General features: G+C 45.1%; 2 protein-coding genes across 2 annotated transcripts in view; both read right to left on the bottom strand.

Moving 5' to 3' along the window:
- Window positions 1-4,838: 4,838 nt before the first annotated feature.
- LONRF2 (LON peptidase N-terminal domain and ring finger 2) lies at window positions 4,839-41,945 on the bottom strand. The gene is made up of 12 exons (XM_072849698.1): window positions 41,077-41,945; window positions 24,769-24,887; window positions 21,331-21,453; window positions 20,143-20,304; window positions 19,457-19,682; window positions 16,708-16,804; window positions 16,225-16,339; window positions 15,415-15,536; window positions 14,426-14,584; window positions 11,223-11,385; window positions 9,090-9,239; window positions 4,839-8,738 (listed from the first exon to the last, which is right to left on the bottom strand). The coding sequence occupies exons 1-12, from the start codon at window positions 41,840-41,842 to the stop codon at window positions 8,580-8,582; spliced, it is 2,361 nt and encodes a 786-aa protein (XP_072705799.1). The 5' UTR covers window positions 41,843-41,945; the 3' UTR covers window positions 4,839-8,579.
- Window positions 41,946-67,389: 25,444 nt separating this feature from the next.
- Window positions 67,390-72,089, bottom strand: part of CHST10 (carbohydrate sulfotransferase 10) — an 18,538-nt gene continuing 13,838 nt past the window's right edge. Inside the window, exons 5-6 of the mRNA XM_072849699.1 lie at window positions 71,899-72,004; window positions 67,390-70,024 (exon numbers count right to left, since the gene is read on the bottom strand). Of these exons, the coding sequence (XP_072705800.1) occupies window positions 69,487-70,024; window positions 71,899-72,004 (644 nt within the window). The 3' untranslated portion in view covers window positions 67,390-69,486. The remainder of the gene's footprint in view (window positions 70,025-71,898; window positions 72,005-72,089) is intronic.

The raw sequence follows: 72,089 nt of genomic DNA on the forward strand, positions 1-72,089 counted from the left end.
GTGCTTTTATTTGCAGTGGCTGTTCCTTGGTTTCTGCCCGAGCGGGTGCATGTCAGACGTGAGCCACGCGCTCCTGTTCCAGGACCGGCTCCAATCCCATACGTGTTTGCGAGCAAACCCACTCCAAAGCAGGGACAGATGACTCAAGCGAGAACTCAGAAATATTTAACTCCTCCATGCCAAGAGGTTTTCCAACACTAAGCGCCGAAGTAACGGAGTGCTGAGCGAAAAGCAAACTGCCATCAGCAGCTGGCTCTCTAACGTGGGCTAGATATCTCTGCTAGAAAAAAGAGGTACACCCAGGCTGTCTTACAACTGGAAGGACATAAACTCTTACCGACGTCTTGATACACATCCTCCAAGAGGAGTTACTTGTTATTACCCATAAAGATAAAATCAAGAAGCCTCTACACTGTAGAATTAGCATGTAATGACAATATTTGAAAAGGTCCAGCCAAAGCTGACACTTACGCAGAGTTGATTGCTGCAAAGTATACAAGAAAATTACTTGCCTGAAAGCACCATCTGGTAAGGAGGCACCTCTGCAAAATGAGGAGCCTGCGATTCAGACACACAGCTTCTGAATGCAATCCCGTAACTATCTACACAGCAAACAAAACACTCAAATGTGCGAAGAGTGGGAGGCACTTTTTTTTATAACTCCTTCATTTAGGAAAGTGTGATTGATTTGGGCTTCTCTTGCAAAAGAAAACATACCAGAAATAATAGAAATTCAGAGACTGGACAAAACAAAACAAAAACAAAACAAGAAGAGAAATAAAAAGATCTCTGTGCACAATTAATTTGAGGAATTTGTTGATACACCATGGCACTGAGATCACAATATTGCAGGATTAAAGAAGGAATGGTTTGGTTTTTTATGAATGCCATGACTATACCGCATTACCGCATTACTTGCTAAAGGTCAGAGCCTCCCTCAAATTCTATATACCACAAGTTTGGAAGAGGAAAAGAAAAAGCTTTCCACGACATATAGAAGCCTCAAATTGAGGGATTTGGGAGAAATATCTTGCCAGATTCTTTTCATTTTTCCCGTTCAAGCATTTCTTGTACTTTTCAAGTGTCTGGTACTAGTCAGTGTTGAGAAAGGACATTAGGCCACCTGGAACATCATCCACTTATGGAGAATTTACTCTGCTGCTGGGATCAAATGTGCTTAATCCTGAGCTTCGTAATTAAACCTGGTGTTGGCAGAGAGGGGGCAGAGAGCTAATTCGTATCAGCAGTGAGTAAAAGAGAATTAAAATTTAATCTAAAGTAACTTCATCTCTTTCAAACAGTTTTTCCACACATACACTTAAGCTTTGGGGATGGTGCATCTTAAGCAAACCAGGCTGGATACTTCAGTATTAGCTGAATAGTAATAGTATTAGAGGAATAGTAATTCCTCTGGAATTACTCTGGTCCCACTGCAAAGCATGGTGCTTGAGGTTCGGGTTCTCCCTCACGTGCCCTCCTGCACTTCACTTCCAGCAGAGACCAAGGAAACAAAGAACCAAGAGGAGGGGGAAGAGGCTGGGGTGGAAATGCACATGGCACACATACTCAGTGACTTCTGGTTCTGGGTAAGTAACTTTTGTTTTCTTTGAATACCTCTATTTGAACCTCAGTCTCCATTGGCAATTAAGCTTTGAGTCTACATCCTTTGTGTCCTACTTCCACACAGGACCTCACAGATTTACTTAAATAGAAGTTGATCTCAGAGTGCTCCACATGAAGAAACACCTGTTGATGCGCCTGTAGAGAACAGCATCATTTCCAGATGCTCCAGCACAGTGTTTGCTGAAAGTACAAGCAGGGCTCCAGGCAGCTGCCTGAAGGTGTCAGGAACAGAGTCACCCTTTAGCGAAGCCCCTGATGCAGCTTGAGCTCTGGTGGCATGTACTTGAGTTGCAGAAACCAACTTTACCTTGACAGCCTTGTTACGCATCTTAATACAGGACCTGTTCTCTGTAACACAGAACATCACCAGTGGTTTAACTGGTACTGCTAAAAGACATGTTGGTGGCAGGTTCAGATCTCCATGCAGCCTCACGGGGATAGGTCTTACCTGAACATGGCAAAACATTCACAGAGAGGGAATGGGGAAATCACATTGGTGCTGGGCAAAGGCCCTTGCTAGGTCGACTTCCATTCAGGCAATGGATGATCTTGCCTCCTTCTGTCCAAGCCAAATAATTTCAGATAAAAGAAAATGAAGCTGGCACGGACCACGTAGGCATTTTCTGATACCATAACTACTTAGCCACAGCAAGTCCATCTGCTAGAAACCAACTTCTGTTAGCCAACAAGGGCAGCCAGCAAGCACTGTGAGGTGGCACAGCCACCAGCAGAAAACATGAGGTATTTGCTCCAGGGCAGAGCTGAGCCTAGGCTCAAAGTTGGGTATCTTTCCTCTTATGACGAAGGACATCACATTACATATTCCTCCCTCCTTCTGCTTCAAAAGCATCTTCCTTTCCCTGCCAGATCTGCTCTGACAGGACATGAGGGGTCACTCTGACTGCAGCTTTGGCCAAAAAAACCTGGCAACTGGAGCCACTGGCCAGCGAAACTTCGCTGGCTGTTTGGTTCATTTCTTACCTTTTATCTCTTTTCTCCCTCGAAAAGCAAACCAGACAAATCAGCAAGGGAAGAACAAGGGCTCGCGATGAGAAGGGGCTGGGAATGACAGGAAAGGCCACAGCCATGATGAGCGGGGGTCTCCCATGGGCTCCATGACCTGAACTGAGGGTGGGAGGATTTCATGCCACGGTGAACATGAATGGGTTGATGGACTGCATGGAGGTGTTTCCCTTTGGCTGTTGTTATGGTTAAAGAAAATTATGCTCGTGGGTGCTTGGAGTATACCATCCTCAAGCCTGCATGGACACTGGGGTTATAACTTGAGAAGTTTCAGCTCTGCCTCTGGAATACACTGGGTAGAGGAAAGGGGACCAGAGCTGTTTCTCTGTCCTGGTCTATGGTGAGGTTAACTGGCCTGGCCCCCCAGGACCAGCTTCTGGTCCAGCTTCTGTTCAAAATCCAGGTCCTCCCAGGGGCAGGGCTCCAATGTGGCTGTTGCACAAAAAGAGCAGCAGATGTTTATGGGAATAAAATGTAAGCGACATTTAAAAGTGAAGACATTTCTTCCATGGATGCATGGAGTCCCAAATTTAGCAGACAAGGCCGAACCACACATATGGCAGAACAGAGCTATAAAAGTTGACAGCAAGCGATATTCATCTCGATTTAGAAACAACTTGTTCCTACCATGTAACATAAATGCGATTAAAAACATGCCTGTCTTTTAGCTGCAACTGTAGTATACACATTTGTTAAAGGAACTAAGGAAAGTGCTGGCATGGATTCACAGTTTCTTTTCCCCCTATAGATACACAGACCCAAGTTTTCTTGTCCAGATTACTCATTTTTCTTATTCTATGGCTCAATAGCCAACAGCTTCCAGCAAGCGCTTGGCCTCCCAAGTGCTGCTGGACAGAATTAAGCGGTGCCATTTCAGGTTCCCGGTTTGATGAAGCAGAAAGTAATGCAAAGAGGACAACAGACCGCTAAGGTTTCCACGCTCTAGGAATGATATCACTGCAAGGCTCAGGGAAAAGGGCACAGTCTGATGTGCTGCCTTTCTAGGGCTCGACATCAGCTAGCAAAGGATATGCAGGGTGAGAAAAAAGTCCTATTAATATTTACTAACTTCATGCAGTTATTTTGCTTCTATTGCTCTCAAAGTCTTGAGGCACACAAGGATCTGGATAATAAAAAGGAAAGGTAGATCAGTCATCTTTCCCCACCTCCTTCCTTTGGTGAAAGGAGTGATGTTCAAAGAGCACAGTTGTCTAGCGTATCAAAACAGCTCAAGCATCATTTATACACGTACTCCAAAACACACTTGCAACTTCTTTTAAAAGAGCAGTCCTATAACCGATGTTTGTTTGCTCAAACATTCAGTGAATATAGGCACAAATCAGGCTAAAGTCAATCCAACACCAAAAGAAAAAAAAAAGGCTAGTATTTACAAAAAATGCCTTCAGAGTGGTTTTGCTCAGCTGGCAGCAAGACGTAGCTGAGGGATGGGTTATGCTCTCTACAATCTGGCTCGGCTTTGCCCTCCCCAACTGCATTTTGTTGCTGCTGCAGCAGCCTGGCCAGCGTCCCACCACCCCCCATGCCAGTGCCAGCCATGCCCAGCAGCTCGGCATGGAACATCACCTCCACCTAGCAGCACCCCTGAAGGCATTTTCTTTCACCGGGCTTAATCAATAAAGCATAACCATATTTTTCAGGATTTATTCCGCAGGGCCAGTCAGGTCACACTTAAGGGCTAAAAAATACTCCAAGAAGCTACGAAAGGAAGAGCCAACTGCATGACCCCTCTCCCACCTTTGTCACGTCGCACCCTGGGGGAGTTAAGGTTCATCTCCCCATCCCACCTCTGCCGAGGGCTCCTTACCTCCTGCTCCCCTTAAAATGCACCCCTCCCATTCACACGCAGTGCCTCAGGCTGCCCCGGGTCCCCAGCAAACCCCACTGTGCTGCGTCCTCTGCAGCCTCCCCCACTTCTCCCGCACTGGGGCTAAAATCTTTGCCATGCAACTTAGGAACTGTGACATCTAACCGCTGCTTCTGGGATGCCATTTGCTTCTTAAAACCTCACGGAGCCCATTCTCATCCCTTGGGCTCCTGTTGGGGAAATCAAACTGTCACCCCCCTTGAAAGTGGCACATCAGCGGCTTGTTTCTGTTCAGATCATATTTACCACGGCTCTAGCTCTTAGCCCTCACAGAGCAATAAAGCTTTCCCATAAATTCACGCTCTTATAAATTCAATCTGTTTTATTCCAAATATCACATAAATTAAATACATTTCCCATGAATATTGCAAATATACATGAAATGAACATTGCAATTTTTAAAAAAAGTTTTGGCTTTGCTTATGCAACAAGAAGTGCCAAATGTGGTTAGAACATGAACTTCTCCTGTATTTACTAGATACAAAAAGGTGCAGATTAATAATTTATATTTATACATATGTACACACTCCATTTCATAACTAGCTTTAAAACAGTAAAAAATGGTTTCAAGTTTATCTACATTAAACATACTCGTTTAAATCTGGTCAGAAGCCCCAGATAAGAGTTGATACAATCATTTCACAACTGCAAAATTAAGGCGCTACCAAAATACCAGTTCCACTAGTGTAAAATGTAGTAGGAATAGAGAGTGTACAGCTATTTATCAATTTAAAAGTGGACTGGAGAACAAGGAAAAAGGAGCAGTAAGAAACATGACAAGATCTAGAGGTTAGAAGTACAAAGAGATCTCGATGACTATCAAATGAACATATTAAAATACAGTAGATAGAAGGCCTCAGTGGCAAACAATTAGTATGCTTCTGAAAGACAAAAAAAGGTTAAAATATATATATCATTTTGTAGCTTGAAGCTTTACAGGTGAACAACAGGTGTAGAGGTAGAGGGATTTTTTTTTTTTTGGCCTCTTTATGATGTATAAAGAAGGGCCACATTCACCACAGTGAAAAGACTCATCATATATCCCAGCATCCTTGCTTGGACAGCAAGCAAGAAAAGTGTAATGAGCTAGAAAGGCAACGAATCCTGTCTATCTCTTCCAGGAGCTCAGCTCCAATGCTTCCACATGTACCTTCGTGACAAGTTACACCTAAGCGTAGATCGGCCGTAACGTGGACGTTTACTCTAGAGAGAAATGAGATAGCTAGCTTTTCCCATGAGGTACTACTGGATGCTGTAGAGATTATATGGCAGAGATAATTTGGTAACAATTAAATTGGTACTTTCCCTTACAAAGCAAGTACCACAGGGCAGTGGTGATTTTTTATTTATTTATTTATTTATTAAAGCTTTGCTATTTGATCAGCATTCAATGTTTTGGAAGAAATGTCAGCTTTGGGCTGCTAATATAATTATTTGCATCCATACACAGACTATTCCTATGTTGTTACAATTTATCCAAAACATCAGTCACTGAAATATTCACAAACCGCTTTAAACCTTGACTAAAAAAAAATCCCTCTACAGTTCAGCTTTCTCTTCGATAACTATCATTCCATTAATTATGCAGGCCTTCATGAACACAGTAATGTCACTTTCCATGTAAAATGTGTCTTTACACATTACAGAACAGCAGTAAACAACCTCTCTTGTTCCATAGGGTTTCCTCTCAGAAGTACCTCAAAAGTAGATATCTTGAAAAATCACTTTTGCAAAGAAGAATATTCACATTAGTTACTGAGGCAAAGCCAAGAAGATACTAACTAGCACCTTGAAATTTATTTTTTTTCTTAAACACACTCCTATATGTAAAATTAAGCACATGTAAGATCAGGGACCAGCAATATACAAATACCATCGGCGTCCCCTTGCAGCTAAACTAGTAATACTCAAAACTAGGCCAGACACATGAAGGAGCGAGATGAGTGAGTCTAGAAGAAATACACAGCATGGAAAGGGATGGGAAGAACAGGAAGCTGAACAGAAAGGATTGCGAGATCAAATACAGTCCATCTTCTGGTCTGAGAATTAGTTTGCAAAACCACCCTTTGGTAGCTCAGCTGACAGTGGGCTGAAGACCTACTGACTTCTGACATTTCCTCCCCCATATAGAGAACAATTCCTTTATACTTCAGTGACCTCTTCTTCATCCTCTTCAAATCCTGGAGGAAATGCATTCAACTTGAATTTTGAGTATTTTGGTGACGGTAGCAGAACTTGCAGAAGGCTACTGTAGAGGTTATGACATCATTGGTTGTAAGTTATGCACTTCACAATTCAGAGAATATACTTACAAACTATTTAAATAGAAAAGGCGTGTTCAAGGTAGAGGCAGTTACAGTACATTCAGGGTATGTTACAGAAACCATTTGTGGTAGCCATTTGCTCAAAGGAAAAAAACTCTGTATTTTTGTTTCCCAGACCACACAGGTTATGACTACAATACCCAAAGAGAGCAGATAATATATCTTAATTACTGCATTTTAATGCAGTCTTCTTCCAGAACTCATGTGCAAATTGAAAAAAAAAAAAAAGTTTAAATACATCTTCATTGACAAATAAGGACAAAAGAACTAAAAAAGAAACCAGGCACTTTGACCATTTAGGTAAACAGCCATTTCTTCTTACCAGACTTCTGCACATGAACAAGTCTTTACTTGGTCTTGCTATGCTTGCAGCACATGGGAGATTCAAGTCAACTTTTTTTCCTGTTGGTAGTATCAGTTCTACGTATAGGAAACTATGCCAATTGAATTGGTAACACTGTCAGTTTTTTCATTGGCAGTTGAGCAAATGTTGATCATTTGACTCACAAGCAATCAATTTAAAAGCTATCAAAGTTAGATATTAACAAAACGATACATAAAAAAATAATCAAAAAGACAAATGAAGGTTAACACCTGACTTAAGCTTGCATTGAGACTTGCCTTTATAGGTTCGGTTTGTGCCTCCTTTCACGGTGTTATTGTGGACTGATTTCCATCACATACAGCAACTGGTACTAAACTACAATACTTTCTGTTTGAAACATGTTCAGTAGAGATCACTCCAATGTAACGGGAGGTTGGCATGATGCTGCAGGTGGGAGGGAGATGGAAACCTCCCCGCGTTTCATCCTCGCCGGTCCCATGTGCAGAACAGGCATTCAGAGCAAAGTGCAGCATGCCTCCCTTGTACTTGGCATGAAATCATTATTTCACAGCAGAGTTTATCATACTTCAGGGAGCCGGTTTGATTTGAATTTAGCGATAAGACCAGCTAGGATTACTTTGATTTTTCTTTTCAAATAAACCAAAGTACACCTTTCCAAACATTTTGTACATACTCAATCCGCTACAACACATAAATCACAACACGAGGGATTACCTAAGGCTACTAAATAGTGTACTTATTCAGTAGCTATTATTCTTTCCGATAAACATCCTCAGATGCCTTGACCACAAACAGCTTAATTTTTTTTTCCTCACAGATTGTTATTTGCTGAAAATAGAGAGATGTGGGTGTTTGACAGACTGCCTACCAATTCACTAACAGAGCATACTGTTGGTTGTAGTCTTCATGCATACTTCTGCCAGGCAGCGTAACTCCTCTTCTGTTCCCTACCTTCAAGAAAGTCTAGGAAACACCTCTTCAATCCACTGTCCAGTTTCCTTTTCCTACCAAGCGGAAATCCAAATCACATGCAGGCCAATGGTGCTACTCTAGTACTTAACTCTCTTGCAGGCTAGAAACATCAACTCTATCGTAGTACTTTGAAGCAATTATCCACATCTATCAGCTATGCTCTCATTGCAGCACAGCTTTGTAGAGGCTCAGATTTCACCAGGACAACAGGAGAGAGTGCAAGGTTTGGTGAACACCCAGGATAACAAACGGATGCAATCGATGGATGCTGGACACAGTCAGAAAGGGCTGTTCCTTTTTGAAGGAATCTTTAAAAAAAACAAAAAACAACCCCTCCCCCTCTGCCCTCCCCCAGAACAACCTGTGATGAGATGTTTTCGGTGCCCACTCACAACTGAAGTCCATGTTATCTGGGTCTTTTGCGAGTCACAAATATCAATACGCGTCTGATGGCGATAAGACGATCTTTAAGGGAGGTCATAGCCAATATAGCCAGCTGAGCTCTGTTTTCCAGCGGCAACACTGCCAAGAGCCACCAGTACCAGGCAGGACCACTGGGGTTGCTCTGCAAAAGGATGGAAAGACATGCAATCATGTATTCACCAGCGCTGCCCCATGTATTCACCACCTTCTACTTCTATTTGCTAGGAAAGTCACCATAAAACAAACAGTTCAAGCAGCAACTAAGCACTTAATTTCAGGTGCTCTCTTTGTCTATATGCGCCATTAAGACAGATCTCTTCAGGTATCAGTTTACATTGATGCACTGTTTTCCATGCTTCACGCTAATAGACCAAAATTGGGTAAATAAGAAGACCTTAGAATGCACAAAAACACAGCAAAAACCTGTCAGAAAATAGTCTTGTATAAAAATTACATATAGAATAAGGATGCGTAAGTAGGAAGGTTTTATTACCTGTGGCTCTGGCTCTTTTCCTGGCATGGACCCAAAATGATTGAGAATTTGCACTTTCATATTGTCTTTAAGAGAAGTAAACCAGGCAACGGCTTGATCATAAACTGAGTCATGAAGGCGGACGAGTTCTTCATATTCCGGTCCTTCAACCTTATTGTTAAAAGAAGGGAGATGGAACAAAATAGATTTGATGCTGTGGAGTCCATACGCTTCCCCAGAAGCAAGCGAAGCAAAATAATGCAGTGACTACAGCTGTTCAAATGTCCTTATCTAAGCAAACTGTACCCAAGTCTCAGATTTCAAACCTGTGATGCTGGAGTCTTTTTACCCTCCCCTAGGTGTTCTGAAGTGACATTTCATGGAGCAGTTACTGCCTTGTTCATATCCATTCCTAAGGCACAACAGAAGAATCTGCTCTCTAATCCCGGGACACCATATTAATCATCTCAAACCCACTACCTCGACTTCCTGTTGCAGAAGGACCTCTGAACATTGTTATATGGTCTGGCAAAACAAAAGAAACACTACTGCCACCGAGCACAGAGACATGGGGTCTACGGCATTTAGAGATCAGCAGTATTTTATAGAAGTGTTAAGGTCATGGTAGGACAGCCGAGGAGGAGGAGGGCAGACACCTGAGCAGGCAGGAAGCAGGGAAAGCGGATGCTTTCCCAATACCAGGAACAGCCATAAAAAAAGACCCTCGCTGAGGCAAAGAGTGCTTTAGTTGCGCAGGCCTGACTATTAGCCATTAGGGAAAAGAAAAAAGCATGAGCAAAACCCACTACAAATTGGTGATTTGTTTTTTTGTTTGGGTTTTTTTGTTGTTTTGGGGTTGTTGGGTTTTTTTTTTCCTGTAATCTGTACACACCAATGGTATGATTCACCTGTACTACTCAGATGCACATCTGGGCTAGCTGCTCTGGATGCCCTTCACACTTGAGGAGAAACAGCTCTAGATCTAGAGGGCAATTAATCTCATCTTAAGATAGGTATCTAAGACAGATCAGATAAAACAGACAGCTTTGGACTGAGATTTCTCTCCATCAGATATAACATGAACATAGGGTGCTGAACACAGACGTCAGCCTCTCAAGTGAGACAAGGTATATCTCACCCTAATTATGAAGAGGTGGGTCTCTGGCACCATCTACAAACAATGCCTGGACACCTGTGTTCCACCGCCCTCACTGGGGATTTAAACACAGCAGAGCCCTCACTCTGAGCAGACTACCTACTCCGACCTTTCGCGGGGGCAGGCACCTCCATGCGATCTGCCTTTCCTGCCCTGGCGAACACCTGCATCGTCCTGCACAGGTTAGAAAAGCCCTACTAAGACTTTACAGACTTGCACTTCAACTGTGAGAGCGCACTGAAGAGCTAATATGACCGGACTGGACTTCATCAGTTGGCAAGAGATGACTACTAAACTCAACGTTAAGAGGGATCCAGGTTTTATAGACATGCTCTAAAGATGATCCAGGAAGTCATCATTAAGCATGACCAAAAAGCCACCCTTTGGCACCCATCACAAGCACCTCGCTTGACACAGGTTTTATAAGAGGACTTGTTTTTAAAAACTACTCCCCTCTCTGCATTTCTCTGTTCTCAGCCAGCTCTGATGGATGCTTGTACATGCATCGTTAACTACACGTCACTAAGATCTCATTTTAAGAGCGGACTCCCACATTTGTTTGAGGACCTGTTCTGTAAACCAGAGCTTGGAGGTCATATGAAGTCCGCCAACTGTCTGTTCAGTTTAAGAAGAGAATAGTCAGTTCTCTAGCAACAGGGGCACGTGTTTTTAGAAGGTTTCCAAGTCTGTACTAGTTTCAAAACATTACCCTGACCTCATCTACACATCATGACAGGCCTCAGCACCTGAGTCTCAGAAGCTACTTTGAGATCCATGAAGGGAGTGCAACACTTCAAGCAGAGATAATTATAAAGGCAGAAAGGAAGAAAGGGAAGGAAGAGACAAAGTTTGTTCCATGGTTTTCAAAATAGAGCTTTAGTATTTATAATGATATTGGTTTAAAAATAAGGCACAGCTAGCTTGAAATGCAACAAGGAAAGGCTATTTAAGTGAATCCAGCAATAAATGGGTATGAATAACTTTGCACCATAGATCACCTTTTTATCTTCAAGATACTCGATGTTTGCTGTGTTATATCCATCTCGCTGGCCATGGCTTAAGACCCTAAAACGACGGACACCAACTGTATCAACAACTGAGCGCCCATCAGGAAAAAACTTTACGTCCCTGATCTCTAATATACAGCCATGATCTGCAAATCTGAAATGACAGAAGGGCATAAAAGTGGAAGTCATCAGCAAGTGTTTATACACATCAGGACAAATACTGGGCCTAATTCACCACTTTTTATTTGAAAGAGGATCCTGCTTTGGTGACAACACATTGCTGCTTATTCACATAAGCCACACAACCCCCACCCTTTCTGCCTTCCCTCAGAGGTCCAGGGCAGCAGCATTTTCGGAGTGTAAATATTTTGGGGGTGGGAAGGGTTGGGAAGGGACAGGAAGCTAAATGGAGCATGTTTCATGCTGGGAGTTGCCAGCTGCTGGTGGCAAATTCACCTCATTTGCAAAGAAAACAAGATGGATAAAGATACCAAAAGGAAGTCCAGAAACTGAGGAACAAATAAATGCAGGGCTGGGAGGGCTACCCCCTGCTCCGAGGAGTAAGCAAAAGATTACAGGCTTTAGAAGGAAAAGGTTTCTATACAGCAAGATTTTTCTTGCACTTGTATTCTTTAATTTAAGGATAAAAACAAACAAAAAAAAACCCCAAAACAAACAAAAGCAAAAAAAACCCCCCAAAACTTTACAAAAGTACATTTGTATCTGTTATATTTAAAGTAGGTACAGGGTTTAATCACGTCCTGGAAACAAGCATGCAATACATTTTTACTTATCAGGCTTACCTACTCTACATTTGTGCAGTAGTGAGTTCACTAGGGAGGCTGACTGAGCAATGACTCTTCACCATGATGTGTTCATCTGCCAGCATTTGCAGATGAACATAATTCCTCAGCCTACTGCTAACCAGGAGAATACTCTGTATCTAGTCTCATCTCAAGATCTCAAATCCCTGCAGGGTCTGATAAATGTTTCATCAGGGAAACGCTTGTTTTACCAGGGCTTGGCCATTTCTTACATCAAAGTGATGAAGAAACAGCGACACTGCGGGGAAATGAGTCCTGTTTCTACTCTACCAGAAACATGGTTTTGGGAGGGGAAAAAAAAAAAAGGCTGACTGCTGTGAACAACCATTCTCTCCCGGCCATTGTACAAAACAAACTGAGGAAGAGCAAGAGGAGTACGGCTGCACACAGCTAAACCCTGGTGCTCTACAATGGGATTACACGTGAGTTTATTATAGCAATATTAGCCTATTTAAACAGCTACATAACAATTTTTTAAATTAAGGATTTTAGTGACATTCATACCAAGTTTAGAAATTAATGTATAAGTGATGGGGGGTTTTTTGTCATTCTTTGAGAAGTTACTTTTGGATAGAAAGTAACTTTACTCAAAAAGAGACAAGAAAGCACCTAGAGATGGGTATAAAATGTACTGACATATTAGAAGTTTATAAACAATTCTTCTCCCAGTTTTAAAGTGGAGAAATAAAACAGAGCAAGGTGATGAATTGAACATGTCTTGTCACTGTGTTTTTCAAGGGAGGTATGAATCTCAGCCTCCCTATCCATGTCTTAGTAGATGAGGCAAAACAAGTTTCCCCACTTCTTCTATTCCCAGTTGATTTTGCAATTTTGAATAAACAAAAGAACTTCTTTACTTCTGTAAGAAGCTACAACAGCCTGCCAGGTGTCTACAGATGAAGGCTTCCTGCACATCAGTGTTTGATTTAAGTAGAAGTTACCATGCTTAAAAAGTTTCATTATTTCAGTAACTCAAAACAGACAGGACATAAAATCTAACCATACTGGTTGCATTTTAAAATACCCTTTATGACACTATTTAATAAATCAATTTTTGTGTTTTGGGAATTGTAACCCCTTGGCCCTCTGTATTAGACCTGACTACAAATAAGTTTGGCTCTTCCGCAAGCCTTCACAGATGTAAGGGGAGTTATCACTGATGTCCTAGCATCATTTTACTCTCACAAAAGAGTAAAGCGTCATCCTCACTCTTACAAATATTTGCTTCCAGAAAATTGGTAGCGGGCCTGGAAGGGACTGCGGAGCATCAGCTGCTGTTGGAGCCTGAACTCCACTGAGTACAGCACCGACAGCATGCCTAATGGCATGAAGCACTGCCAGAGCCGACTGGAAGCTGTAGCATCTCCTGTATTCTTACTGCCACCTTACCATCCAGTCTGGGAGAAAAAAAAAAACAAACCTGAACTGGACAAGGAAAGGCTGCCAAGTTCCGGTATGAATGCCCTCCTCTCAGCACCAGTGATGATCACCTACAAAAATGCTGCTCCTGAGGACGCCTGTCTAATGTATTCTTAAAAATTCCCACCCTGGTCATCCATTCTACAGTCTGCATCAGTCCAACGCATCTTCTGAAGTCAGCAACTATTACATCTCATAAGGTAGACCTTTCTTAAGACCACCTCATTTTTTCCACAAGCATCTTCTTAACCCCTTCACCCAAAAAACTATTATCTATAAAGGACTTAAAAACCCAAAGGTTTTCATCTAATCATTAGTATTCAGTCTCCGCATAGGGAGCTGGAAACACACCAGTGTCAGAATTCACAAAAATGAATTAAAGGTAAGATCATATAGAAAGACAATGTAACCCACTCACTGCAGATAGTTTAGACATTGCAACACAGCAGTAAAGACAAACATCAAAATTCAACGCTCAGCAGCGGAACAGGCTTCTCAGCCAAGGGTATACTTTGTCTCATTCAAATGATACCACCTATGCAGGAAAACTATGCAAGGTTTAGATTTTTTTTTTTTATATATATTATTTTGGTTTTTTAAAACTGAGCAGACAGAGGAGCAATGTCATCCAGACAGTCAGCTTTCACTAGAACAAACAGGCTAGAAAGCTTTCCAACCACACAGACAAATAAGTGCTATTTTTGGAGCCTGTAGTAGCAGATGAGTTGTATTCTTGCTATCCATCCAACAGGGGAGCAATAAAAATTACATCTTTGTGTCAAAAGGAATGTTTAATATACAAAACTAAAAAGCCAGCCACTTCTGTATTGGTTCATACAGGACTGGAAGGAACTGCAGTGGTTTGGGGAGACAAGTATACTGCGCTGTAGTACTCCATTAGCGTCACAACAGCCTCTGCAACAACAGGACATTCTCAGCTCATCTCCTTACCCTTTTAATTCGTCAGCTAAGCACATGCCAAACTGCTTGGTACCAGTTTCCATGCATCTTCTTATCATTAGACGATAACGAGGTTCAAAGACATGGAGTGGGCAAGGGATGGTGGGGAAGGCCATGGTACATACGAAGATGGGAACATCTTTATTCAAACTGTAAGATAATTATTAAAAAAAAAAAAAAATCAGCTTTTTTCTGGGTACTGCTATATTCAGCATAAACCCTTAATATGACATCGAGTCCAACGGTTTCTTTAGACTCATTTTTTGTAAACGTGTATCTGGTCAAAGTTTGTCATTCTTACAAGACAAACATATTTCAGGACTCTTTCTGCTAGTACTTTAAAGAAACAATCCCTCTAACCTACTTTCATAGAGGAAAAGTCAGAAATAATAGCCAATCTCCCAAGTGTGTGTATATCAATAAACACAAGTACTAAGATTTTGGTGATAACTTTTTACAGTAATATAGTACCTAAGAACTAACCACATTCAAAGCAAGGTGGTAGAGAATTCCCAAGCTCAGTAAAGCCCTTTAATTTTGAAGAAGCTCATTAATCCTTACATTATTTTTTCAGGCTTAATTGCATGTTTTATTTTTCTTTTTAGCTGAGTTGTAGTGAAAGATCCGCAAGTCACTGACAATACTGAACCCTTGAACTTCTCCTGACCTGAAGTACAACCCATTTATAATTGGACTTCTACTCCCAGAAAAGTCCCATTATAACTTTTAAAGCTATTATATTGTTTCAGAGGAAAAGACAATTATCTTTATTTTAAGAATACTGTTGTGCCTCTCTACCATCCAAGCATATTGTTTCTTGTTTATCTGCAACAAACATGTCGAAAATACAAAACATCTGGCAGGTTCATCCATGAATTCATTCATTTTGTGCATTTTCATAAGCAAATGAACCTTCTTCAAGTAATTTAAGTTAAAAATACATTTTTGTAACAGCTGTCAGTAGTAAAATGAGACCCTACTTTGACAATTCCTTCATTTCTTCCTCATAAACTTTCTTCCTTTCAGATAATTCCTCTGGCAAGTAACGGACTATCAGTTCTTCTGTAAGGACGGTCTTCTTGTAAGTTCTGCTTGCCAGAAACTGCAACGAAGAGTCAACTCCTAAGTCTGATAACGAGAAGTCAGGTAACATCCCTTCCTCCCAGCTCACCCCCTTTCCTAAGGCCAAACAGCATGTTAGTTCAGGATTGTACTGACTCCTCCTCTTTTCCAGCCTTCAGGTATTAAAACTTCCACTTTAGGAGACGAGGTTCACTCCAGTGCCCATTTAACTATAACCCCGTGCCCATTTTTTGGCAGAAGTTGTACTACCACCAAGAAGAGGAAGCCCCTCCTTGCTTTTGTGGAACATACATATATTATTTTCACTAGAGCTGCCAGGTTACTGCTCCCCAAGAAGCACTCCACATACAAGACACGTTATGTCTGTTGGAGCAGAAGTTTTGGCCAAGGAGGGACCACTCCTTGTTCACCGCAGACAGAGATACAGACTGGAGAGGTGGTAGGAACAGGGCTATGGTTGGGACTCCCCAGGAGCCTGATGTGACACTGGAATCCTCAATTCCTTTCAGCACCAGCAAATCACACGTGTCTTCCAAGGAATGACAAAGAATATTCTGGAGCAAATGAGGTCTGTGCACAGCTTAACGCTGTGGGTACTACTATGTCGTTCTGGTCTGCGAGTAGAGCACAGAAAATCCCCACATACATGCTTTCAGAAGAACACAGCTTTGTATTTTCTTGTTAATTAAGGCAAGGACATAACTTACTTCTGACAGCTTTTCTTTGCAGAGTGGGCAATGCGGATTATGGTCAAGGCAACGCTCAAGGCATTTGAGGCAAAAGGTGTGTCCACAGGGAGTGGTAACAGGTTCGTAGAACAACCTGAACATGAAAACACGGAACAAAAAAGCTAAGCTGCCAACATAAACAATGCAGATTCCCAAACTGTGGAAAGGAGTTACTAGATCCAGCCACCTCTTCCTTTCCTGCTTTTGTATAAATCACACGTGACAGTTTTATCTAAGGATATAAAAAAGGTTTTCATTTTTAGAAATTGTAAACAATGGAGAAAACCATGCATAATGGAGAAAACCACATCTGTAAAGATTCACCAGATGCAAGGGTCAGGAAAAAGGAACAGAGTAATGATTTAGACATTCTCTGGCAGGTTTCCCTTCTGACACCATGAAAACTTTTTTCAGAAGCAAGAAAGGCTTTCCGATCTTTTTCCCAGGTCAATGCAGTCGTACCTCATGCAGAGGGAACACTCAAAGTCCGACGCATCCACCAGAGTTGTTGGTATTTCACTTGAAGTGATGGCAGTGTTTTCAGGTAAAACATCTGCATCTAAGTAGGTAAGAAGATGATTGTAGTAAATATTTAAGTATTACTGCAATTTCAGATGCTAAGTTGTTTTTCCATAAGGAACCTAATTTATCTCTTTTCTTTTTTGAAGTTTTGTTCCAAACAAACATATTTTCCATCTAAGTTTTAGACTTTCTGGCAGAAAATCTTCTGGAAAGCAGAAGATGATGTCTATGCCCAGAGAAAGCACTTTAGAGCCGCATACCCATGATCTGCTTCTCCAAAAATGGTTGGGGTTTTTTTTAAAGTCTAGTTTTTAAAATACTCTGCTATTGCTTTCCCACCACCATCACCACTCCCACACCAGCCAGGCCAGATGTTTTAAAGTACATTAAGTCCAGAATTTAATTTGTTTACACACAAACTATTTCATCAGGGTTTATTATAGATTTCTCAGCAGGGGTAATTTTTCTTACAAGTATAAAAAAGCTTACATTCTTCTAGACTAGGCTGCTGTGGAAATCCCATGTTTCAGACAGCTTAAACTTTAAGGACTACTGGAGCTGCATTAGCTAATACTGATTTCACTAGCTCAGCACTCTGCAAACACAGAGACAAAACACTTCACTTAAAATTCTACCCACCCTGGTTTTTTGGGGGTGGTACATAAGTGTGTTAACTACAGGGATACGTAGTTCACAGCAGCAACATTTAAGCTCAAGAGCTATCAGCTCAAGTTTATACAAGCAGATTCTGCAACTTCTTTTACAATCTGCATCTTTGTTGCTCAGTGATGAGCTGCAACAGAGCCATGAATGCTGCCTCCACGTCCTAAATTCTTGACAGTTTTAAAAAAAAAAGCGCATCTTTTTATGTTAAGTTAAAACACTAGGATGTTTTGTTAAAGGATAACTTATGCTCAGCATCTGGTTTATCTTGAGCACAGACAGGATAGGGGAGAGGGCACCGGTATTGTGTGGCCTACAAAGAAAAACAGCGTTATCTTTAACCTACATCTCGCATGTTAGCATTTAGTAATAGCCAGAACCTAACTGTGTTAATTCTGCAAATAGTAACATGGCATCAGGACCTAGCACAGACCAGAAATTAATGGTTATGGGTAAAATGCAATCTCTGGCCTTCGCTGTGAGGATACAGGCGGGTCAGATTTCACAATCTATTTACTGAGTCTGCAGTTCACAGGCAAGTACAGGGTTTTTCCCTTCACAGCAAGGTGATCAGAAACTGGCCATACACTGATCATCTGCAGAGGTGGCAGACACACAGCAGCATGTGAAGACTTTAATATTTCAAGGCAGAAGTCAGATCTGTCAAGAAGGTGCTGTTTTGGTTTGTTTTGTTTTGTTTTTTTTAAGGGAAAAAATGCACAATAATATAGCAGCATTTTAAAAGCTCCTTTTAACCAATTATTTCACCACTCAGTGCAATGTATTGCCTTCAGCATTTTTATCCCAGGGTACTAAAAACACTTTAGAGGTCTTTGTTAGAAGCTGGAGAAGCACACCAATTGTAAGCACAGCTATCAAGTGACAGAAAACTGAGGGGGCTTATTACCCTCCAAAAGGCTTCTTTGTTTGCTTGGAAAATTTCATGTAAAGTTGCATGTGACTGTTTCTGGTGCCAGTTAAAGATTAGTTTCCAGGCTTACTGCATCTTTCCTTCATATAGAAAGACAATGAAGTTCAGCTATACCTCTGAGACCTAGAAAATGGGAACAGCACCAGCAGCACAAAGACTAAACTGTTAGTGGATTTACACACTGGAAATGACCCATTTGAGAAAGAAAAATAGTGTTCATTGAATGACTTGAAACTGCTCTGGAATAAGGTAAATAGGCTGTTACAGCAGAAAGGGACAGACCAGACAACAAAATGTTATTCCAGTCCCTGTGTCACCAAAATTGGGAATCAAACTCCTTAACACCACTGTAGCATTCTTTATTACGCAGGCAATACAGGCATTCTTTATTATGGTGCCGGATGCACGGGGATCGCTCCACCAACCCTGCACACCATAGGTTACATCAATTAAAACTTACATTACTGGACTATATACATATGCATCAAATTTCCCAGAATGATCATACATATTCATTCTATTTCCTAGAACTAATTGTCATATTTACATGGTCATTACGCATGCGTCCTTGAACTCCGAGGGGCTTCCATGGGGGTCTCTGGTGGCCATGCAGGTGTGTCCTTTCGTTGACCGCTTCTCATGGGCATGTGCAATATCACCTTGCTCATAAAACTTGCTTCCCTTCTTCATGGTGCATGGTCCCTAACAATGACTTGGCACCCTTATTCCTATTCTAACACAAACCAGTTACCCTAACTACCCCTCGACTCATTGTCGAGATGGGCTGGGGCTGTACTGGGAGCATGGAAGCATGTCCATACCACTCCCCGTCCTATTGTCTTTGGGCACAGCAGCATAGCCACAGCCATAGCTGTACAAACACAACATTAAAGTATTGTCTATCCCGCTCCTTTCTCTACATTGATTCTATTACCTTAGTCACAAAAGACCACACAAACTAATCACTTTGGTTGCATTTGGTTACACCTGTAGGTAATGTTTCACTGACACCTATAAAAAGCGAGGAGGAAAAAAGTAGTTTATCATTTTTAAGTATGTGCAAGAGAAATCCCCTTTCTAAGCCACAACACAAACCTTTTTTAGGAATCTTATTGGGGACGTCCAAGCTTTGTAAATCCCTCATATCACTGGACAGCTTTCTTTTTAAGCCAACCCCAGGTAAACTGGAGAGAATAGCTCCCAAAGACTTCTTGTTGTCTTCAAAATAGAGATCCAAAACATGATGGGAAACAGGAGAATCAGTACTTCTAAATACATCAGATTCTTGGGTCGGGGTTTTTGTCAACCTGAACACAGTATCCTGAAAAAATTAAGAACAGTTACATACAGCATGAGACAATTTTGCTTTGTTTTTTTCCTATTAGTTGTATACATCAGCAATAGATCAATGTCCCTACAATGAGCTTAGCAAGGGAGAAAGGTCCATACCAAAGAAGGCCACTCTCCAATTGCATGAAATAGGGATACTTCTCTCCCTACAGCTCCTGTCTCTTTATGTTCCTGAGTGCATAAAAAGCACAAAGGGAGAAAAAATCCCCACAAATATAACCAACCCCCACATGAAGGCACCACATTGTTTTCTGAAGAAAGAGTTTCATTCTCTTATTTTTCTGAGGAAGTACATCCCAACAAGAGATCCAACAGCAATGGAAAAAACAGGCTTACCATGAAAGTAAGTGCAGACAAAGACAATGTCACACAGATCAGACAGATCCTTGTGTTACTTTTGGTATTTTTATGTTGAATGCTTTTTACTTTACCTTTGAGGACCCAGCAATAGAGCTATCTTCTGCAGCTGACTGTGTGTTTATGCTACTCAGAAATGCAGGTTTCAATCTTGTATGGGATGTTCGACTAGAGAAAGGTGCTGTTAGATTATCATGCACATTTTCAAAGGCTGAGAAAAACATCTCACACATTATCTAGTCAATTAGAGAGGAAAAAAAAAGAAAAAAATTAATAGTAATTACGACACAGATATTTATGTTTGTATGAACACAGATACAAAAACTTCACAGCTTCTGGATGCCAAGAAGCTTGCAACCACCAGGACATCCTGCATTCCCCAATGCCCACAGGAAACTTGAATGGCAGTCCCCACCACAACCACAGACACATCCCCAGGTGCTCTTCTGGCCTCCACCTCCCTCCCCGAAGGCCTCTGCTCCTCAGGAGCACCCAGGGCGGCAGTCTGTTGCATCCTTCTTCTGCCTCCACCCCTCTCCACTCTGACCCCCAGATCCCTTCCTCCAGAAGTCTTCAGACCATGCTCTCCTATCGAAACCGGTTAACAGAGATGTGTTTCAGTTCTCTTCATCCTCTGCATCCATCTCCTCTATCCTCAAGCAGATTTCACCTCGAGCTAAAAGCTGTGTAGAGCCTGTTCCCCCTCTCACCAGTCCCCACCAAGCACCTTGCCAAATCCCCATTTCTTTTTATAAAAAGCTGCCTGTACGGACGGCCACGGAGAACCTGACAGTGGTTGGTTACCAGTAAGTGTGCCCCTTATGGGAAGTTATACAAACTGCTACGGAGACTGCAGGATTTTTCCAGGACAGGGCGGCACACAGCTCCCCCTTCTCAACCCTCGGCCACTTCCCACTTAAAAGTGGTTTTCTGATGGGCACTAAAATTAGCAGCCTGGAGCCTACAAAATCCAGGTGTACTCAAATCTGGCCGACATACTGCATGTGTAATCTACAAATGGCAGCAGTAAGACCTACAGATTTGCAGTGAATCCACAAATATACAATCCTTCTGGATGAGGCATCAACCAAACCCAAGAGGTGCCTCGCACAGCATAATGCTAATAATGTTTATTGGAGAATCTACTGAATCAAATTATCCTTTGGCTGTTTGCTATCACCTAAAATAACAAGAATTTTACTTAGCTGCAGAAGTAAGAGCAGCGTGGTGGCCAAGAAGTGGCCAGTAAATACATTTTATACCTTTTGGGCTTCTTTCTTCATTGAGCTCCATTCAGGATTTAAGGCAACACAATAGAGAAACTCCTTCAATGCTTCCTCAGTCCTTTCCAATCCAGAAAGAGCTTTTGCTTTCACATAATGGCCCTGTTCACACAAAGGAAACGTAGAAATCTAGAGATCATTTCTGAAGTGGCAGCAAGAATCCAAACAAACCAACCTGGAAGTTCATGCCATTCTGCAAGCGAAGAATAAGACACTTTTTGGGTAACAACCTCTTTGATCCACACAACTGAAGGAAAGCCAGTCCCTTTCGCTGAAAGAAGACCCCCTCTGGAACCCACTGCTGCATCATCCCCTGCCAAAGGCACCGCTCCTTTCCTCAGGGGGGACCTGATGCAGAATGAGGAGGGGTGTTTGTCTCCCCAGGGACCGAGACTACTACAATCCCACAGGGCTCGATACCCCAGAGAACAGTTTCACATACCAGGGCAAACTTAACAGTAATGAAGCTGCATGGGAAAGACAGTGGCACAGGCAGGCTGGAGGTGGCACCTGAGGGAGCAAAAGATTTTAGGTTCAGGACACTCTCACTTCTCCTGGGTGTCTTACCAGGACAGAGATGACTTTTCACCTATTTTATTTGGCTAGAAAAGACCAACAACATTATGAATTTAGGGCAACTTACCAATGCTTAACCTGAAACCCTTGAGCCCATCCTACCTCTCCCATGTCCTAGAGTAACACATCCATGGCCAACAGGCTGGGTACTCAGCTTGGGGACAAGTCCTACTTTACTCGTTACTAGTAGCAAGAGAGGAATGCCTCACCTCTGAATTTCCCCACGGATATCAATTTGCAGTTCAAATCTGGCTATGGAAATTACTTCCTTACTGATGAAAAGAAACTAAGTGTGCATTTAAACATTTGCCTCTTGCTTATTAGACAGAGGTGTGCTCTGCAAGTCCACCTCTGATCCACATGAATATCTCTAGGCTATGCTGAAAGTGCAATTTCACTAGTCTAAGAGACTGGTTCGATAAGCAGATACACTTTTCTATTCTTCATGCTAATGCCAAAAGATCTGGTATCACAGAATCTTCCTGAGCGGGTACCTCCCTCACTCTTTCAATACAGCCCTTCAAGCTGAGGCCCGTTAAGATCTTTACCTTTCTACTGTCAGGAAGAAAGGGGCTTGTACCAAAAGCAAGTAACGGCACTGTGTAGGACAGGTTAATTAATGTATGTCATTTGGTGACCGGAACAAGAAGCCTCAGTACACACCATTCTCTCAAGGTGAGATACATTTTTCTTTTCCTGAATGCAGTAAGAAGGGACGTACTGTGAGACCTGATCCTGACCTTCGTACCTTGACGCTTGCACAGCCTCTGTAAAACCTTTTTAGAGAGGTCCTAACATGCCTGACATCGCTGACAAGATTACTCCACTGCACTGGGGAGGCTACAAGGTTGTTTGGCCTCGTCCTTTGGGGCCGCAAGAGCAACTTCCTTATCCAAGCTGCACAGGAGGACCGAGCTGGGCTGTCTACAGACAAAATACCTCAAGATCCAACACCAGAAGTTAGGCCCAGGAACTAGAGGCCCCTACGCTTCAGAGACTACCGCTGCCACCTTCCCCTTCCTATTTTCACACAGCACTGACAAGCATTGGATTGAAGGGTAAGGTCCAGGCAGGACGTTGTGCAGCAGGCAGGATCCAGGCAGGACGGCATCTGTTTCTATCTGCCACATAAAAGTACAAATTGAAATTTCGCCCTGCCTCAGAGAGTCCACGGACTCAGTTTTCATAGCAACTGAAAGGAAACCAACTTGTCTATTGCTCTAATGACTACAGTGGATCCAAGAGCTTCACCAGTAACTCACTGAGCCATTACATTTCAGTTATCAATAAGCCAAAAGGTACTGGTAGGTGAACACTTGCCTCCCAGGAGCTACTCCCAGAATGAGTTTAATTTTACAGTCAATTTTTGTATTTTTTAACTACACAGTGCATGTTTGAGCTACTCTCTGCCACTGGATGAGATGCTGCAAAGACAGAAAACAAAGCAGATGCCCAGAATTCCTGGAGAACATGGATTCTGGATCAGCACAGCTTACGTGGAAGTTCTCAAACACACACGCAAGCACAAAGTGAAATGCGTCTGTGACACTGCTGGTTATGCCATGATGACATATTTCATTTTCAATTAACATTCTTCAGAGATGTGATTAATGAAATCTTTATCCGCCTACGACTGACACACATCACATTTCCATGGATTCAAGGCAAACAGAGAAGACACTTCAAGAAAACATTTGAACATGCGTAATTCATCTTTCTCCCTCTGCACAGAAACCCAGCCAACACCACCCGAGATGGATTCCTGACTCGATGAGAAATGATCCTAGACAGGCAAACTGGAGGCGGGGGGAAGATTATGAACTGCCTTCAAATAAGAAAGGTTTTAATGGGTGACAAGACAGATAGCCCTCAGAGACAAGTATCTAACTTGTCAGAAACTAGATGCTTCAGACAGCACCTCTCTGCTTGCCCCACATCTTCCCCAGCTGGAAACAGGGAACTAGCTGCAGCCCCCCGTGCTCAGGCAGGTAGCCAAGGGGTTCATGCAGCACCTCTTAGTCTTCGCAGGGAAGTCAAGGTCTGCCTAAAATCCCTCCCCGATTCCCTGTGCTATCCTCTCTCCAGGTAGCACCCAGGGCCTTTATCTGGTCAAACCTGTGCGTCAGTTTTGCTACTGATGGGTGAGAGACTGACTGGAGGTGTAATTCGAGGTGGGGCAAGCTGTCAGACACCCAGTCTAGCCTCAGGCAACCGGTGATAAACAACAGGCACCATATGCTTCTTCCATTTCTCTCCCATCACATCATTTCTGATGCTTAATTCAGACTGCCCACAGACTGCTCCTTGTAGCACCTCCTCTCATTATGAAAAAAAATCCCAACCCCCTCTATGAATCACCATGACGCAGGTAGGAATCACAGACATGAACTCTTAGTATTAAAGGGAGAAAAAAAATAATCCTGAAATACAGTCTGGGGTGCTCCTCAGACAGACACACTGGCCAGCAGGCTGTCAAAACCACCCACTGCCTGGGACACACCATCCCAGAGGGAACTGCAGGGCGATCCCAGGCTGCCAGAACCTTATGGAACCGATTCTGCTGCCAAGCTGCAGCACTAACCCCAACAGATCGACGGGCACCAGCACAAACAAAACTACATCACCGCCCGCCCACCAGTGAAATCCCACTGGCTGGAGACACGCTAAGGACCTTCCAAGACTTGTCCTATGAAGAACTTAGCTTTTGGTAGACAGTCCCAGCTCTGATAATGCCATGATGTTCTTCCAACAACGCCCTCAGCAGCGCTGTCCCCACCACAGATAGAAGCCCCAAGAACAAGCAGTTTTCATTTTGGTCTTTACGACATGCAAGCACCGTACCGCAGGCCAGTGGGGCTTGTTCCGGCAGAGGACGTCTGCGTCATGAAGAGCTTGCTGGTAGTTTTTCATTGATGTACAGAGTTCTGCTCGCTGTGCTATTAGTGAACACTTGCAAGGAGCTGGAAAACAAAAAAGGTTACGAGGAACTCCATTAAAAGAAGCACTAGTACATGTTAAAAACAGTAACCTAATTTCCAGCTAGAGTAACCTAAAAAGCACTACTGCACAATGGTTACTTTTATACTCTCCTGTAATAGAAAAAAGGCAATTCCTTCCTTCTTTCCTTCCCAAAATATATTCCTCTCAGCCTGGAAGCAACCTCTGCATTTTACCTAGCAAGACAGATTTCATATTCACATACAGGATGCCACCTGCTCCTTCCCTCACCCTGCTTACAGGATACTTAAGAAAGCAAAAAGAAAAAAAGCCCAAAGTGTTTCTCTCCCCAGTGTGGCTTTGCTTGAAAGAAATCACCAACACAGGACTTCAGCTAAAACGTTCCTGTAAGCCACTCGTTAAGAAAATGCATGCAGCCTTCACATTTCATATCCACTTGCCACCCAGGTACTTTGCCCTTCTCAGGGCAGACAAACCTCTCATGATCACACACATTGCCTCAGTACCCACACATTCATGAACCGTTCAGTTTGCATGGATTATAAACATCTCAAACATTATTATTCTGTCCTCTCCTAAGGTCTCTATAACACATTTCAAGATGGAAATCTAGCTCCAACATAAAATTTCAAGGAACCACAGAAAAACTTTGGCTGATCCACGTTCAGCTTGTCCACCAGGACCTCCAGGTCTTTTCTGCAACGCCCAGCCCGCCCTGTTGCACAGGGTTATTCTGTCCCAGGCGCACTTGCCTTTGCTGAAGTAGGCAAGACTGGTCAGCCCACGCCCCAGGTTGTTGGTCCGAATGGCAGCCCTGCCTTCCAGCACATGAACCGCTTCTTCCTCCCCCAGTATGGTGTCACAGGCAAACTTGCTGACAGCGTGCTCTGCCCGCTCACGGAGGTTGTTAATAAGGTGTTGAACTGCGTCAGCCCCATTACCAACACCTGAGCAATGCCACTGGTAGTCGCCCACCCAGCAGCCCTCAAGCCATTAACCATCACCCTGTGGCCCTGAAGGTCCAGCCAGCTCTCCATCCATCCCACCTCCACCTCCCCAGCTTGGCCAGGAGGATGCTGTGGCAGGCTGTGGCAGCAGCCTTGTGAAAAAACAAAACAAAACAAAAACAAAACCCAAAAAACCCCCAAAAACCCAAAACGCTAAGCCCCAAACAACGCTCTTCCCTTTGTCCACCAAAGCAGTTATCTCATCTTAGGAGATGAGATTTAGGTGCGATTTGCTCTTGGCCACTCTTGTCCTTTGTGTGCCAGGAAAGGCCTCTGGAGGGCTGGAAGCTGGCTGATGGATGGTGGCAGCTAAGTGCAGCAACCCTTACCCAAATGTGAGCTGGTTAAAACTGTCATAACTGGGATCAAACTTCAAAAAGGTTCCAAGGTGTGCCGAGAGACAGTACTGCCTCATTTCTACAAATTTTAAGCTTCACCTCCAAGCTAGCTCTCTCAAGACTTCTCCTGCAAGTGTCATCTCCTGTACATCCCTACACAGGGCTCTTGTCTCCCCTCCTGCTCTCTCCAGCCTGCTTTGGCTTCACTGTTTGCACCTCATTTCGGCATGAGCATCCTCAGTAAGAGCACATTGCCCACACAAAGCCTCGGCACACACCCAAGTATGCATGGACACACAGAATAAGCTCGTAACTGCTGCCGGTGCCACTGCTCATTAAGTTCAAGCACCTGCCAGGAGGGATGGCCCAAGACTACATCCCCCTTCCACCTCCTCCCCTCCCTCGAGCTAACACCAGCGCTCGCTCGTGCAACAAACCAGGTTCGCATGGTTGCACAGAGAACCAGAGCAAGGAATCAATTGACTGAAAGCTAATCCAATAAAAACAAATAAATAGAAAGGTTTAAGAGGATCAGTTTCCCCTCAACTGGTTCGCTGTACAGCCACGCAAACACGAGTGCCAGGACAAGGGATGAGAAAGAAAGCAGCAGCAAGGACTGCTGCCTTTTTTGGCTGTGGCGTGGACTGACACCAAATACACTAATTGCAGAATGACATACCAGGGTTGATGCTGCCCCAACGGTCCCAGACAGTGACAGCTAGAGACTACACCTAAAATAAGCAGTGCTGCAAAAGCTAGTTCACACTGTGGGGGTTTTCTGTTTGGTTTTGGTTTTAGTGTTTTGTTTCTTGCTTGGTTTGGGTTTTTTTAAGTGTTACACATGTAGCCTGCTGCAGTGACCCACACTTTTAGCTGATTATTCTTAAAAAAGAGTGCAAGTTAAATTAAATTGAAAACAATTCACCTAAGGTCTTCAGACGAAAGCTTTTTTTTTCCTTTTGGTAGATGCTCAAATATAAAATTATTTAATTTAGCTACCACTTAAAGAGTCTGTGTCTTCCGTTTGTATTAAATACAAATGCATACTCCGTATTTCCATCATGGTATCTGCTGCAGGGTGTTTGTGCAGAGCATGCGGAGGGGGTAGGTGCAGCAAGCAGAGGCAGGTGCCTCAGCAGCTGGGCAGAGCACGGGGTGGGCTATTTTTTGGCATCACAGGGGGAAGGAAGCCATGTGAGATCAGGGGGCAGGCAAGCCAGCTTCCTCCTTCTGTTCACTACTGCACATTTCAGCCACGCTGTTGCTTCCTAGCGCTTTTCAGCACACAATTCAGCACAGTTCACACATTCAGCAGACTCAGAGAGAAAACAGCTTCCTCGGCTCTTTTCTGGATCTTGTCTCCACTGCAAAAGTTTTAAGCAAAAAAAGTCACAACGGTGTGGCAAAGGCTGCAAGTCCTCCCAAGGCAGAGTCCAAATGCCATCAAAATTGGGAATCAAACTCCTTAACACCACTGTAGCATTAAGAAGCAGGCATTCTTTACTATAGCGCCGGATGCACGGGGATCGCTCCACCAAGCCTGCACACCATAGGTTACATTAACCAAAACTTACATTGTCCGATTACATACATATGCATCAAATTTCCCAGAATGATCATACATATTCATTCTATTTCCTAGAACTAATTGTCATATTTACATGGTCATTACGCATGCGTCCTTGAACTCCGAGGGGCTTCCATGGGGGTCTCTGGTGGCCATGCAGGTGTGTCCTTTCGTTGACCCCTTCTCATGGGCATGTGCAATATCACCTTGCTCATAAAACTTGCTTCCCTTCTTCATGGTGCATGGTCCCTAACAATGACTTGGCACCCTTATTCCTATTCTAACACAAACCAGTTACCCTAACTACCCCTCGACTCATTGTCGAGATGGGCTGGGGCTGTACTGGGAGCATGGAAGCATGTCCATACCACTCCCCGTCCTATTGTCTTTGGGCACAGCAGCATAGCCACAGCCATAGCTGTACAAACACAACATTAAAGTATTGTCTATCCCGCTCCTTTCTCTACATTGATTCTATTACCTTAGTCACAAAAGACCACACAAACTAATCACTTTGGTTGCATTTGGTTACACAAAGGCTCTCAACATGAAGGGAAAAATAACAAGCTACTGAAAAAAACCAACCCCAAGGCAAACCAGAAAAAGCTACCTGTATTTCAGGCTTGTACCTCTTGTTCACAAAGTCTCAATCAGAAAGTGTAAGGCATGGCCCATCTTAATGAGTAACTGGCAAGGAATGTTTAGTTAACTGAGAGAAGGGGCAAAAAAAAACCAAACCCCACAGCTTTGCTAAAGAGAGCAGCGTTTAAAAGGCTATACTATAACAGGTTTTCTATAGGGAGATGAAGTGGCTAAACAAGATGCGGTAGCTGGAGTGGTGCCCAGCCTCCTTCATTCAAGCTCACCCCACTCAGAGACACAGCGGCACAGCCCGAAAGCTCACTGCCTCCACACCCGACCCGCACGTCCCCCCGTCCCCAGCCTCCTGCTGCCAGCGAGACCATCCCGGCAGGGTCCACAGCTGGTCCCAGGGCAAGGCTAGATGGACTGAAACATCATATTCTGTCAGTGGAACTGTGGCATCAGCTGGCTGACTACAACTTAAGAGTATGTGTGGAAGTGGGAAGAAAAAGTGAATATCCAGCTACAGCCTAAATCACTACAGGGTTTCTGTAAGCACCGTGATAGCGAGTTGTTCCACACCACCGCATGTGTCGTGGTGAAAAAAATTAGTCACAGAAGGTGGATGGAGAGGGCTTGAGGACATACAGAGTTTGTGAACACTCCTAGATGCCAGTATACTGTAACTGACAAGTTTATTGAGGGAAAAAAAAAGTCACACAATAGCCAATAGTTTGTTTTAAAATAATGCACCCATTCTTTCTTCTGGAGGTTAAAGAAGAAAATATTTTTTTAATGAAATGACTTATTATTTCAGGCCAAATTAAAAAAGAAAAGCGTAGAAAATTTTGCTGTTTCCACAATACCAGCAGATGGCATTTCCTGAAGCAAACTCTTCTGGGAGCCTGCAGCTGCACAGCAAAATTTATGTCCTTGTCAGCATCACGGATCCACTGCAGAGGCTCCCAGGATCTGCAGCTCCGGGCAGCAGGGACACAGAGCCTTCCTCTGAGCCACAGGTCCTGGGAGCTTTCCCACATGGCTCCCTCCCTCCGCCCCAGCCGTAATTCTGCAGCACCAGACAAACCCTGGCCTGAGCAGCCGAGGGGCTTGGTGGCTCTTCCACATGCTGGACCCTCCTTGGGCCCGCCAAGTATTGCCTACCCCGACTGTGGCTGCCAGCTTGGGTTTTCCAAAATCGTTAACTTTCCACTCACAGCACCTTTGCACTCATTTGCAGATGTTTGTTAGGTTGCGCTTTTACTTATGCAGAAGCTAACGTCCAAAATTACTTTTCCAGATATGCCCAAGCATTCAAGTATTTAAAACAAAACAAAACAAAAGAACAATCTATCCTGCTTGAGTTCAGGAGGCTGAGAGGAGAACAGGACTCCCCAAAATCTCGTGGTGCCAGGAAGGCAATTAGAGAATTTGCCAAAAATGACTGTAGATGACGATAAAAGTTTTACTGTAATAAACTACCGCTGAGATTTCTTCCAGGAACTCAGCACAGAAAGAACAAGTTTAAAGTTGCTAGAACTCCCTAATCCTCCTCATCTGACATTTCTTCCTAGAAAAGCATGTTTTATTCAAATCTATTTCAATCCTAAGCATATTTCTTAAATGCATGAGCGTCATTACAAATGCATTAGCGTCATTACAAAAACACCTTTCAGTCTTGCTAGCAAGAGTCAGCCTGCACAGGACTTCAGGGGGAGTTTTTCCCACATTTTAAAGAAACTTCTGCCCCTGAAGAGAGGAAGAAAGTTGGCTTGCTTTGTTACATTATGCATTCAGTTCTGAACAATTCAGTATTGAAAGCCTTTTCAGCTTGAAAAATAATATGAAACATTTATTTTCATTTCAGTGAGAAATTAGCAATAACTAGTAATTAACCAAATAGCAAGCCATTTTTTCCTCCTTCGGACTTCATGCAAGCATGACAAGTCTGCACACAAAAAATGGATGTGCAGGGATTGTTCAGCTGGGGGGCAGGGGAAGGAGCACACTTGATAAAATAATTAACAAAAGCAGTAAAGACATTCCGGACGTTCAAGTAAAACTTCATTCTACAGCAAAGATGAAAAAACAAGGTCAGCTTCCCAAAACTGATTAAGAGGGACAATGAACATGATGCATACTTGCAATCAGCAAGCCCACGTTTTCTCACTTACCAGTCCGCCTTAATTGGATTAATAACTGGATTTTTTAAAAATTAGTATTTTCTGAATATCATGGCTTTTCCTCCCTGCATTTACATCACTGGCAGTCTCCAGGAGGTGAAGTAACCAAAGACCCCAGAGGAAGCGTGCAAGAGGCTTTAGGGCACAGAGGATGCAAAGAAGGAAGCCTCTTCCTCCATAAGCCCACTCTTGCAACGCTTCAGCTGTGATTAGGAAGCGGACGCTTGCGAACAGTACTCCACAGGCAAACATAACACCTATTTCCACTGGGTGACCAACGCCAGCAGACACAGCAGCGTAGGAGTTTAAGAGCTCTTGAAATAGGCTGTGGCGAGGAGGAGGAGGAGGAGCAGCGCGCGGCACCGCCACCCTCTGCTCCAAGCCTGCACCACCAGGCAGCAGCTGGTTTGCACATGCAAAAGCCTCTTTTCTCGTCCACACTCACGCTGCCCACAGCCAGCGTAATAAAACACATCATCTCCTCCGATGGAGTCCGTCTCCCCTCAAGCTCTATTTATTTTATTTTATCTTCATGCAGATATGAAGTATTTTTCTTCATACTTTCCTTCCTTAAGAAGTGCCCATTACAAATTTCAAAAAGCCACCCCAAGCCAAAGTTTTCTCTCCCCTCACCTCCACAGGGAAGCCAATTCAGACACCACCAGAGAGCTCTAGTATGGCTCGTTTGCCATACACAGCTATGGAGCTGGTCCACGCCTGGCTGGGATTCCATCTCTACACACAACGTAAGCACACTGAGATGAAAAAGCAGACACCTATTTAAACCAGGGTGGACAAATTACAGCCACCACTTCACCGGCAGAATTGAAGCTGCAACCCTCTCCCCTTGCTGTCCCACCCAAAAATAAAGGACATCTACCCACTCACTTCTTTGCCCTGCAGCATGCTTACCCTAGGTCCTCTCTGGTCTGGGGGACAGGGAGACCTCAAGAAACTTGCCCATATTATCACTTCGACTGAAGTGATCCAGATGAGCTGGATTATTCTTAAGAACACACAATTTAAGACTGAATTAACTTCTTTCCAGGCCTCTGTATTTTGCAGTTCAGAAGTGCAGACTTAAGAACACAGATTTTTCTGTGTGCTGGACAAAATGCTTTGGATTCCCAATGGTTTTATTTCAGGCCCAGCGAGTAAGTCCTCAGCTAGGAAGCTCCATACATTATTTAAAGCTAGACTGTCATCACTGCTAAGCACAGCTAATCACGGCTTCCACCATTCCTCAGGAGAAACACCGTATGGGAAGTTATACGCTACCCGGAAGAAGAGCTGCTACAAAGAAGGTGCAGCTAACTTTACGCCTTTGCTTTCACGTTGTACCTCTAGCCTCATGAGGCAGAAGTGTGCCAGAGCAATTACATTAACCTACGGTTTAGTTTGCATTTCCGCAACTGCAAAGCCAGTGATAACCTTCCTTGCAAACCCATTAATTGATAAATTGCATGGTACAGCAAAAGTCCTCAATTCAAGAATGTCCCAGCTAGGTTTTTGCTCCCTCCTGTCCAAATCCTAATCTTTCAACACTTAGCTAGATGCATGCTACTCTTTCCAGATAAAATAGCATGAATCAACACCTCCTCCCTATATTTTCAGTTCCCACTCTACCCTTCAGACATTTGGGCGCTGCTTCAGGTGATGTACCCCAAGTCCATCTGTGGCTGCTTGGCACTAGTATAATAAAACCAGTAAGCACACAAATGTGACTCATTTTCAATGCTTACTAGTTCTCCCAGCATTTAGTTTGGGGTTCAGGTAAGGTTTCCTACCAAAGCCTCAGTCAGAACTGAAGTATCCTCTCAAACAGCAGGTCCAGAGACTGCCCCAAGGCAAGACGCCTATGGACTGAAGTATGAAGACATAACAAGTGAGCTTCAAAACCAAAACAAAACACCCCAAGAGGTCAACCCCCTGCCTGATCTCTAAAGCACCCATGGAAAAGTCCTGACCCCCCATAGAAATGTGGAGCTAGCACGTGCAGAAGGCGGCAAGGCTGAGCTATGTGAGCACGTGCATTTAACCCTGACCTACTTAGAAGATAAGCTAAAAAACCCAAGTTTTATATAACCTGCAGGTATAACCAGAGGAAATGAGTCAACCTCAAGCGGGATTGGACTAGATGAGGTGCACGAACCAAGAGCAGGCAACCTACGAGAACGAAGACTCGTCAACAGAGACTGAGAGGACTGGATGGTGGGGCGCGTGGACAGCGCGTGGCGGTTGTGGGATTACATTGCAAGACTATATAACACAGGAAAAGAGGAACTGGGAGGGAGGTGTCCCTTTGAGGCACCCAGCTCAAGCTGTCAGGACTTAGGCACCATAGACTAAATAACAGATGTTTTTGTTCCGAGGAACCTCAACTGATTTTCTTTTTGAAGGGGGGCCTGGGGTTGAACACACCTTTAACAGCTAGGTGCGTATCAACCTGTGATTGCAAGGAGACTCCAAATACATATGCTTCACAGCCAGGCAGGACCAGCCACGTAGGTCTGCCTTGACCATAGTTAACAAGTTCAATTTACAGCCAGATATTCCTTCATAATATGACTTTACCGGTGATAACCTAGTTGCCCTCTGTCACAATCAGTACATAAGCTACACTTCTACCAGTTACTCCTCAGGTCTCCGTAACCTTCTCTTTTCCAGTTAAAGCTTATTTCAGCCCAGAATTTCTGACTCTCTGAAAGTTGCAAAAAGGAGCTTCTTGTTTCTTAGTTATTAGCTCACTGCTTCTGTCCTCAAATAGAGACGATCACTTAATACATTTGTAAAAGAGAAAAGGAATGGTGCAATATCCTACTAATTTTAAGATCAGGAAGCAAAAGTCAGTTCTATAAATGTATTCTTCCAAAAGCAAAAGACATTCTGTTATACTTTATCACAGCAAAGGAAAAAGAGAATATGCTGTTTGAAGAGACTTCAAAAATTCTTCAGACTTTCTGATATGTAGGTATAGTTCTTCCTCTAGGATTGCTGAAGTAGTTCAATTATTTATAGGAAATTACATCTGGGTTACATACATGGCAGGGAATACTCACTCTATCTTAGGTGGTACATAACTGTAAACTACATGAGCAATGTTAACTACTTAAAAAAAACCCCACACCCAAAGACTGTCTACTGTACAGCATGATGCCTCCTCCCCTTTGTGCCTGTGACGGATAAGCCTCCTGTCAACCATGACCCTAGTCTTGCAGCCCTGCAAAGCCTCTGCCTTCAGCAGACCCTCTGCAAGTGGGCAAAACTTCCAGAAAACCAGCTACAGGATCTGAGCTTTCAACCGCAAGCTCTTTACAAATCAGGAGTAACACGAGCTCCTGCTCCAACGTACTTGACACGTTGCCAGTGGTGTCATATATGAAGTATTTACTACCATTTTTCAAGCACTACCTCAGTAAAAAAAAAAAAAGGGGGGGGGGGCTAAGGGACAGAAGTCTGCAAAATATTTTAAGTTTAAAAATAACACTCAGGCTACTGCAACAGTCTCTAGGTAACCCTGACTCCTACTTCTACACATTTTTCTGCCCCTGCAAAACAGAACAAACAGGTTTTGGAGACACACTTTAAGCAGATTCCAAGAGGCACTTTTACAGATGGATGGGAAAGTTCCTTTTTTAGCACAAATCCTCTAAGCAGCAAGCATCTACTATTTTTTGTAGCATGTCATTTCAGAAAGACTACCTCTCATTCTTCACTCAGAAGTCACACTTTCCTTCAGAAGCTACAAAATTAAGAATTCTTCTGATAAATTATTAAAATGACTGAACCATTTGCTGTTTGAGGAGTCATGACAGCTGTCTACCATGGCTTTTTTTTTTTTAAATGGCTGGTATAACATCAAAGACTTACTTCTTTACTACTGGAAACTGGAAAGTATTCCCAAGACCCTGTGAGGAAGGAAGATTCGGTCAATCTATTTTTTACCACATCAGAAAGACAACTGACCTTATCTTCTAATAGCAATCTTCCAGAAATAGTGTATAAAAGAAGAGATCATTAAAGTGTACTTAGTACACATAGTTCACATATAGGTACATGTGGACGCTCCCTAGCAGTTTTCTTTGAACAACACAACTTCAGTGCAAGTGCATCACCAAGGAGCACAAGTCCTTAGAAAACAGTGGCAGAATTAATAAAACGCATACTATAGCATTAGTCACCTTTACAAAAAATTAAGCACGGCTTTCTAAAGAGAGTTCAGCAGCTTGCCTTTGCAGAAAGGGACTCTTCTTTGCTTCTTCTGACCTTGGTCCACGACTAACACAGAAACCCTTCAACCATCAGGTCTGCAGCAGGACAGTACCAAGAGGATGTTGCACCACTGCACCAAGAAATTCTGATCATCTTTTTCCCCCTTATCTGAAACAACTCAGAAGCAGGCTTGCAAGGAAAACGCCCCAGCAAGTAATTTTTGAGGCACGGTGAAACGCTTGCTCATAGCTGTCTTACTCATGGCTGTAAGCACTCAGCCCAACTTCAAGAATGCTTGGTTGGAAGTTTACCTATGCCATGCTCTTGGGAAACAGCACAACCCCAGCATCTACCTAGCAGGAAAATGCAGGGTGGTTGCTCTTGAATCAACTTGCACTGAAACATCACTTAAAATAAGAAGGTCGGTAGCTTTAACAGCTTGAGAGCCAGTATGGAAGGTCAAGAGATGCAGCAAGACACACTTATTTTCTATGTGCAACACTGCTAGGGGTTTTTTTTACCTATTTAAGAGTTACCAGTGTAAAGGGGAGATGGAAGGGAAGGAAAAGCCAAAGATATACATCAACTACCCACCCACCTAGCCAGGAGGCCAAGAGTAGCGTAATTGAATTTGTTCGCAAAGACACCGATGTGAACAACTGTCTGTATAGACCAGAGGAGATACTCTAGGACAAGGCAGCCACAACAGTCTGCAGATACTTTATACCAAGGCCAAACCATCCCACTTGCTACTTGAGCAAAGCAGTGGCCACAAGCTCAGGAGCATGGAGGCAGCAGCAAGCCCCTCACCATGCAAACTCAGTACTTGGCACGGGAGGGTGATGAGGGTATGCCGACCCCAAGAAGGTGAACCCCAGCATGCTACCTAAAACAGCCCAGTGAGCAAGGCTGGGGAGCAGGAACCGGCACTGAACTACCGTCCCAAGAGGCTCCGTCTGCTTCAGAACAGGTGTATTTTGGCCTGAGACCTTGTCCTTACATGCCTGACGCTCCCTTTACTGCTCTTTTCTACTGTCTCCTGGCTTGCCCTGCCCCCTCAATTCAATTCTTATGAAGAGATAATTTGGAAGGCGCCAGAAATTTCCATGAATTGCTTGACCACAAAATAAATTAGTGCTGAGTGGCCACATTAAGCTTTCTTTTGGATCAGGCCAATTTATGGTGAACCTCTGCTGGGATGAGAGCAGAGAAACCTCCCTCCCCCGAGGTCTGGCCAAGAGAGGCAGATCCTCCTCTTTCTACCAAAGCTCAAGAAAGCTCCTACATTTGGTTTCTAGCAACGCCCCAAACAGCACCCCGTGGGCTGGGGGTCAGCGTGCAGCTCTCCACCCCAGGAGATGAGAGATGGAGCATCTCTCGCACCCAGAAGCATCTCCCTCGCTTGCTCTGCAGCACGCTACCTCTGACACTACATCGGGCTTGATACAAATTCGCATCCTTTCCTTGGCCTTTCCTGCACCATTCTTTACCCACTGGAAACGGAGATCCACGCAGAGGGCTTGGGAAGAAAAGGCCCCCTTTGCACATATACCCATCATTAACTCCACCATGTTTTAAAGCTCAGCTGTATCAGAGTTTTATCTCCTACAAACTTCTGAACCCCCTGGGGGGTGGGGGGGAATTAAAATGCTGGGCAATTTGAGCAACTACGTGAAATCTATTTCTGCTCAGGAAGAGCCCATCACACCAGAAGTAAACACAACCACTCAGAGGGATCGCTGCGGCTTTTCCTGCTCTCCGGAGACAGCAACACTTCTCAGGCTTGGCAGACTCCAAAGGGACACTTTCCAGCAGTGGGTAATTACACGCCAGAGCCAACGTGCTTCACGCAGAAACGAGGCGTCCTGGCACGCCAGTGTCCAGATACGGTGTGTGCCACTGCACTGGAAGCCAGACACGATTGCACAGCATGCAGCAGGCAAGCAAGCACCTGCTTCATCGCACCGCAGAGCCGGGGCATGGCCATTCCTCCCCACCCGAAGAAACTCATCGGGAATTAGGGTCAGGCAGGCGCAGCGGCGGAACAGCCCTTCCCAGCAGAGCCGCAGCCCTGCGCGCGGGCTTGAGAGCCCGCCGAGACCTGTAACTGCGACACGGCTCAGGAACCAGCGCTGTTACAAAAGCAACGGCAGCAGCAAGCATCAGAGGACTGCACCGCTGGGCTTTTTATCTCCGAACAGGCATCTTCAGGCTTATTTACAGGAAAGGCGCAGGATGCTAACAGGCTGTCCCAGTACAGAGAAGGGCACAGAGAAATGCCAGCTGAAGGCACGAGCCACTGCCACCCAAACCCCCTTATACCCTGCGTGTGTGTTTGCTTACAGCGCACCCTTACCCCGAGGAGAGCTCAGCCTCCTTCAGAGCCTCATAGTATCCAATTTTAAAACCAGCAGGCTAGCATGAAGTGTACAAGATGTACCTATTTGGTCTGCACAAGACAGTATTTTTTGATAAATACTGTTCTCTAAGAGTGAGCTTTGTTGCCGTGCTCCCACCCCCACCATGATACAGTCTTTGGCCGTATAAAGTTACACATGGTACTTGGGAAAAGCCCTATTCATTATCTTCCCTATAAAGCAACAGCCACCTGCTACCTCTGTAACTGGGAATTGCTTTCTAGAATTAAAAAAACAAAACAAAACACACTCCCAAAAGTTTATCCTCAAAATACCTACGTTAATTTGTCACCAAAATCTAGCTTCCTATACTTTTAGGCATATGGCTTAAAGGGTCTGTAAACCTGCATACGCAGAAACAACTGTACTCCTCCAAGGCACAGTCCCTCCAGAGAACATCTCCATCAGAGAGCAGCAAGTGAGAGGAAAAAGGGTGCAGAAAGCACCTACTGCACAAAAAAGCCCTGAACCCCAACAAAAAAAAACCCAAACCAACCCTGCACGCATATATGATCATATATTTCAGTTTAGCTGACCTAGAGTTCATATGATCAGAAGACCAGTCAGAAGACAAGGGACAGCAGAGCAGAAGCCCACCTCTGATACCGCAGCTCTCTGAATTTTATCTGTGTGGGGAACAGCCCTGAGAGCAAGATTTGGACAATACTTGATATTATGATAACTGAACAGCATAAAGCTTGGCACAAAGACTGATCCAGCTGGAAACAAATGCTTCCTTTCAAGCAGCCTGACATGTGCTTGCTTTGAAGCTGTGGTAATTAGATACCTTGCAATAATGAGGGATCTATTCCAATGTCTATGGCAGCAAAAAAGCCAGCGACTTGGTTTAAAACAGCAGAGATCACCAAGCCGTGGGCATCTCAAGAGGCCTAAAAGGATCAAATAGTAAAGCTGATTTTCATTAAAACAACAGAACAACCTACACGACCACGCTTGAATCCACAGCAGACTATCAGAGCGAACACAGGAGCAGTGCTGGCATTGTAGATCTGATAGTTAAGGATAAAAGATGAACACACTTGCTAAGAGTAAGCTTTTTCAAGACTGGACCAAATAAGCTTGTTCAGCTGGAACAAGCTGACAACTTGAAGGCACGCAGACCTCTTCTGAGACCTGAAATTAGGAGCAGATATTCCAGACTGTACTGGAAATAAGCGTACTGCCTACATGACAGGAGCTTTTTATAGTTTAGACTTGAAGCACCTCGAGAACTAAAATGCAAATCAGAAGACAGAAGGTCGCAACCAGAATGAGAGAAGTGATCGGTAACTAGAAAACTTGCTTTAATATTACATCACACAAAGCCAGTTGTTGCAGATGGAGCAGGAAAATACTCCACAAGAAACACCAATTAAAAAAAATCCCACTGAACCATGCATCCTGCCAAGAAGCCTGGAGTTTCACCTAACTTTATACAGCAATTGTATAATCAATGTGTTCATGTGCCTTCAGTCTCTAAAAATAAATTAAAGGGATACCCACGCCCTTGACTCTCAATAGTAATACATAAGCATTTGGAGGTTAAAAAAAGCAGTTATTTTCTCACACATTAAAAGTCTTAAATACCTGACAGTAGCTTATAAGCATTTCAAGTTGCCCATATGCTAACACTTAAGAGGTCCTGAAGAGTTAGAAAACAGCCATGTTTTTCTTTTTTTTTTTTTTCCTCCTATTTACTGAGATACTTGGCTGGAAAACAAGAAGGCAACTCCAGCAAGCCAGAAGGCAGTACCTGACGAGCACGTGGTAAGAATTTCAGAACACGAGGCTCAGACAGCAGTTTGACCTGTGAGAAATGGCATCGGCACACACAAAACAGCAAAAAAGGTGAAAGGCTGGGGGGTAGGCTGCCCTTACAGCAACAGGAATTTGGATCCGCTACTGGGATGTTACAACATGTCAGCCTATAGTTTTAGGATTTCAAAATCTAGCAAGATACCTGCTATTAATTTTAATTAGAATCAAAAAAAAACTTTATTAAGTAATTTTAGTGTCACTGACAGAGTGAGGAGTTTCTGAACAGATTCCCAGCGTGCTTGGGAAATCACAGAAGACAGAAATAAGGACACTGCAAGGGAGTTATCTCGAGACCCTGACGCACAGCAGCCATGGCTGGAGATAGGTGCTCCAGGGACAGGAGAGGGAAGGACAGGCCGTGTGAGCGTGCTAGCAGCGCACTACGGTCTCCCCTTTAATTCACCCCCATGCAGACACAGCAAGAAGCACATGCAACAGCAGGAAACAGTTCTCTCAAAATCCTATCAAGCACTGATTTCATTGATGAGATGCTATTTTCCCCAGCAGTGGGACCCTGAACCTAAAACTTTAAGAGGCTCCAGTACTAAAAACTCACTGTATCCACCAGTGACCTACATCAAGCCTCTCCCCTCCTTCTGCTTCACCTTCCTTCCTGAGGTCTCCATCCTGCCCTACTTTAATAGAGATTACTTCAGCTAAACCGCCTAACAGTTTTACAGAGAGGACTCAGCTAGGACTGAAAACTTGTCACATGTAGCTGGAAAAGTGGAATAAATAGCCGAACTAACCGTTTCCATGGCCAGCATCAGCTGCGAGGTGATAGTATGCTATGCTGTCCCGAACTCTTGTATCTCAGGTGCCTATCTATCATGCAACCACGGCAAAAAATGAGAGCAAGTCAGGGACTAACATAATGGTGTTTTTCTCTCCACAGCAGCCGGCAAAATAATAATAAAAGGAAAACAAAAAAATTACAGCCATTTATCCCTAGAACTAAAAACCAGGAACAAGGAAGGCCATTTTACTCCAAGTAGGGAAGGAGTTCTTCAAGAGGAGAGGCACAGTTTTCGCTACATTTGTCTTCCGAAGAGATTCACCCACAGGATTTCGCCTCTGTTAGCACGACCGAGGCTTTCTCCCCCCTTCCTCCCCAACTACAGCGGACATCTACCCCGCTGAGGCTGGAGGAGCGGCAGATCCCGGGGGATGTGCCGAGATCCCGGCTCTTCCCAGCTCCGCGCCTCCCTCCAGGCGCTGCAGACACTCACTCCTGCCGCTGTACCACCCCCACCGCTCGCAGAGCAAACGAGACGGGAGCACGCACGCACACAAGCATTACTATAAGGCTACAACCGAGCGAGCAGGATCCACCTCCTACTCGGCGCAGGGACTGAAAACAGCCTAGCTTGGATAAACTAAGGCTGCCATCGGCCTGGCCGAGGGGGCCGGCAGACCTTCTAGGCTCTTCAGAGAATACTTCGCACGCAGAAATACTGCGTGCCTGTAAAGAGGTTACACTCAAAACACGGGCGGGCGATCTCCGCGAGTCAGAGTGCAGCTTTATCTTGCATATTTTTGCACAGTGCAAGATAAAGGAAGTTTTCTGAGCCTCTATGCCTATTCACATGCCGTTATGTGTTTTCAAAGGTTACGTTCTGCTGAAGATGCAACCGCATGCAGCTGAATTAATCCGATCCACACACTAATTTCTTCCACGAAGCCGCGGGAGGGTTTAACGCGACCACTACTGCGTATCCTTTACTAAAAGATGGTTTCCCCACAAATGGGAAAGCGGGTTTTCTAGAAATACTGCATAATGAGTCATCGACTGCAGGCAGTTAAACGCCAGGCACCTTCTGAGCAAGGACAAAAATAACAGCGGAACAAAAATAGCCATTCACTTGGGGGGGGTGAGGAGACCCGCTGGGAGGATTCATTCCCAAAACTTCCCCCAGGTGCCTTCTCCCACCGTTCACCACACACCACCACCACCCCCCCCCCGCCCGGCTGCTGCGGGGGGGGCAGCCCGGGGGCCGGCGGGCAGCGCTGCCCCCGCCTCGCACCCGCGCCCTCCTCCGCCGCTCCCGCTCCCCCGCCGCCGCTCACCCATCTCCAGGGCCTGGTTGTACTTCTCCAGGGCGGCCGGCAGCTCCTGGCGCTCCCGCAGCGCGTCGCCCTCGGCGCGGAGCCGCCGCGCCCGGCTCTCGGCGCCGAACCACTTGTGCAGCAGGTTGCCCAGCACCACGTTGACCCGCGGGCGGGCGGCGGCGGGCGACGGCGGCGAGGCGGCGGGGGTCGTCTCGGCGGGGCGGCGCGGGCGGTGGCAGCGGCCGCAGTCGCCGGGCTCGGCGCAGCGGCGGCAGTGGGTGTGCCCGCAGTGCAGGGTCACCGGCTCGCACAGCAGCCGCCGGCACAGCGGGCAGGCGAAGAGCTCGGGCGGGCGGCAGCAGGCCGGGTCGCCCAGCCCCTCGCCCTCCGCCCCGCCGCCGGGGCCGCCGCTCCCCCAGGGCGGGAGGCGCAGCTCCTTGTCGCGGATGCTGAGGGCGAAGCTCTCGGCCAGCTCCCGCAGCTCCTCGGGCCGCAGCCGCGCCAGCCGCGCTGCCGCGCCGTAGGCGTCCAGCGCCTCGGCCATGCGGCCGGCCCGCGCCAGCGCGTCGGCGCGGCGGAGGCAGAGGCCCCGCTCGGGCTGCGGCAGCCCCGCCAGCTCCGAGCCGTAGATCTCGGCCGCCAGCTCGAAGTTGCCGCCGCGGAAGGCCTCCTCCGCCACCTGCAGCATCTCGGCGCAGGGTCCCGCCGCCGCGGCAGCGGCCCCGGCCCCGGTCCCGGTCCCGGCGGCGGGGGACAGCGCGCAGGGCCCCGGGCCCAGCTCCATGGCCGCGCGGCGCCGCCGGCCCCGGGCCGCCCTACTCCATGCCGGGCCCGCGGCGCTGCCGACTCCGGCTCCTTCCTGGGAGGGGACGGCGACGGAAGGGAGGGCGGGCGGAGGGGGCGGGTCACATCGCTGCAGCAGGGGGGCGGCTCCCGGGCGGGGAGGGGGGCGGCGGAGGGGCGGGGGGAGATGGGGGCGGCTCGCACCGCCCCCGCGGGCCCGGCTCCCGGCTTATGTAAAGGGCGGCCGGTTGTATAACCCGCCTCCGGCCGCCCTCCCCCGGGGCGGCGGTGCTGAGGGAGCGCTCCCTCCCTCCCTCCCTCCGGGCCCGCCGGGCGGCGGCCGCCGCCGCCAGGTGCCGGTGCCGCACGTGCCCGCCCGCCGCCGCGCTGCCCCGCCCGCACGTGCGCCTGGCCCGCCGGCGGCTGCTGCGGGAGCGGGGGGGGCGGGTGGGTTTCCGCTGTGCGGCTCCTGCTGGGCTCGGCCTCTTCCTTCCCGTTTCCTGGTGCCCGGCCTTAACCGCTTCCTCGCCGGGGCTGCCCGCCCCGCCGCTCCCCTCCCGCCGGGCGCGGCCCCGGGCGGCGGGGCTGCTGCTGCCGCCGCCGCAGGGCCTCCCTCGGCGCCGCCCGGCTGCTGGGCGCGGCCCCTCCGCATGGGGCGAGAGCAGCCCCGCACGGGGTGCGTTGGGGTGGGGTACGTTGGTTATTGTTTGGTTGTATCTCCCGGGTCCCCGGGAAAGCAAGCACGTGTTCTCTCTTAAATAAATAAAATAATAATAATAATAATCCCCAAAGCCCACAACTCTCAGAAAAAAACCCTTTTCTCTAAGTGGCAGCCTTGCCAGCTCAGCGGGGCATCTGCGAGTCGTGCTGAGCGCTGGCTTGTGCATCGGCAGCAGCAATAAAGATAATGCAGCTGGAAGTTAGTTAATCATGCGTGAGTCAGAAAGGAATCCAACTTGCTCCGCAGGAATAACAGGAGTAAAATAAAAAAAAAATAGGCAACGTTTATTTTAGACGCTGCTGTAAACAAACCGTTCGGAGGAGTGGAGAGCCTGTCAGTCGAACGAGGAGGTACCCATGTCCAGCTGCTTCCCAGCGGAGGGTATTCTGGTTTTTGCCTCTCTCCTGCTAGGCCTTCAGTCCCCAGATGACGGCCTCTTAACCCGTGTTAGGAAAACCTCATTCCTCAGACCAATTAGTCTCCATAGCATGAAATTGTATCAGCTTTCTTAATAGTATGAAATTGTATTAACTTTCTTAAGATATACACAGTTTACATCTTATACCGCATAGTCATGCTTAAGTAAGCATCAATATTCATGGTGAAGTAAGCATAACCAAAGGACCCCAGCTCATGGCAAGGAGGAGCAGGACAGCCCCCACCCAGAAGGTAAGGACCTTTGTTTCTCGGAATCTTGAAGCCATCTACGAAGGATAAAGGATACCCCTGGACTACCGAGGTAACGCCAGCATCCTAGCCCCTCCGACATCTCTGTGGAACCCTCCCCTTATCTGGCATCATAGATAAGAAACTGTAGCAAGACTGACTCCAGGGATGTCTAGATCAATAAAGCAGCAGGTGGATGATGGCCGTAGAACTATAGTTGCTTTGCAAAACAGCGTGTGTGTGTTAAGTTGTCCACGACTTACCCTTTTTGCACTATTAATGTTTCTAATAATGGTTCTTTGAGCAATGCTCAGCGGTCCGACACTTGCACCACCCTCCTTGGCCCACGGTTTCTACCCAGAAGCTGACCTCAGCATTCCATCACTATTCCCTCACTCTTGAAATTTTCACTTGGAATTACAATGGGATTGAATCCCATTGCCATTTTATCAAGGTCAGCTGGGGACGTGATCCATCACATAGAGGACAGAAGCGGTACGGCTAGTTCTGCTCTGCTGTATGAAGGACAAGCCACAGGATGTTGGACGGATGATGAAAACGTGGACTCGCTGCTTGAGCCACCCCCAGCGTTGTTCTCTGGTTCCTGGGACCCTGACAAGGAGCAGCAGCATTTTTGCTGATTGCTCCTGTCCCGCTCCCCTGGCCATTAGGCTCTTTGGCTGGGAAGTCCCCAGCAGCCCTCCTTGCTTTCCTGCGGAAGGAGGGAGCAGGCGAGTCAGTCCTGCCACGCCGCTTTTCCCCATGTGTCTTGGGATTGCCGCGTGACGGCCCTTCACCTCCGACGGTCCCTTCTGATGGGCGGCTGGGGGGGTACCGGCTCAGGTGGTGGTGTTGAACACGGCTGGTCAGCCCCTCCATTTGCTGCTGCGCGTGTGTCGTGCCGTGCCAGCATGCTGGCAGGGCTGCGGTCCTTTCCTCATCAACGCTTAGCAGGTGCTTCTAGAAGAACCTACTGCTAGGTGAGGCGACTACTTCATTTAGCAACGCGATCAATAGCCTCTTGGGATACAACCTCTATTTTTTCCAAGAAATCTATTTGCGAGGGAACAAAATTACCTCGCTGCTGTTCAAACTGACTCAGCGTGCCATCTTTTTCCTTCCTCCCATGTACAGAATTGCTCTCCACAGGTGTCTGAGCACACCTGCATTGCTCTTCTCGGTGCTTATTCTGGGGGCCATCTTCTTTCGCAGGTCTTCTTGCTCCAGAACACGGTTCATTTGTACGTCTGGCCATGGCATTACCCTGCACTTGTATCCCCTGTTTCGCTATCTGAGCAACAAAGCCACTTTGATACAACTCCCTTCTGCAACATCGGTAAGAATTCCCGGAGCCCGAGTGTTAATACTTTGCAGGAAAGAATGATAGCCTAAGAAACAGCAAGAAACAGAGGGGAAGAAACTAAAGTAAAATTATTAACGATCTATACTTAAGAAGCTCCTGCTTCTCACTGAAGTTATCGTTAGTATGCCCAGGTTATTCATCCAAGGTCAGCGAACGTGACATAGGAGACTCCTGCCAAAAAGTTCCGGTGGAACAGGTGCCGCGTGACGTGGTCGCATGGTTTATGGCTTCTTGTTGGACGAAATATGAGTGACTGATTGCAACAGCCACAAAGCAGAACTGATTTTTCATAAAGAATCTGAAAGCCGACTGAAACACCAAAGTTGATTTATAATTTTTATTAGAAGAAAAGCTGTAGCTACTGTGTAGGATTGAAATGTTGCCTTCTGCAGGAGATGAAGGACCTCCTCTTGTACTCACCAAAACGATGGCAAAAATTCTGCTGGCTTCATCATCTTAAAAAAAAAAAAAAATCACCCAAAATTAGCCACTCTGTGGCAGGTTGTTAGAGGTGCTCCCCGTTAGCAGTATTATTTTCCTGTTAATAGTATGTTTCCACTTACAAGTGGCCTCATCACGCTCTCTCAAGCAACATGCAGAAGTCCATCTGCTTTCCAAGGGGAGAATTACAGGTGCTGACTCCACTGAGTCACTCGTACACACTTCAAAGTTGACACTAGGTTTCCTTTCATTTTTTAGGCTAATTTTCAACTTCTTCCCGAGGCCCAGCTTTCCCAGGGTTTCCCCCAGGGTAGAATTTTACTTGAAGTTTGAAGGGGAAAGGAGGAGATGAAGCAAATTTCAAATGACAGCATTTACATATTTGGAGGGCATTTTTAATTCCTGTAACACTTTTCTATTCCAAGGTAGTCTGAAGTGTTAAACTCCAGTTTGTTTTGATGATCTTGTGGAGGAATTCGGTCTTTTATTGTTTCGGAATAAGTTAGTTAGAAAAGAATGATAGGATATAATCAGTGCACAGGCCCACACACACGTACCAGACTAAAATGTTGCTGAAGTTGTGAAGTCAAAGACACAAAAATTAGGATACCGCATAATTAAGGCTGTGTATGCTTATTTAACTTGTCTCCTTGATGCATTAACCTGATACAATTTTAATTAATCACATAGTATTTTCTCTACAGGATGCATGGCTCTTTCAGTGCACAGGAAAGCAGCTACTCAGTTAATGGGCATCCAAACAATAATGTTCTCACCGGTTACCATGCAGTTAATTTGCATTAGTCATACCTTGCTGCAGTAGCAGAATTATACATTTCCTCATGTGCTTTTCTATAAAATTCAGGGCTACAGCATTGGAATATTTCACAAATATGTGCACATTTTCTCAACTGCTTTTCTCCATCCCTAATCACTGCCTCATTTATTACAGGCTTTGCAGCTTTCAAAAGAAAAGGTCATTGTATGATTATTACTACTAAAGTCTTTGTCAGCTTAATGAATTGCCCCAGCTGAAATAGCAAAAATACAATTTTTAATTTTTTTTAAAAGCCTTTTTTCAGAAGTATCATTTCTATAAGAAAGCTGCAGGGTAGTGCCAGTGATGAAAAAGGTGCTGGCTAAAATCTATTGATGTAAACATAATGAAGACTACTTTTTCCCCAGAAGATGTTTAATGTGTTAATCCAGCTGCTGTGAATCACAGGAGCTAAGACTGTTTTTGGAGGTTCTCATGCTTCCTTGCAACATCCCAGCCACCAAGACGGATCTTGTCCTTTCAGCATGACACACACGTATCGTGTACAAAAGATATTATTCTTAACCACATCCTGCACGGGCTGACTGGAAGATTAAACAGCTTAATAATTGTCTAACAAATCATTAACACATCCTATGATGCAAAAGAAGCCAAATAAACTGTACTACTGGATTCCCTTCCGGTATCTGCCGTGCGGAACAAGCGGCTCCTCACTCTGAGATAAGCACTGTTAAGAAAATCCCCTTCCCTAACTATTATATCAATCGTTCTTTACGGTATGAAAGTGTATTAACTTTGTTAATATGTAGGAGTTCACATTATACACTGTAATGTAACGAGGTAGTGGCATTTTACTGCAGACTTAGGTATTGTTCATGCTTAAGTAAAACAAACTAAAGGATGGTCTGGCCCTGGAAATAAGGACTTTGCTTCTTGGGAACTTAGAGCTGTCCATGAAGGATAAAGGATACCCCAGGACAACTAAGATACCACCAGCATCCTACCCGCCCTAACACGTTTTTGAAACCCTCCCAGCGTCGTCCGGCCTCCTAGATAAGTAACTCTAGCAGATGGACCCCAGGGATGTCTGGATCAATAGACGAGCAGCAAGAATGCAGCAAAACTATAGTTGCTTTACGAAGTTTTACTATGATTAGTAATCAGTAGCGTGGGTGTTAGTGATTAGTCAAATAGTGTTGTACCTGAACGTTTGAAGGGTGTAAGAACCCTGTGTAAAACCACATTCGGGGTGCCCCAATTTGGCTGGAACACCTCATGCACATTAATAAATATTTACTTCTGTAATTCTCTACATTGTGTCCAAGCCTCTCTCCTCGGTCGGCATGGGTCAGTTGCAAATTTTCCTGACACCACCTCTTTCCTAATCAGAGGGTTACAGGGAAGGTGAGGCCAGCAGTAGCGCCTGGTGGGCTGGGGAGTGGCTGCCGTCCCGGCACACGCAGCTGCGGACGCGGTTAGCTTACCTGACAGAGGTCTCTTTCCACATCAGTTGCTTTGCTATTTCCTAGCATAGAGTCGGGGAATTTTTCAGTCTTGTTCAGTAAGCATCAGCTTGGATTTTCAGAATATCACAAATATTTTTCATTGTGCTGGTTCACATGCCTGAAGAAATAGCAAGACCTGTGTTTCTGTTGCCGGCACCGTCAGGGCTTTTGGCAGGCACAGGGTTGGAGGGGAACATCCCCTTGTTGGGCGCCGATCTCCATCCACCTCTGGATACCCGGGGTCAGTTTGCCCACCGAGTGGGAGGGGGTTCTGCAAGCAAATCTGTGGTGAAAATGGGTCAAATTACACCTGTGTTGCAATCCCTGTTTGAACTGTGGGTTAGCAAAGCCCCACGCGCATGCCTCTGGGCTGCTGCACATGCGTAAGTGCAGCAGCACCTGGACCAGGCTGAAAGCTAACGGCCCAAGCATTTAACCCGCGTGGGTGGAAAGTGCTGTCGCCCAGGCTCATGTCGCGCCAGGGCATCCTGAAGTTCAGTGAGATGACACCCACCATGGCAAGGGACCCTTCTGGCATCTGGCGTTGAGGTTGTTTTAAAAAGCAGGATAGCACACTGCAGTTGGTGGCATCCCAAATCCCTTCTGGTGCCAGCTGCCCACATGGGTGGTTGTCCAGCTGGATGGTGGGCACAGCAGGTGGCATCTCCGTGGGTACAGGAGACATCTATTGGCATGTGGGGGTCTCTCCTATTTCTGGAGTGCTGCACAAACATTTTTGAGGGAGATGGGCTGCCTTGGAAATACAGACAAGGATCAGCGTTTCTCAAGGTACACTCTCTCCTGGTCCTGCTAGGACATCATTATCTTCTCAGATGTTTTATCTCACTCTTGTCATGCTTGACTTTTGCGTACATATAATCTTACATAGCTTTTCACATGGTATTTTTCACTGAGAGACATCTTGTTTTCCAACTACTACTATTAGCTAAAAAAGGACCCATTGAAATGTAGCAATTTGCCCCTTTTCAGAAGGGATTCCCTTATAGTTTTACAATGTTGATGTGAGACTGCACACCAGCAAGTCTTCTCTGAGGCTGTGCTCTGGAAGAGATTTTCTAGGAGCCTGGAGAAGGACATCCTGGTGGTGTGCTCGAGCATCCTATCTATGGTCACAACTTCCCGCAGTTCCTGTGCTGAGGCCCAGGTACTACCCTCATAAATAGTGGTGCGGGGGCTTTTGTTTCGGGAGTGCTGCCTGGGGTTCACCAAAGGCAAAGCTGGATCTGAAGTGTGAATTCCTTCCCCGCTTCAAAATTCTTGGTCAGTTGCAATTCAGCATGAGAAAGGTGAATAATGTCAATTAGACGCACACATAAGATACTGTTTTGCCTGCAAGAAACTTTCTTGTCCTGTCCTGATCGCTTCTTTACTGTGAGTCAGCCTATGACACATTTTCATGAAACTCCCAGACATTATGCTAACAAAATGAAATGTGGGTCAGATGGGAAAAACATTATGAAGAGCTGACAGTGTTAAGGCAGAAAAGAGATCATGTCCCTACAGATGGAGAGCAGTGCAATGTCTTGTTCCCCCTGGAAACTACTGATCGCTGTCTTCATGACCCAACTCAAGGAATACTCTGTGAGTCCATGCTACAGCAATCCAATTTTAATTGTAATGTGATTCCTGGTGAGGTGTTCAGCGTGGGCCCCTCACAGAGCACCCATCACCTTGAACCTTATTGCTATCATCAGCTCAAGCATTAGAAACCTCCTGATGACATCCATGGCCCTAAAAGTCTTGCAGCCTACAAAACGCATAGGCAGGTTGGAAGATAAAATTTGGAGAGAACATAGCAAAATAGTAACACGTCTGTTGTTCTTCGCCAGTCAAGAGCAGACAGGACAAGGCAAGTTTCCACCTCCTAAACAATGAGTGTTTGTCCTTTTTTTTTTCTTTTGGCAGAGGCACGTATTGGAAGGGGAGTGTAGTGGGTTTTCATATTTTGATTAAATGCTGATTTTGGGTCGCCGTAGCAGAGCAGACTGCTTCAGCAGAAAGGTCAGCCACCCTGTTCTGCGGGGTGCGGCCGAGGGGATGAATTTCACCAGCCTGTCCAAATTAGGGCATCTCTATTTCTGAGTCAGAGCCTTCAGTTTTTCCGTTCAGCGGGCCATGCTGTGGAAACGTGTGCTCAGGGAAGATCACTGGACGGTCACTGGGGGGCTTGGAGAGGGAGCTGGCTCCAAACTTCTCAGCTGAGAAGGCAAACTGGATGTTTGCTGTCCCAGGAATGAAAATCTGTGTGCCAGCACTCTCCTGCAGCGGGAGGAGGTGGTGGATGCCAAACCAAGATGAAGAGGTTACGTGGTGGCGGTTAGCAGGGATGATGGTGTCACCCAGCCGGGAGGTGTGGTTGCACGCATCTCCCCATGCTCAGCCACCAGGAGCCAGGCAGGACCGCCTGCCTCCACCACCGGGGATCAGGGAGGGCGGCAGCACCGTGGCCACCTTCCCCACCAGAGAAATGGCCTTCACCAAGGGAGCATCCATTACCTCAGAAACCAAAAAGCCAGGCAAGCAGGGCTGAACAAAGCTATGGAGGAGACCGAGGGAGGTTTCTGCTTTCACAGAAGAGGTGAGGCAGTAAGAGGACCTGAAGGAGGAATAAGAGAGTAACGAACAGGAAGGGCAGGAGGCTTGCACAGCTGATTAGTGAAAGGGCACCGTCAGAAAACAGACCAGAGATGGAGAGCAGCCATTTCAGTCACATGAGAACAGCATGACTGAGACTGGGAAAACAATATGGGAGTGTGAACAGACATGAGAGCTTGTCTGGAAAACACAGTGCAGGCAGGAACAGAAATATTTAGACAAAGCCTGAACATTAGGGCCAAACCATAGGAAACAAAGATTGCAGGTCTGAGTTACAAGAAGTACAGCGATGCGGATGGTTGTGATGAAGAGTGAAGAGATCTAGCCTTTCGGCCATGGCTGGCTACCCACCAGGGGATGTTAGGAGGACGCATCATGACTTATTTTAGCTGCAGGGAGAAAGAAGATAATAGGTAAAGCTGTGTTTGGGGCTGACATTGCTCAGAAGGGCACGGGAGAGGAAAGCTGTGAGGGACAGCATCCTTCTGCCCCAGGACAGAAGAGATTAGGACCTGAAAGAAAGGGGAATCAGGAGGCAACGGTCACAAAGCTTCCATGGATGACAGGATGTAACAGCAAAACACATTGTGTAGGGGACAAAAACAGCCTGGGGGGACCTGAAGTAGAATTAGAGGAAAATAAAAGTCAGTGGCTCTGGGTAGCACATCGATGGCGTTTGGAGATGAAGGGGCAGGCAGGCAGGGAGGGCAGTGCTCTGTGAAGCGGGGCTGGCCCGTCTGTTGCGTGATGGCTGCAAGAAGTGACATTTTCCACATAGGCTGGTGAGAAGCTGAGGGGAAGAATGAGGTAAAGGATAAGAGAAGGCAGGAGGTGAGAGGCTGCAGTCGCTGGGGAAGGAGAGGTTGAAGATGGCAAGCAGTTTTAAGCTTCCACGGCAGCAGTGCCATGGGGGGATGAACCACAACAGGCTTTTTCAAATGGCTGGGATATCTTCTCAAATGTCTTTTGCTTTGAAGAAATGAGCAAGATTCTGAGTGGAGAGGATTTTGAGGAAAAAAAAAAACCTGAATTCAGCCACAGGACCAGAAAGATGGAAGAATGGAAGAAGAGAAGGAAAAGGCAAAATGCTTGCTTTGTTGGATTTTTTTTTTTTTTTTCTTTTTAACCTACCTCCACTGGATTCATGCATTAATTACTGAAGAAAAGCAAAATCACTTTAGGGAGTTGGCAGCCAAAGATAAGGTTACATGCGTGTAGGTTGGCTCAGATGCAACAAAGATAATCCTTTATGCTGCTTTATTCAACATCTTCATCCAGATTCATTGGGTGTTATCCAGCCAAGAACTGATCAGTTTTAAGACTGATCCAGATTTTAAGGAAGGCAATAGTAAAAATTCAAAGGATTAGATCAGTCCCTTTAATGAAATACCTGAAAGCAACTCTGTCTATCAAAAGGACTGCGCAAGCAAAATGTAGCTGTCAGCTCTGTCGTAAACAAAGGGATGGATATTTTGTGAATCACTGTGTCTGAGAGCTAAAGAGCAGCACTGGAAAGTGGATGCCAGTGTAATGATCACCATCTCCCCAATTAAAACTAATGATTTGGAAAGAAGGAAGACAAGAAGGGAAAAACACTTCTGTGATTAAGTCCAATTGCAGTGTGTTCGCTAGTATACAAGCAAACCTTTCAGAAATTGAAAGAGTACAAAAATAGGGGTAGGGAGTTTGTAGCCATTTTGATTCAAAGTCTTTTTTAATGAATGCAGCAGTGATTAGAATGAGTAAAAACACATTAAGAATCTCTTCCGTCAAGATATTTAGAACAAAATCTCTTAAAGCCATTAAGGTTTCCAGCGAAATTTACTCTGAACAGCTAGCAGGGCTGTGCAGAGCCAGATACGGCTTTCAAATGTGTGTGAAGCTCATACACAAAGCTCATCCTTCTACTTGTGCAACCACATGAGTAAAAATTTGGTAGTTTCTCAGTCACAGAAACACATGGTACTTACTTTTAAGAGCTATAGGGAGATTTATTTTAAATGGCCATCCCTATAAAGTCCTGATATGGAATAGCCACAGCTGACTGCTCAAGCTGACCATTAGTTTACATGTTACCACATGAATAAGCCCTTTTCCAACCTGTGCATGATACATAGTCTACCTTTATTCTCCCTGCATGCGTACATACACACATCTATTTTCCAGTTTTATTAAACTAGTAATCAGCAGACTCCACACCACTCTCGTCTCTTCTAGCAGTCTCTTCTCCCCAGACTGCATGGCTCAGATCCTCCATAAACATTATTTAGACAGTGTCTTTCAACTTCCTTATTTTTCTAGGTGGGGCAGCAAGCCCAACCCTTCAACAGAGTCAGCAGATTTCACGTACCATGGAGTCAATGCCAGCTAACCAGGTACAGCAGCGCAGGCAGGTGTCATTGATGACTTACAACTACATTCAACACTAATTAGTTCCGGGGGGTGCTATACGTCACTAGGCAGTCAACTGGCTCACTTCAGAGTGAAATTCAAACTGGTCGCTAAGAAAAAGACTCACCGTGTCTGGAAACCTAATCCTTGCATCTCTGGTTTGTCAGGTCAAAGAGAACAAACAACAGTGCCGTTAAATGCGAATAGATGCAGGCGATTTACAGAAAGATGCAGACTGCTGCTACGCAGATGCAAAATTAAAGGTCTTCTGGATACTGTGCCAGGGGTTTAGATTTACACCGCAAGGGAATAAAAGAGCTCCTAATGCCTCTCTCTTATTTCAGGCTCGGTCAGCCTGATTTGATTCTTAAAGCAAATTTCTGGAAAGAGAGATTGAGAAACAAAGCAGTGCAATTTTTTTATATTTATCCCTTTCAATTTCTCTTGAGCCCACATATCATGGGACTGACATACAAGGTCAAAGAAGTCAAAAAGCTGACAGTGCTTTTGGAGCTCATGCCAGGAGCAGAGCCTTATTGCATGGAGGGTTACAGGAGTGGTGACGTACGTGAGAATATTAGGAAGGGCAGAAACCCCACTGCTACAAGTCAGTCCCAGTTCTTCCCAGCTCTGTGGTCGTTATGGTAAGGTGCAGGATCCTCCACCGGCATCTGTGCCAGAACAGACATCGCATCTAATCTCCTGGCTGTAGCAAACTGGAGCATCCCAAGTTTCAACAGACAAAGCTTGAAGAAAGGTTAGACTAGAAATAAATAATAAATATTTAACTGTGATGATAATGGAAGAATTACCTGTGAAGGTAATTAAAACTAAGACATTTTACTAAGCGCTGTGGTGACTTCTCCATTCATGGGCCTTTGTAAATTCAGGTCAGGTTCCTTCCTCCTCCCCTTTCCTAAATATGCACCCGTGATCAAAATAGAGTCAATTCAGGAGTACTGTTTAATGGCTGTGTGATGCAGAAAGTCAGAAGAGATGATTACAGAGTCTCTGTACAACCTATGAACCAGTCTAGGATGCAGATCCCTAACGCAACTTTTTTCTAGCCTCTCTGCACTCGTTCTGGTTGGAAAGTGTCTCTTGGAGTTGTGTGCCCATGTTTGGGTGAAGTTTCACTCGGGGCTTGCCCAGCAGCATTAATATTGCCCTGTCTTCACCAGAAATCCCCGAGTACATGCCTAAATAACAAATGCTAGGCACAGGAGTGGTGACAACACTTGACTTGCTGCCAGAAGATCTGCGTAAAAGCATTCACAGCAGGGCAGCTTAAGGGTATTCTGATTTAATTTAGAACTCAAACATAATTTATCTTAATGAACAAAACAGATTTGAAGGGGGAAAGCGATAAAACCAGGCTTGCTAGAGATAAGCTTGAGGGCGGCACGCCAATGTTTGAGAGACAGTGTGCTAGGGAGGTCCTTTGGTCTGCTGTCTCAGTGGAGGTAGGGGATGGAGATCCATGTGGCAGCAAAGACGCAAGGGTGATGGGTGTGTTAGAAACCATGGAAGTGCCTGAGAATGGTCACGCAGGAATTAGGGCTTCTTCCACCAAAAAGGTGACAGGATCAATAGCCCAACTGAAGTGCATCTACACCAACGCACGCAGCATGGGCAACAAACAGGAAGAGCTGGAAACCATTGTGCAGCAGGAAAAGTATGATATAGTTGCCATCACAGAAACATGGTGGGATGACTCGCACAACTGGAGTGCTGCAATGGGTGGCTATAAACTCTTCAGAAGGGATAGGCAAGGCAGGAGAGGCGGTGGGGTAGCCCTGTATGTTAGGGAGTGTTTGGATAGTTAAGAGCTCAATGATGGTGACGATAGGGTTGAGTGTTTATGGGTAAGAGTCAGGGGGAAGGCCAACAAGGCAGATATCATGGTGGGAGTCTGTTACAGATCACCCATCCAGGATGAAGAGGCAGATGAAATATTCTATAAGCAGCTGGGAGAAGTCTCACAATTGCTAGCCCTTGTTCTCATGGGGGACTTCGACTTACCAGATGTCTGCTGGAAATACAATACAGCAGAGAGGAAACAGTCTGGGAGGTTCCTGGAGTGTGTGGAAGACAACTTCCTAACACAGCTGGTGAGTGAGCCAACGAGGGAAGGTGCCCCGCTGGACCTCTTGTTCATGAACAAACAACAGGAGAAGGACTTGTGGGTGATGTGACGGTTGGAGGCCATCTTGGGCATAGCGATCACAAAATGATAGAGTTTTTGATTCTTGGAGAACTAAGGAGGGGGGTCACCTTGGACTTCTGGAGGGCAGACTTTGGCCTGTTTAGGAGACTGGTTGACAGAGTCCCCTGGGAGGCAGTCCTGAAGGGCAAAGGAGTCCCGGAAGGCTGGACATTCTTCAAGAGGGAAATCTTCAAGGCGCAGCAGCAGGCCCTCCCCATGTGCCAAAAGATGAGCTGGACGGGAAGAAGACCAGCCTGGTTGAACAGAGAGCTTTGGCTGGAACTCAGGAAAAAAAGGAGAGTTTATGACCTTTGGAAGTAGGGGCAGGCAACTCAGGAGGACTACAAGGATGTCATGAGGTTATGCAGGGACAAAATTAGAAGGGCCAAAGCCCAACTAGAACTTAACCTGGCTACTGCCATAAAAGACAATTAAAAATGTTTCTATAAATACATTAGCAACAAAAGGAGGGCTAAGGAGAATCTCCATCCTTTATTGGATGCGGGGGGAAACATAGTGACAAAGGATGAGGAAAAGGCTGAGGTACTTAATGCCTTCTTTGCCTCAGTCTTTAATAGTAAGACCAGTTGTTCTCCAGGTACCCAGCCCCCTGAGCTGGAAGACAGGGACGGGCAGTAGAATGAAGCCCCCATAATCCAAGGGAAAATGGTTAGCAACCTGCTACACCACTTAGACACACACAAGTCTATGGGGCCAGATGGGATCCACCCAAGAGTCCTGAGGGAGCTGGCAGAAGTGCTCACTTTCAATCCTTTACCAGTAGTCCTGGCTAACCGGGAGGTCTCAGGTGACTGGAAGTTAGCAAATGTGACACCCATCTACAAGAAGGGCTGGAAGGAGGATCTGGGGAACTACAGGCCTGTCAGCCTGACCTTGGTGCCAGGGAAGGTTATGGAGCAGATAATCTTGAGTGCCATCATGTGGCACGTACAGAACAACCAGGCAATCAGGCCCAGTCAGCATGGGTCTGAGAAAGGCAGGTCCTGCTTGACCAACCTGATCTCCTTCTACGACAAGGTGACCTGCTTAGTGGATGAGGGAAAGGCTGTGGATGTTGTCTACCTAGACTTTAGTAAAGCCTTTGACACTGTTTCCCACAGCATTCTCCTGGAGAAACTGGCTGCTCATGGCTTGCACAGGCACACTCTTTGTTGGGTAAAAAACTGGCTGAATGGTGGGGCCCAAAGAGTTGTGGTGAACGGAGTTAAATCCATTTGGCAGCCAGTCACAAGTGGTGTCCCCCAGGGCTCAGTATTGGGGCCAGTTCTGTTTAATATCTTTATCAATGATCTGGACGAGGGGATCGGGTGCACCCTCAGTAAGTTTGCAGATGACACCAAGTTGGGCAGGAGTGTTGACCTGCTGGAGGGTAGGAAGGCTCTACAGAGGGACCTGGACAGGCTGGATCAATGGGCCAAGGCCAATTGTATGAGGTTCAACAAGGCCAAGTGCCAGGTCCTGCACTTGGGTCACAACAGCCCCATGCAACGCTACAGGCTTGGGGCAGAGCGGCTGGAAAGCTGCCAGGCAGAGAAGGACCTGGGGGTGCTGGTTGACAGCTGGCTGAATATGGAGCCAGCAGTGTGCCCAGGTGGCCAAGAAAGCCAATGGCATCCTGACTTGTATCAAAAATAGTGTGGCCAGCAGGACTAGGGAAGTGATCGTCCCCCTGTACTCGGCACTGGTGAGGCCGCACCTCGAATACTGTGTTCAGTTTTGGGCCCCTCACTACAAGAGAGACATGGAGGTGCTGGAGTGCCATGGAGTCACCATCCTTGGAGGTATTTAAAAGAGGTGTAGATGTGGTGCTTAGGGACATGGTTTAATGGTGGACTTGGCAGTGCTGGGTTAACGGTTGGACTTGACGATCTTAAAGGTCTTTTCCAACCTAAACTATTCTATGAAAAAATACTGTTTCCAGAGTCTGACCCTGCTCCCCTCCACCCCATAAAATGATCAAAAAACCCCCATGATAAGCCAAATAAGCAATACTGATGGAAGCTAACCATTACCGGTTTACAAGGATTTTCTCCATGCATGCTTCATTACCTTCACACAAATACCTTATGGCTTCTGCAGCTGTAAAAGGATTATTAACAGAGTGGTTTGTGTAGCCACCACACACTGAACACCTCAGTTGCTATATGGGTGCCAAGCTTCAATCAAGGCAATGCATAGCAGCCATCAAACGCTTACTGTATATCTCTGAAAGGCACAGTACACGCACAGTGCCGTTCACGTGTGCCAGAGGTACTGTCCTCCAGTAAAACTGGGTCCACAGCAGTGCTGCTCCAGCTTAAAATCCTGCCAGTGAGTCAACAGCATGAGCTGCCAAGCCAGAGGAACTTCCTGACAAGTGAAATTGCTGTTTGTGTTTTACTCAGCATGTCACACCCAGTATATGTTACTTGGAAAACAGCGTGTGAGCAGGAGATCACATTGCCTGGGTATGAAGGTGCTGCTGGAAAACAAGGTAAGGAGGTCAAGGATACAGCCAAGCAAGTGTTGCTTCATTTGTGTCTCAAAGAAGGGATTTTGAGTGCGAGGAATTCTACAAGGGGCCTTGCTTGCATGCCAAGGGGGCTGGAGAGAGTAATGTTAATCAGGTGGAGAGAAAAGGCTAGCAGCAGATAGGATCACATAAGTGTCCCTTTCTAGCCCACTTGCAGTGAATGACATTTGGCCAGCATTTCACCTTCTGCATGGGTCACTTCATGGAACTACAACAGGTATATTCCATGGGCTCCTCCTACTCCATATAACTTCTGTTTTCAAGAGAAAAAGGACAGAAAAATAAAGGTAAGAAGTTGAGGAAAACTATGCTTACTGCCTACCCAGACCATAATAATAGAAAAATGTGGGTTGGAAAGGATCTCTGGAGATCATCTATTCCAAACCCTGCTCAACACAGGGCCAAACTCAAGGTTAGATGAAGGCATTCACTCAAGAAGGTTGCTGTGTATGGCTGAGTTTCACACACCTCCAAGGATGCTGATTCCTCAGCCGCCCTGGGCGCTTGCTCCAGCACTGACCCACCCATGCTGCAAAGAGCCTCTTTTGTTATATCCAGACGGAGTTTGCCAAACCTTGTGACCACTGTCTGTCATCCTTGCAGCTCCAAGAATATTCCATCTTCTCTATAGCCAGCCACCCATTAGGTAGTTGAAGAACATAGTCTATACAGCTGAGGAACATACCATATATAAAAGGGATAGGAGGAGGTAAGTTTACACACTATGTGCTCCCCAGCAAATTAGTCCCTACCCTGCGGTGATGCCTGGGATTGTTCTTCCCCAGGTGCTGAACTCTGCATTTCTTCTTGAGCTTCATCAAGTTTCTGCTGGCCCAACCCTCAGGTTTTTCAATGCTGCTCCACCATCCAGCATAGCAAACCTTCCCCTGCCCAACATGCAATTTAATATCATCTACAAAATGGCTGCAGGTGCACTCTGACTCATCATCCGAGATCAGCGATGAACATATCAAACAATACTGACCTCTTGTATTGACCTTGGGACGCTGTGTTTGCTACGCTGTGTCACCTGGACATTGAGCCATTGATTACTTGCCCTTAAGTCCAGCAGTTCAGCCAACTTCCAATCCATCTTCCAGTTCCTTCACCCAGCCTGCGTTTCCTCAGCTTTCAAAGGAGAGTCCTGTGGGAGACCACGTCAAAAGTAGTTTTAGAGGCAAGATAAACAGTATCTGCTGCTGTCCCCTTGTCTCCAGAGAGAAGCAGCCAGGCTGCCCAGGTGTGATGTGCCTGTGGTGAAGCCATGCTGACTGATCCCGATGGCCACCTGGTACTCCACGAGCTTGAAAATGGGTTCCCAGGGCATGTGCTGGGCAATCCTTGCTGCCCAAGGGACGGAATGGAGGCTGACTGCCCTGGTGCTCACTAGATCCTCATTCATTAGTGTTAGCCTTTTTCCCATCATCAGGGAGGTCTCCATGATTTTCTACTGATGATTGGCAGCAGCCTTGCACTCATCACCCTCTACATGAATGTCTTCCAGCCCCAAGCAGTTATGAGAAAACTGCGTGCAGTATATGAAGACTTGTGCAGTGCATTAATACACGTACCGTAACAGAACAGAATCACACAGATAAACTCTTCCTGGAATTAAGGTTGAGGTGAATGGATTTCTGTGACGTGGCTTTATTTTGAGACGTGCTCTTCACATATTCACCACCAGAGTGAACTACTGTGACTGTCCCTTAAGAAACCCACCGAGCCCATTTGTATACATCCTAATCCATACCATCCCCCCTTCTCCTCAAAACCAACCTTGAATGTCAAGGTTGCAAAGCCACAGTCAAAAGTCCAGTAGCATTAAAGTGGTCTAAACAGGTGTGAATTTACAAAGAGAGATCCTAGGGCTTTATTAATGCCAGCAAGTGATGAGGCCCAGCAGGAGCTGATCTGCAGAGCCAAGGGCACTGAGGAAGCTACATCCACACTTGAGGGGTTTCCCTTCAGACTGGCTGTAGCCCGGCCCCGTGCAGGGGAGGACACATCAGGTGCTCAGGTTCAGCTCAGGAGCCCAGTTCTCGTGCCCCGGCAGCAAGGCATGTGAACTACAGAATCAAAGGGGTGGGTCAGCCCTCAGCTTCATTTCAAAGGTACGCTCCTGACCCACCCTGTAACTTGCGCTAGACAGTCCGTGACTTCATAGCCTCACAGCCAGCATTGATACAAGCTGCCCTGGCCTCTAGGGAAACATGCCTGCTAGTCCCGGCTCCCTAACTTGTCCCCTCACATCTATGCGTTATGCCTGGCTCTCCTCCTCCATGGCTGGGCAGCTTTTCCATGCTTCATTCTGTCCTTCAGGTCATGTTTATATGACACTGCCCAGAGCATGACTGAGAAAAAAAAAAATATATATTTCTGTAGAGTTTTCCATCCAGTAATTATTTTCCCAAAACACCTGTGAGGGGAAGGAACATGTATTAACCTGGCTTATAAGTGGAGATCTGGTGTACAGAAAGCCTAAGGAAAAAATACCCACCCATTTTGGAATGTCAGCTGAGGCACTTAAACCTGATTTAATTTTATATTCAAGACCACAGCCTTGACTGACTTCAGTTGCAGCTGTGAACAAACGGGGCTCGTGCAAGTCATATCCCAAGGCTTGCGGTTAGAGAATGAGGAACCCATCACCAGTGACCACTTGTGAGAAGTCAGGGTTAGATGACTTAATTAGCACCATGCAAAACTTTTGTGGCAACTGCTGACATTGTAAGATGATCTTTTTTCTTCATGCCGTTCTCCCCTCTCTCAGTACCCACCTATCTATCTTCTCCAAGAGATAACAAAACAGAGCCACCAGCATCTTACTCTTCTTCAAGACCTTGCTCAAGACAGGAGCACCCATCTCTCCAGTACAATGAGAGAGACATGAATTCTGTGAAAAAATAGCATGTGACAATGTAACAAGAATAACTCTCATGCTAAGAAGCCTGGGTGAGAAGGGCAGGGGGAAGCCCCTAATTTTGGCATTTCCCAGCCTTTGGTACCAGCTTTTGCAAACTTGACACTTCCTGAATGTATATTTCTAGACATCGGCAAAAAACCCGCAAAGAGCAAAGAAAGTCCCATCAGCCCCAGCATCCTTCACAGGTTCTTAGTCAAGTCTTCTTGCTCTGTCAAAACCCTTGCTTCTCCTCTCTCTCCCACCTTGTTGAACCTCAGTTCTTTTACTCTTCATTCCCAAGCATCCCTGAAGCGTTCAGTCTCCTTATCCACACCTATAGCCCAGATTCCCCCCAAATTATCCTCCCTCTGCTAGTCCCCAGTGGCTCACTACTCGGGTCTAGCACCTGAGGCTGCAGCAGGCTGTTGCAGTGAAGAGCAGTGATTGATGGAAGAGCCCTCTTCACCATTTGCAGGCTGGGACAGGTCATACGCTCTACAAAGAATTTAGCCATCAAGCTCTAGGGCTTTTCCCAGTTTGCGTGGCCTGAATTTTTCAAAGATTCATTATTTCCCCAGGGGTTTTATCACACAAATGGCACATTTCAAACAACAGAGTGACTTCACCTTCTCACTGAGTTTTAAGTCCTTCATCCTTTCCAAGAGACCAATGCAGCACACCAAGATTTTTTCCCCATCAAGGGCACAACACAACCCAAGTAATTTTCCTGAAGGGTATTCCCAGAAACGCCGTAAGCATTTTAGCTCTTAGAGACTGTCAGCAAAATTAGAAGTAATCAAAGCCAGAGATTTATAAAGCAAGCATTTAGGAAACCTAATTGCAGCTGCCACTATCAGCTCTACATCCTGTAAAAGAAACTGCCTCAGCCAAATGCCCTAAACCGCTTGTAAGTTCCTCCAAGTTGAAGATGAGGTGCTCTAGGATCCAGTCACACTTGCAGAACTCATCTCAAATAACACAGGTGTTAAAGCAAAACTCAAGTAACCCCATGAAACCCCAGATTCCCTGACTCTCACCCATGCCTGCCCTCTCAGGTAGAGCAGAGAATACACTGAATCTTTCTGTGTCTTAGCTCAAGTAAAGTGCCTAGCAGACTCGTTATGTTTCAGAATAATGCATCACAAAGAAAGCCCTCAACTACATGTTAAAGTTTCAGACGGCTAATGAAAGCATCGCTCGCAGTCTGGAGCATTAGGTTGCTGCACCGATTGCAAACACATACACCTCTGATCGTTCGTGTGTCAGGGCAGAATTAAAATAATGCATCAGATTAAGCTCCTGACAGTATTCAGCGTAACCTGCATTAGCCATAAGCACTGGCAGCCTACATGCTAAGTTCACTCTGCATGACTGAACCCGGAGGTTACAATTGCCTTTTGCTGATAGTAGAGCCATTAATATTTTATTCCCATTCTATCTCCTACAGGAAATTTTCAGCTTCTCTAAACATGTTACAAATATCTTCAATACTCCCAGCCTCATAGGAAAAGTTTTGTTTACAGGGTGCAGTCATCAATAAAGCCTATTTGGTATATTGTCCCCCCAGCGACTGCTTCTTCATGTCTGACGATGGCAGTTCCCCTCTGCAGAAAGTGCTCGTTATTCTCCCCTTCAGGGATGGGGAAGAAGAGGTGGATTGAAGGCTCATGATTCATTTTCAGGAGGCGATACCTGTTTGAGCAGGATTGGCAGAGCCTGCAGTGGCGATGCCTTGTAGAGGTCCTCCTGAGCAATGACACTGCACTGCCAGTCTGTGTGCACTGTGCCACGCTAATAGCCGAGTCAGTCTGGCCAGTTAGAGGTGGGATATCTGGATTTGGAGCAGAGGTCTAGTTTCAGCATGCTGCCCAACCTCTCCCTTTGATTAGGAAGGGAGAGGGGCTGGGGATCCCAAAAAACTTTAAATGAAGAAGTTACTCCATGATACTCTTTACCTTCCCTCTTGTTTCCTACTAAGTCACTTTGTGTCAGACATCCAACTCAAATATGGACAGCGGGAAGCACCGTAAGCTTTCCGCCGAAGAAACAAAGTCAGGGAATTAACTCCACACTCCTGGCTCCTTACAAAATTTGACATTTCCTCCATCATCTCCAAATATGATTAACGTTCACTAAAGAAGATAAGGAGGCAGGAGATGGCAACAGCTCCCCAGCTATAGCTCCACCTCTTGGCATACAAGACTGGGCTGGATGTACGTGGCCGTGTGAGACTGGCCCCACCTGCCTCTGCTGATCCTTCTCTTCTAGTCAGATCACCCAGCGCTCTACACCAGCCCTGCTCTGCCGTGCTTATATCCCTTCTCCTTTCTTGGGCTAAACAAGTTGTGCTCGCTGCCTGGGAGGTGGGCTCTTCAGTCCACTCAAACGCCAGGAGCCCCTCTCTGCATCTCTGCTAGATCCTCCCGATCACAGCTGATGAGAACTGGAAACAGGGTCAAGGCGAGGCCTCTCCACAGCCTTAGTCACCATATTCATATTTATTTGCCATTATTGGAAATATTTAGCTGGACGCATGCAGAATCAGGTGGTAGCTTTGTCACAGCCAAGTTATGCTGCTGGCTTATAGTTCTTCATTAAAGCCTTCACACTGTCCTTCTGGCCTACCTACAGTCCAATTACATACTTTCTAATGCAAAGTGTTTAAACCTGAATCAGTTCCAAGGAGAAGCTGCAGAAAAGAGGCCCCAAAATAATGGAAGTAGGAAAACTCTGCCAATACTATTTCAGAACAGGAGAGGAGTGCACAAAGCAAATCTACCATGCTGTATTTTAAGCCCCAAATCCATCAGTAAGCGGATTACAATAAAAAACTATCACTATCTAATGAAGTGATTTTTCCCTGACTGGCAAGCAGTCATATGGACCCTTACATGGCGAAAGCAGTAATGCACATAAGTTGTTTTCCATCAGAATGGCATTTCCAATAACCTATTAAGTCAACCCTAAAGCCACAAAAACCAATTACAATTTACTGCAGTACCTTGCTCTCACCCAGAGATGTATTTAAATGCTGTGCTGAGATTAAAATCTGACTAAAACACTGTTATCATCACTGGTCAGCTTCCAGAAAAATTAAATTACGTCTATACTGTCTTGTAGTCAAGAGGAGTAAAGCAACACACTGCCACTGCTTAGAAAGCAAAGAAATAATACCTTTACTCCATCTTTGCTATGCAGTCCTGTAATGATTGATGGGACAAAGGTCTAGCCTACGAGAACCTATCCTGATGACACCAGAGAACAGCAAGTGTGTGCACGCATGCAACCAAGACACCAACAGGAAATCCACCTACACTGCAGCTGACCTTAACCAAAAGGCCAAGAACCTAGGTCCTAAAAGCAGCCAAACAAGAGCATACAAAATGGAGCAAATAGTGTGGAACTGTGAAAGGGGGTGCGGAAGCCCCTTCCTCGTGCTGCTTCTTTCTTTCTTGCTGCAACTCTGTCCCTAATCCCTTTCCCCTCACACGTTTCTACATCCGTAATTTTAATCATAAATACATACCGCAATGGGTTTTACAGCAAAGAGCTAGACTGAAAAGATAATGACAGGAAAACAGATGCTGGCAGATGAAAGAAGCTTGTGAAGTGGACAGAGGCATGCGAATAAAGGTCCACTTTGGAGTCCTGTTCTCTCCAGAGTCTTTGCTGAGTCTTCTTGCTCGCTGCCTTTTCACAAGTACAAACGGCACAGCATTGCAAAGAACAGTCAGGAACCGAGGAAACTGAGAAAGTGCAGAGAGTGAACTTATTGTACAAAATGCTTGAAGTAGAGGAAGAGTAAAATAGGTGGACCCAAAGTGAAGTGTTGTGGTATGGCAGATTTCAAATTTTACTTGCTGCAAAACCTTACTGGAAGCCATTCAAAACATAAGAACAAAGATGCCAAATACAGAACAGAACAGCAATAATTGTTCCATAACTGAATTCCTGACCAACACATGAAACATCTAAGAAATAGCTCATGAAATCTTGATGTTTCACAGTCACCACAAGTCATTTATCATTGATAACAACTCCCTGGATTTTCTCTTTGTGTTCCTCAAAATTATGGAGAACATTTTGTATTTCCTACAGCCTCTTCCGCCCTTCTGACAAGAGAAGAATGACAGGTCATACTGTAGTGTATCATCCAAAGACCTCTCAGGACATTGGAAAGAAAACTGAGTAAAACAGAAAGGCTGTAGACAGGTGGAAAAAAAGAACTACAAGACTAAATGTTCCTACTTCTTAAATCACAGTAGGTGCATAACCCGTAGTCGTCGAAAGAGCTAGTTATTCCACAAGAGCTTTTTCTTCTCCTTGTATCCTTCCAGCACAGCTATACATTTTTCCTAGATGACATCCGTTTACTTAGGCATGACTGAGAGCTTTGGCTAGGTTCTCAGTATTAAATCGCTTTCCAGAGCGTGTACAGATGCCCTATGGTCCATGTTTACCCTCCTATTTGCAGATTTGCTTTTGTCCCACAGACTGCTCAGAAATTACTTGCACACATCCAGGGCGGTCAATGTATTTCTGGCAGTTAGGGCGGGTACTGCATTTCCAGGTGTGCAACCTTCAGGAGTATTTTTTCATTACTTCCTTTCCACTTTTTTTTTTTCTCCTTTCTGTGATTTCAAACATGCAAACAGACACAGGCAGCAGATGGTTCACGCTTTCAGCCTGCCACGAGCATGCTGTCCCATCGGCAGCTGCTCCTCTGGCATGCACATACACCATATGGGGGAGCATGCTTGCTCCTCTAACACCTCCCATAAAGCTTCAGCAACTTTCCTTCAACATGGAGTCCAGCATCTCAGGGGGCTTTAAAGCGACTGCCCATGGCTTTTTTCAGCGATGCTCTCCCAAACATCACCTTGCCTGGGTTTACCAGTCTGGAATTTCTATCAGCATGGTTCCTTTTTATGACTCAAAGCAAACACACATCTTTTTTCCCTTTCATTCCTGCCTGGATTAAAAGGAAAAAATTATTTTACAGTAGCTAGCCCCAAACAGCACCATTTCAATGCTTACACCAGCCTGTTGCCACCAGCTGCATGGCTGCAGGCCTAATGCTGCTCACTTCATAAGGGAAATGTCTCCTACTGCATAGCAAAACAGGCTGCAGGCCTTTCAAAGCTGCTCTGGTGGCAACGAGATGAGGCACCTCAGGCTACTGCCACACGCAGCAAAGCAAGATGACAGCTCAGCTGCACACAACTGTGTTAAAAGCACAGAAATGGAGATTCATACAAGGCAGCACCAAAGTCAGCTGCACACATCAGCGCGAGCTGAACTCACTCCTCCTCCAGGAGGGATGCACTCTGCACTCACCAGCCCGAGCACTGCAGGCTTTGCTGCTAACAGGATCATTTCCTTCTAAAACCTTCCCCACGGCAGCGGCCCAGGAACACGCACAGCTAACTCAGGCTGAAAGGGAATTTTCCACCACCCACAAGCCTCTTTCTACCTTGCATAAATCTTCTCAAGCGCAGGCCACAAAGAAACCGCACCAGCCTCTGCAGATGACATGTAACAAGCAATTAGCCATGATAAATCTTCAGGGCCCAACTCCTGTGTCAGGTTTCCTTTACACCCTCACATTTAAAATAAGCACACATTGAATTTACACCTCCTTCCTTCACATTGCCATAATAATAGCATGGGGGCTTAGTGTAAATCACGGTAAGGCCATTAAGCAGAAAGATCATTCACCCTCTCTCTGTCAATTAAAGGACATCAGATACAGGCAGATACACTGACGAGACATCCTGTTTCATCTGAGAAAATAAGCTTAAGCAATCCCTATATAATCACTCTTTTCTCAGCAAACTTTCTGGAGCACAGATAAGATCAAAGGTGGCTTTCCCAGCCAACAAAGTTATTAACACCTCAAGGAAAAAGTAATGTTACACAAAAGCCAGAGCTGTCTGATAGCTTCCTTGATCTGAGGACAGAGACAAGCGGTAGCAGTAGGGGGCTGTTACCCTCAGCACAAACAGGGCAGCATCTGAGCATGAATAGAAAAACAACATGCTTATCTGTGAAAAATATGTATTCTCAGGACATTTTCGAATTGCTGCTTCTTTGAAGGAACAGTTCCCAGAATAAAAAACTGCACATATATTTTTAACTACAGAAAAACATCTTCACGGCATGTGATCAGAAAGCACACTGCTGATAATGCACTGTGTGCTGAAGTTAAAAGAAAAGGGGACAGGCGTTGCCCTTAAAGTTGGTTCACAAGCAAGTGAATTCTGGATCCATTTTCACCACAAGGAAGAAAAAACAAACAAACCCAAGACCTCAAAAAAACTCCCAGTCAGCTGATGTCTAGAAGGGTCCTTAATTTTATAAGGAACATGAAAATAACAGACCCATGGAATACATTTTGATTTATGATTTTTGTCTTTGTTAGCTGAGATCAGAGGCCAGACTCGGAGCACTAGGGAAGGGAGTCTGTGAGAAACAAGGAGCTCCAAGACGAGCAGAAACAGTAAAACTCAGTTTCCTGTCTGTACTTTCCCTAAAGCTAACATACAGCTCGGACCCTCTGATGTACAAAGAACGTTTCCTCTCCTATTTTCAAGATTACTGCAACTCACTATCCCCAAGAGCTCAACTTTCCTCTGTAAAATGTGATTCAAATGGGCCAAAGGATTCAAAAGCTGCTGAGGAGAGACAACAAAAAGAGACAGAGATGCACAAAGTAAGGATGTGAGTTTGTTTTCTGAAGCTTTAACAACAATAAGAAAAGAGAAGTAACAATCTGGGACAGCAGTTCCCAAAATATGACATAAGTATCACCTGCGGTTTGAAAGCAGTATGCAAATGCCATCCAAACAGCCAAATGACGTTCATGCATGACACTGGGACTAAATTTGTAAAAGCCTTTGTATACAGTACAAGTAAGTTAAAACAAAACACAAGCATTTAATTCGTCATAACTAGCACGGCAAGAGCCTCCTCCCTGACACAGTATGCTCTGGCCACCTACCTGCACTGGACTGACATAAGGAGAACCCCACCACACCTTGCCAAGGGCTTTCATGGTATCCAAGTTTCTGCAAGTCATACCAAAATTGTGCCATCATTACTTCAGCCATGCGAGGAAAAAAAACAGACTTCCAGAAAGAAAATATAGCTCAGGAGTGTACCATTGAAAGGAGAAACTTTGTGTTTGAATTGAAGAAATGGTAATGAGTGTTCCAGCCCCAGCCTGAAAAGCGTGGTAACATGGAGCTGGGAGAGCAGTACACACCTCTGCCTATATCAGTCCATAGCACTGTTCACATTTGCTGTCAGATGCCTAAGAGAACTCAACACAGAGAAAACTATTAGAAAAAAAAAATTACTTAATATTTACGTAGCACTTTTCACCCAGCAATTTTTAAGCAATCAATATATTAAGTAATTTACCAAAACAAATAAAAACATACATAGGCATTCTGTGTGATCAGTAGCTTATGCTTTCAGAGGAAAACAATTCTACTTTATCTTTATTAGAATTAAACTTTAAGGCCTGAATTTACTATACATTATTCACTGTTACATTTTAAATCAGCAGAGAGGTAATCAATCAGGTCATTAGCTCCAAAATGCATTTAACAGTACATTTTGCTAAGTTCCCATATTAAGAAAACGACAGAAAAACGTGGAGCTGTTAACATCTTTTTATCATTGGTTAAGAACTAACAAGTTAGGGCACTGTAATTGTTGGGTTTTTTTTTTTTTTTAAATCTGAAAAAAATCCCACCTTCCAGCTTTGCCACCCTGGACTATTCTCTTGCTAATGATGCCCAGTTAATGATTCTCCCTTATTTCAGTCTGTTGAGATCTTTCTGAAATCATTTCCAGCTACAACAGGGCTTCCTTTTTGTGGGTAGTAGCACATGTCAGCTTGGCACAGCTTTCCTTTTTCACAAGTGCAAGATGCTTCCTTGTGTTGATACAGGAAGCTATCAAAAACATACTGTGGCTGGATTTAAGAGCAGATTCCATAGCACTGGCCATCATCAGCATTGCTAGCTAGCAACATTATGCTGATCTGAAAATTAATATTTTAGGACTAGTATTTAAAAAATACAGTTCACATGCTCACTGTGACAGGGCAATGCCTGTATTTCAGATACGTGGTCTCTCTCTCCCATGGCCTGCGGGATGAGGTGGCAGCACACTGATTTTTATTGCTGGTGAACTCAAACAAGAGACTGCTCTTTATGAGACACAATGCAAGCACAGGCAAATACAATGGCTGCATCCATTCTGTTTTTCTTTTTTTTCACGCATAAAACTGGTACACAAATTTAAGTGACATTCAAACTCCTGGCAGGTTGCCAATTCACCCCATTGAACACAAATGTTGGACATTTTTGAGTCGAGACACCATGGCAGTGAATCACTGGAAAAATCAGGGATTCATCCCATCTCCTTTAGCAGTAGGGAGGTGAATTTTCAGAGGGGGGTAAATTTTCTGTTCTCTGAGGTACTGAACATTGAGCAAAGCTGGATATAAGAAAAAGGTAGATCTTAAATCCAAGTAACTCTAGCAGCTCTTCTATATGACATCCCACTTTTGTGGCTTCTTTATCAATCTTAACTGTAAGAAGACAAAACAAGTTAAATTGTGTGATATTGAGAGAGCATCTCATGACTTATATATGTGCTCCCACAAATACAATTAATACTTTATTTTAAATTAATTTTCCTTAAATTTCCTTCACAGTTTCATATTTCTTCTATGCTCCATTTGCATCTGGTGTTCTCAGATAACTTACATAGCTAGGAGTTAAATAGTATTTTGAAAATAAAAAGTAGAATTAGGAGGTTCAATAGACCAGTAGTAAGTACAGTAAACACTTGACAAAAATACAAAGACAACTGGGCTCTGGAACCAGTCTCTTTTTTAACACCTCTAAAGCTTCTGTCTAATTAGGTTCATTTTGTGACAAACAAAAATGGGATTAGATCAGCATTACTGTTATTATAGCAGCCACATGACAGAACCTAGATGATTTTACTCATCAAGGATTTAATCAATTTTCAGTCCTGTACTGGCCTCTCATTTTCAAAGCTCATGGGAGACTACATGCCTTTCTCATGAGCGTGAATCATCAAGTTCACCCACATGTCAGTTAACCTACGGTGAAATTGCCATCTTTATAAATACTTCGCAACATTTAAAAAATGGCATTCTGTCTGGGAGAAGGAGGGGAAGATCATAGCCCATTCATTCTCCCTCTTTTTTCCTGGAGGGAAGAGGGGAGAAGTGGAATTCTATATTTCAGATATCAGAGACTTCATTCCTAACAGATTGCAACATCACATATTGAAAACATGGTCAGTAAACAACAGCTATAAGCCCCTACTTGTTCATATGACAAATATTTCACTGAAAAATGGAGCAACATCAAAAAGCTAGAAAACAAATGGTCATTCTCAGCTCTGTCAGTGTTGCAGCTGGTATTCACGCAGGTTTAGATTAATCCATGAGACACTTCTTCAGAGCTTATCCTAAGTGTCAGTTAAGCAAGAAATCTGGCTCCCGATAACCAAAGAGTTTAAAATCGCCTTCAAACCGTGCATAGAGGCGTCTTATGTCTCTCTTGCTAATTCCCGAAAAATACCGTTCTACTTTTGTTTTGTTGTACACTGTTATGCCTGGTGGAATCGTGGGGTATGATACCAGATGGTCTATGCCAGCTGCTTTCAAGATATACGGAGCATCGTCCTCCAGGGTTTCATGGTGTCCAATCACACTATACGTGATTTCACAGGGCGCACAAAGTTCCACATACGTTACCCAATGAATGATGTGGTCACCAAACTGAATATCCAGCCATCGGTGGTTAGGGTCACCCAGATAGCGCACAAAATCCTCAAACTGCAGCCCTTTGGTCTCTGTGCGATTCTTTCTATATTTACGAATGATGCCAGGAGCAATTTCATGCCGGTACCAAGGTTCGAACCGAGGATTGTGCACAAACTTGTCTTTAAATGCAGAAATAAGTCTTTCAAATGGATCTCTAACAATAAAAAACTTGAAGTATAAATTCAGTCTAAACAGAAGGAAAAAAAAAATTAAGGGAAGTGTTTAGCAAAGTGTTTCAAGTGTGTTTAGCAAAGACTTACAAAATGTACATAAACTCTGACCACAGACACAGCAATATGAATCTCACACCACTTGCATAGCCTATCAATATTATAATCAATAGGACTAGGAATACAATTTCTGGGTTTTTTTACTACAGTTTTTGTATACAGTACAAAGTGGAAATAGTTCATCCTAGTTTTCACATTTTATTCAAACTGGAGGAGCTTAGTTTATCTCAATCCATATAAACAGGAGACAAAAGATGCTGAAAAGATGCTGAAAGCTCCAAGTCAAAGATATTTTTAATGCCATGTAATCAAGCTCAAGAAGCAAAATACAGAAAGACATGGAAAAAGTGGCTTGGTGCAGCTAAACATATACAAAGGGCTGCATTTTTCACTGGCAGATAGTTAGACAAATCACTGCTTAAGTGAAAAAAAAATAATTCTGGTAGTTTATTTGATGTTTTGTCATGCTTTCAATAATGGCTGAGAACATTATTTTCATGAGACCCCAGTTTTCAACAGAATTTCACATTTTGTTGTGATACCACTGAACTGTAGTATTCTGAAGTCAGATATTATCTGTAGGAGGAGTAAATTGAAAACAAAGTTTATGTCAGTAGATAGCTGAGAAAGGAGATTTAGACCCCAATCCTCACTGAAACAACTGAAACAAGTAGATGGACTCTTTCCGGCCTCAACAGGCACTTGGATCAGCCTTCAGGTTCTCCTGACTTACTCCTAACCAGGCAAGGATAGAGGTCAGCAAACTAGATCAACAGATCCACACCATCCCTCTCTCTACACCTAAACTCTCTGATAATTTATTTCAGAATTCCCAACCAAATCCATGTTATGCATCTCCAGCACAACTTCTGTGGTAGGCTGACTGCAACAACCCAAATCATAATGGCATTCAACCTCAAATACCCTAGCTATGGCTCACCCCCCAGGTGAAGAGTTACTTTCTATGCAGGGCTGTTCACAGTGAGCGAGAACGGACCCACGTTCTCGTGGTGACAGAGTATTTTTACTTGCACGCTATCAACACAATTAAGTGACCCCATTTCCACAAGCACTTGCACTGCCGAATGCAACAAACCTTGGACTGAGCTCTACTGACAGCTGAAGGGGCTGACTCCTCAGAATGGCTTAATACACCCCAAAACCATGCAAGCACAAGCTTACAAGTGTCTGCTGTCATCTTATGTCCTGTTCTCTCCATGCTGCCACCCCTTACAGGGATTATATATGGCATAGGCTCTAGTAAAGATGACAGCAGACACAGTCAAAAATCTAGCCAAAGTAATTTAGAAGGCTCTACTGCAGAGAAGTATTTTTCTGCTCTGAGAAGAACCAGAAGCACCCAAACAGGAAGATAAAGTGGTTCAGCTGAATGGACAATACTCTCAGGCTAAGGAGCACTAACGTTTTAAACTTATCCAGTTCAATCCCAGTAAGTAAATCTGCCTGCAATGACAATCTTACATGTAGGCAGTAAGATTTACTATACAAGGCATCGGGGTTGACCTTCCAACTAGACCTTCTCTTCTGAAGGTCAACTATGTAACAACCAGGTATGCACAGAACTACGAAACTCTATATCCAGAGGGAGTTGGTTGGCTCACCTAACTATATCACCAATTACACTGGTGTTCTCGTTCAAAGCCAGGAGGAAGGTAGTCACAGCAACATCTGTGAGGATAGCAGAATAGTGCCATAGTACAAGTGCTGGAACAGAAAACCCGTTGTCCTCAATTCCAGACGTAGACTTTAACTGCACTTGATTGTCCATAACACCAAACCCCTCCCACACCCCTGGGAAGCCACCTCTTACCGTTTTTTAATTTCAGAGTCGCTGAAGGAGGACAAGCGTGGAAGGCCATTCTTCTCATGATCATGTACAATATTTTCTGGGATCTCTTCTATGGAAGAAAATGCTCCTAGACAAATCAAGAAGAGAGAGCAAGTGAATCTTTGAAGGAGGGTGGGGGAGGAAGCGAGCACAAGCAAGCATGTGTGCCTTTG

This window comes from Ciconia boyciana, chromosome 1 (genome assembly GCF_034638445.1).
Source record: "Ciconia boyciana chromosome 1, ASM3463844v1, whole genome shotgun sequence".
NCBI lineage: Eukaryota > Metazoa > Chordata > Aves > Ciconiiformes > Ciconiidae > Ciconia > Ciconia boyciana.

Coding starts and splice junctions, on each gene's coding strand:
- LONRF2 (XM_072849698.1), bottom strand. CDS start 41,842: ATGGAGCTGGGCCCGGGGCCCTGCGCGCTGTCCCCCGCCGCCGGGACC. Junction 19,683..20,142: donor CTATTGCTGGGTCCTCAAAG/GTAAAGTAAAAA, acceptor TAATTTTTTCAG/GATACTGTGTTCAGGTTGAC. Junction 15,537..16,224: donor GCAAAGAAAAGCTGTCAGAA/GTAAGTTATGTC, acceptor TCTTCGTTGCAG/TTTCTGGCAAGCAGAACTTA.